Below are 72089 nucleotides of genomic sequence, written 5' to 3'. Positions count from 1 at the left end.
ATTGTGCATGCTCTGTTGCCTGTGTCTATGTGCCTGTGGTTCTGTCAGTGTGATCATGTGATGTATCTGACCCCAGGAATGTGTCAATAAAGTTTCCCCTTCCTGGGACAATGAACTCACGGTGTTCTTATTTCAATTTCCAGGAGTGTATCTGTTATGGCTAATCGCTCCACTGCAAAACCAGCTTCAAGTTCTGCAAACGGCTTTTTCTGTTGTGTTTCAAATAATTCACCTGTTAACTTGTGGTAGATTGAGCAGAACTGTAGCTGAGGCCATTGATAATGGCAAGTCGTTGGTTTATTTCCATAGAAACTTGGGAGAGAATGAATTATCAAGTAGAATTAGTAATGGAATGACTAGTCAAAGTGCCTACCACGTTGAGAGTCATGGTGAGCCACTTGGCCACTATGCTGAGGATGTCGGTATAGCTATGTCAGCTCTTTGTCACAGGGTTAAAGTGCTCGAATCTGTAAATAATATTCTAGAGCGTATGCGTCCATAACGCCAGCCACTTGTTGTCTTCACTAGTAAACCCAATCATTGTTGATATAGACAAATTACTAGAGAGTGTAGAAAATTTTCGGTTTAGTGATGAAAGACATGGCTTCCGGAAATTTAGAGCGAGCGAAACCTTCTGCAGTAAAAGGTTCGCGTGGCGATAGTAGATCTAAACGGCACTCGGGGTCGTTAAGTGCGAGACTGTCCTGTACCAAGAGACAAGGAAAAACGGAGCTGCTGCTCACACTAGGAAGTGTGAAGAGTCGGACAAGGGCTCCAATAAGCGCCGCTTCCAGTGCAGGTTCGCCCTTTGCTTGCACCACTGTCAATCATGTGCCAGTTTGTGGTCCACTTGAGTCGGGTACAAAATCCCATTGCTCGACTATCAGTTGGTATAGCAAGTATCTTTAGATTCGTAGGCTGTCACGTTCACCAAAGATACTGAGGCAATGTCGCACGGTCAATAACTAGTTCTTGTCGGTGTTGGGTGAAATTTGTGAAAATTTGGTATTCACGGGCTATCACGACTGATAAATATGGCTATTGTGAATGATCTGGCGTCAATCCTACTGCTTGGTTATGATTTTTTAAAGAAAATGTTGCGTGTTTTAGATTATACAACTAGACAGGTCTTTTTCAAGTTTCATCCTAACAAAAGATATTTACTGTGTAACAATAATTACATTCAAGGGGTGAGTTACGTCAAGCGGATCATTTGGGAGAGACTACAGCTCCGCAAATGCTGCAGGTATTTGGGGAATTTTCCGACGTACTAACTGATAAATTAGAAATCACTGGTAAGATTGAGTACAGTATTCAAGTGAGGGACCAAATCCACGTCCACCAAGCACCTTATCGGGTTTTATCCTGCAAAAATCAAAGTTGTGCACAATCATCGCTCAGTTTTTCTGGTTCCCGACACCAGTACTGAGCGTTATCGTCCAGTAGTTGATTACCACTCCCTTGATCAAAAGATCCTATTAGAATAATTGCCATCACCTAGTAGTGGGTCACTGCAGTTTCTGTCACAAAAAGTACTGACGTCAGCACCAACGCTTTCTTACCTGTAGTGTCATATTACAGCTGACACAATTACACTTGTCACATTTCCCTGATATCAGCATCACCACGTCCTTATCAGCAAGGGCATACTGGGAACCACATCTGGCCACCTGCCTGGGCCATACTGGGAGAGGGGGAGGGGCGGGAGTGTATGAGTGGGAGGGCCCATTCCCCAACCCCCATGCCAGACAATTAAATGCGATGTAGTAGAGAAACAATGATAGGGTGGCGTCAAGAGAATTGTGTAATATGGGACGATAAACACCATGAAATAAGTGAAATGCCTAAAACATAGAAGGTTTTGACAACCACATTTGCACTGCTGACATCAAAACATCCTTTTGAGGACTGGTTCACCAGTCACACTGATGAAATTAATTTCAGGTTATATATCATTTGCTATGGAATATTTGAATTTGTAGATACCATGCTTCATGCTTATTTATAAATAATAAAAAACCGACATTTGATTATAAAATATTAATAATGAATGAGGAATTCATATTTGTCGAACATGAGCTGTACCTTAAATACAATATCACAAAACCTTAAAACACGATATAAAATCAAGTCCTGTTCCACATCCCAGTTACTTATGATCATGTGCAGAAGGCTACACAGTAGCAAAAGAGCCTACTTCGAACTTTACACCACAATTTATTATTGTCTCCGCCGGCCGGAGTGGCCGTGCGGTTCTAGGCGCTACAGTCTGGAACCGAGCGACCGCTACGGTCACAGGTTCGAACCCTGCCTCGGGCATGGATGTGTGAGATGTCCTTAGGTTAGTTAGGTTAATTAGTTCTAAGTTCTAGGCGACTGATGACCGCAGAAGTTAAGTCGCATAGTGCTCAGAGCCATTTGAACCATATTATTGTCTCCACTGTAGAAAACGTGGATTATTTTTGTTTGCTGTACCATGAATTCACTCTGTCGCCAACAAATGACTGTTTGTGAGAAACAATGTCTCCACTGATAACATCGATAATTGCTTTTTTCTACGAACAATACCTTGTTTCTGACTAAACAGATTTGTAAATTAATAATTTAACAAATCCCTGACGGTTCTCAAATACCACAATAGTCTTGCCAACCATTTTACGTGTGAATGACGCTTTTCAAGTGTCACAATACTCTATGGCTGTAAAAATAAGTATATAATGTAAATAACGTACAAGTGTCATACTGTTAATTTCCAACATACACACTGTCACCAGATTAGTACCCACAATTTTAAAGTATGTACTCCAAATCTGGTTTTCCATGCCTGGTAACAGTTGGAATTTTAGATGTCAGGTCTGAGGAACCAATTTCATAAAAATAATTTGAGGTTTATAGCTGCAGGAAAACACATGTTAGTTTAAATACTCTGCTACGAAATCGCACAAACAAACAAATTGACATTCTGAAAGTAAGTAATTGGATCTGCCCTTCATGTAAGTCACGAAATACATCCAAATTTAATTTGACACATTTAAATTGTTGTCAAGCACCATCTTAAGAGAAAAAAGAGAATGCATCATATTATACCCTAGAAAAATATGATCGATGATACTGTTTCTCAATTACTGATATTAATACAAATGATAGATTACTACTTATCACAACGTTTGCATTCAGATTATGGTGACGAAACGCTCAAACATCTATGTTTCCTGTATTATTTTCCACATCTGTAATGTCACAATCTTGTAAAATGCGTCAAAAATGTAATGTTTACTTACCAGCAATATTCAAATATGCAAAGTGTGCATTAAATCTGTGGAGCTGCAATTTGGGAAAATATAGTACACGAATATAATAAAGCCTATGATTAGCTACATCGACAACTAATGAAAGTACCATTATACTCACACACATGCATAGTGCAGTTATTACGAAGGAAAGGGATAAGTTGCGTTCACTACGATTCATCACTTAAACTGCTATGAAAATTCGAGCAAATTAAAATTGCGTTATATGTAAAATTTCTGATACCTGGCATACACAATTAAACATCTAATACCCTAACGCCTAATGCGTTACACAAGACGTAGTCTGTAAGCACATCATTGTATGAACACACTCCATTGCTATAAATGCTAAATACAAGCAACATATTAAAGTGATGATATTCCACGTAATGTACAGATATGTAGATGTGAAAGTAGCTGACCTGCCAAATTTAGTGGGTTACAATCGGAAATAACGTCAGAGATCTTAACATACCTTAATACAGCTGCAGCTGAAATATACACTTCATATCAAGGCTTCAGCCACCTCGTTCATTTTAGGACCACCAATAAGCAAAGCTCAAACGAAAGGCTGGAAATATGACGAGGTATGGCTCTTCAACATTGCACTCTGACAGCATGACAGCAAGACGATTGCATTGACTTCGTCATACACAGAAGGCAGAGACAAAACAGAGGGTTTTGATGTAACATAATCATATCCATAACATAGTTGAAAAGAAGGTTGTAAGTCATCATGTATATACATAAGCAGTCGTGTACAAGGATCAAACACACAGTCAAATCTGTAGTGGTTTCCAGCCAGGTAACTGGATGTTTTTTACCCAAGCTTGACGTAGAAGCTCCCTATAGTAGCATTTTGGGACACCTTATAAAATCGGTTAAGCGTTTACCAAAAATGTTCCACATTCTTAAGCTTTTCATCTGATGTGTATACATCATATAATTTTTAGTTTACCATTGGAGGTCATCCACATTAAACAGCCAACTCCAACGGTCTTATTGTAGATTATAAGCCTAGGTATCGTTTCTTATATGCGAGATGTCACTTCTAAGTGAAAATTACGCTCCACCTAGGAAACTTCAGAGAAATACCAAAGCAGGCTGACTGCTGCACGGGGGTGAAGAACAATACAGAGCCTCTCAAATGTGTTAACGTAAATTTAAAGTAAAGTTTCGTCAGTCCCACAAATGGTGTGTATAAATTAGGGACGCCATAGCACATTCCTCAAAATGGCGGGGAATAATAATGTGACGGATTTGAGTGTGACAGAGCGTCAAATCTCGACGTACAGGCTCTGCTGTTGGCGGTTTGTGAAGAATAATACTTTTTCTCTGTATCGTATCGTCTTTGTCGAAGTCAGAGTGGCCTATTAAAACCACTGACACCAGAGCAAGCTTGGTGGAAGCAGCTGTAGTAGCGGCAGCGTTGCACCTAATGTAGGAGGATGCAAATTTTAGATGCTATTTAGGATCATATGTCAGTAGATCCATACCGTACATCTTTTGGGAATTGTTGCACATACAGGTCCAACACAACCCAGATTTTTCGCAGGTTTATTCACTCCAAATACAGTCCTTGGATATACCGGATGCTGCATCTAGTTTGAACAATATTCCCTGATGTACCACATGCTGATTCCATCTCGATATATATTTACAGACTTAGCGGCAACGGATCCAGCTATCAAATGATAACTCAGATCATACGTAGGTGGATCTGTACAGAACATTATCCAAGAACTATTGCCCATGAAGATCCACTCCGAGCATTACCCAGACTTTGCACAGGTGGGTCCGTCTCAGACAGTACCCCATATGTAACGAATGTTGGATCCAGCCTGTACAATATTTCCTGATGTACCACATGCTTCATCTACCATTAGCAATATCCAGCATCTAATTTGCACACATACATTTTCTGGATGCAACACCAAAACAATCATGCGGTACTGCTGCCACCACAGCTGCATCCAATGACGCCATCATCGTCGATTGAGAGACAGAGTGGGGGCCTCTGCTGGAATCCACCTTGTGTGTTTACAGCAGACTAACGGCAAAACCCTACCTAAAAATTTGGAAATTTGTGGTAAGTTTCAATGGGATCAATTACTGAGGTCATCGGTCCCTAAACTTGTACACTACTTAATATAACTTGCGCTAAGGACAACACACACACACCCACGCCTGAGGGAGCACTCGAACCTACAACGGGGAGAGCCGCGCAAACTATGACAAGACGCCTGAGACCACTTGGCTATCTTGTGCAGCACACTACCTACATAAGCAAGCGGCCTGCCAGGGGCGGTGTTGCCCAACGAGTGCTTTGTCTCGTTAGCTGATACTGGAATTTATGCACGCGACGATCTGATTGACTAACTTCAATGCTAAATAACTCGGAAACGGCGCAACGTATCGAATTTTTTTCGTAACATTCATATCTCGGTACAACCCGCCCTCCAACATCCCTACAAGCGTTTCAGACATTTTCTGACCACACTATATATATATATATATATATATATATATATATATATATATATATATGTGTGTGTGTGTGTGTGTGTGTGTGTGTGTGTGTGTGCACGCACGTCCTAGCATTGGTTTTGACACTTAATATTACCACTTGTTTAAATAGTGGATAACATATCTGGGTTGGGACTCTGCATCAAAGTTGGATGGCATAAAGAAAATAGAAAACGACATCTGATTTCATGAGAAATAAGACCATATTCATACTTGTACATTTACATATAGATTATGAGAAAATGGATAAGTATTGAAACACGTGGGAAATGTCACCGGTAACATACACTAAAGCAAGTAGCATAGCATGATAATTTCGTTAAACATTAAAACTGTGAGATGCACATATATGCTTTCTGACTGCTAGATAATACACATATAATAATATGACACTTACGTACGAGGTGCATTCAAGTTCTAACGCCTCCATTTTTTTTTCTCCGGAATGGAAAGAGATAGGAACATGCGCATTGTTTTAAAATGAGGCCACATTCATTGTCAATACGTCCCAGAGATGGAAGCACCGTACGGCAGATGGAATTTTACTGCCAGCGACGAGAATGAGAACTGTTTTAAATACTTAAAATGGCGACATTTTCCTTACTTGAACAGCGTGCAATCATTCGTTTGCTGAATTTGCGTGGTGAGAAACCAATTGAAATTCATCGACAGTTGAAGGAGACATGTGGTGATGGAGTTATGGATGTGTCGAAAGTGCGTTCGTGGGTGCGACAGTTTAATGAAGGCAGAACATCGTGTGACAACAAACCGAAACAACCTCGGGATCACACAAGCCGGTCTGACGACATGATCGAGAAAGTGGAGAGAATTGTTTTGGGAGATCGCCGAATAACTGTTGAACAGATCGCCTCCAGAGTTGGCATTTCTGTGGGTTCTGTGCACACAATCCTACATGACGACCTGAAAATGCGAAAAATGTCATCCAGGTGGGTGCCACGAATGCTGATGGACGACCACATGGCTGCCTGTATGGCATGATGCCAAGCAATGTTGACGCACAACGACAGCATGAACGGGACTTTCTTTTCGTCGGTTGAGACAATGGATGAGACGTGGATGCCATTTTTCAATCAAAAAACAAAGCGCCAGTCAGCTCAATGGAAGTACACAGATTCACCCCCACCAAAAAAGTTTCGGGTAACCGCCAGTGCTGAAAAAATGATGGTGTCCATGTTCTGGGACAGCGAGGGCGTAATCCTTACCCATTGCGTTCCAAAGGGCACTACAGTAACAGGTGCACCCTACGAAAATGTTTTGAAGAACAAATTCCTTCCTGCACTGCAACAAAAACGTCCGGGAAGGGCTGCGCGTGTGCTGTTTCACCAAAACAACGCACCCGCACATCGAGCTAACGTTACGCAACAGTTTCTTCGTGATAACAACTCTGAAGTGATTCCTCATGCTCCCTACTCACCTGACCTGGCTCCTAGTGAATTTTGGCTTTTTCCAACAATGAAAGACACTCTCCGTGGCAGCACATTCACCAGCCGAGCTGCTATTGCCTCAGCGATTTTCCAGTGGTCAAAACAGACTCCTAAAGAAGCCTTCGCCGCTGCCATGGAATCATGGCGTCAGCGTTGTGAAAAATGTGTACGTCTGCAGGGCGATTACGTCGAGAAGTAACGCCAGTTTCATCGATTTCGGGTAAGTAGGTAATTAGAAAAAAAATCGGAGGCCTCAGAACTTGAATGCACCTCGCAGAATATATGCCTTATCTAAAGCAACTGCACCTCCACACTTGTCGAGAAAACGACATACTGAATGGGTACTGTGGTATAAAAATATATTACAGATAGATGCATGCATCTATGTCTCCAGCCTTACAACTGCAGATTACGTGATTATTAGCTGGGAAAGTCCCAAATGGTTCTGCATCCCTGGAGTGACATCAGATACCTTGCCTCTGCCTGCTTTATGCCTAAGTTGCTGCATCATAGTTTAGAAAGTGCTATACCTGCAAGCCAGGGTGAGGTGTTGCCTTACTACATACCATTAACAGAATGCCACTATTGTCTTCCAGCTATCTGGATTGGGCTCTGCATACACGATACTTCTGAGATGGCCCCCTGACCAGAAATTGCATGGGCTGAGATCTGCCGAACGAGCAGGCCATGCAAATGGACCTCTTGATCCGATCTACTGACCAGGGAAGACATGACAGAGATGGATCCAGACATTAATGGGGAAGTGGGCTGGAGCACCGTCGTGTAGCAGCTACATAATCCTTCGAAACATCAATGGCACTTCTTTCAGCAGAGGAGGCAATGTCAACCATAGGAAACGCTGACCTGTTAGGTGATGTGGAAGGAAGACTGGTCCCAAAACACGGTCGCTAATTATCTCGGGCACACATTCTGGCTGCACTGATCCTGATGATTTGCTGTCACCACACCAAGGGGGTTCTACATACTATCCCACATGTGCTTGTTATGGAAGTTGTAGATATCACTCTATGTAAAGGTGACCTCGTCTGTGAATAGGCTGGATGACACAAATCCCTGAATCGTGTTTGCCTGATGAAGAAAGCAGTGACAAAACTGCTCCTGACGTGGAAAGTCTGTCGGTAGTAAGCCCAGAGTACACTGTAAGTGATAAGGGTAATAACACTTGTCACGGAGAATGTTCCACAGGTCTTGTGCCTTATTCTGTACTGGTAGGCCAACTTTGTGGTACTGACACGGCGGTAGCCTTCCACAGTGTTAATCACATTTTCCTCCAACTCCAAGGCCCGAACGTTTCAGGTATGTCCTTCATGATTTCCTGCTTCCTTAAAAGACGGTATCGCAGATGGCGAAACAGTGTTGCAGACATTAAATGCTGTGCTTGTTGTCGGCAGGGATAGGTCTCCTAATACAACCTTTCTGCCCGACACCCATTGTCATTTGCCTTTCCGTAAGTAAACACAATATCGACAAGCTCTCGATTCGAATATGGAACCATTGTGTACAACGCTGTATCACATCCACTACAAGGTGAGTTAGCTAGAGAAGTGAATTGGGCACAACTTTACGGATTACTACACCAGGAAAGAGCGCTAGGGCATGACGTAAGAGGGACAGGACTACCCTCTGGGGGAAACCAAGCATACTGTAACTACGGCTGCATGGTACAGCACATATTGGACCGTAGTCTCTGTAGGAAAGTATAATTGAATAAATTGTCTCTTGCGTGGAAACCATGCATTTCCGGCATAAGTTCATTGGACCTCTTTTGTTCCGTATGCTCACATTGATCAATTCCTAGAGTTTGTTCACGGTGGGAAAAAATCTATGCAAGGGCTGTTCAGAAAGTAAGTGCTGACTGGTTGCGAAATGGGACCTACCATGAAAATTAGATGAAACTTCCGCGCATATGTGTTGCGCAGTGTCCCTAGTAAGCCCATTGATCACGTCTCTTCGCTCTTCTTTGCTTTTTTCACTTCTGGATGCACAGTGAGCACATAAAAATGATCAGGGAATAGCATCTCCCGCCAAGGATGACGGCCTAATGAGGGACTTCGCCCGGTGTCATGCAGCCCACATAACACATTCGGTTCCTTCTTCATGATAATTCTCAGCCACATTCTGCAGAGGCAATAAAGATGCTCCTGCAGAGTTTTTAATGGGAAGTGTTTGATCACGCAGAATACAGCCCATAACTGGATGCCCCTGCATTTCATCTCTGCTGACACGAACCACTGGCTTTGAAGACAACATTTTGTATCAGCCAACAAGCTGTAGACCAACTTAGAGTAATAGTGAAATGCACAGGAAGCTGCCTTCTATGATGAAAGTATTGGAAAGTTGGCGCAACTCTACGACAAATTTTTACATCGGCGCGGCGACTATGTGGAAGACTAGCTGGAAGGTTTAGCTAACTGTTGAAAATAAAACATTTCTGATTTTCACGGTGGTTTCCATTTCACGACCGATTGGAAATTACTTCCCGAAGGAGAAATAAATTAGGAGACACCGTCAAACCGACGATCTGAACGCAGGTGGCCGATTATTACTTACATCCGGGATCCCCTGCAAACATCACTGTATATGGTAAATCCCAATCGTCGAATACGTAAATTTATGTGTACACATGCTGCGGAAAGTTGACCACCTCCTGTAAACACGGCACAGCTGTTGCTACTAACTGGGAGACATGACTGTTCTCTAGGTGCATCAAAAAATCCCAACAGATCTATGCCAAGTCTCGGTTCTCAGGTTCTCAATCTTGACTGATACCAAGAAGAGCCTTGCATATATGACCTGTCTCTCAGGTTGCATCAGCAGGTCGCTGCACCGATGGTATTGTAGTGCTGACTCGTCAGTTCTCAGATTCCATGGCAGCAGAATATGGTGTGGCGGCAGTGCATGGTATGATTCCAGTTCGTATATATATATGTGTGTGTGTGTGTGTGTGTGTGTGTGTGTGTGTGTGTGTGTGCTATGAAAATACGTAGAAATTCCTTTCCAGAATCAACGCCTCAGTACAGTTCAGCTGAAATCATGCTGGGACTAGTGTGGCCTATATGTAGGTCGCAAGAGCCTAGATTAGTATCATTCAGTGAGTGACTTCCTGATACCAAGCAGCGACTGCATGAGCTAAATGAAGGGGGATACTTTGACATCAGTAATGGTGATCAAGTAGTTTGTTTTCATTATGGTGGTAGTTAGAAGCATTACCATGAAAAGGATGATCCATGGGCAGCATAGACTCTGTTGACCAAATGTACGTTTCTGATTCACCATAAGGACACCGACGTTATGGGTACTATGTGTCGATCGAAAGATTCAATGATTACAGCAAATGATATGTTAAATATTAAAACCTGAGGCAGATATTCTCATCAAAGTAGTGCCATCTGAATAGCATGTGGTTGAGGCAAGTCGTCTGCGTAAAATTTACTTCCGGAACGAGAGTGTTGCGTTATTACATACAGATGGACACATTACTTTCATTGTTAACTATACACTCTCCATTTCCTCATGTGTTATGTGTTGGGAGCCTGCAGCTTCTCCATTCAGTATAGTCTTTCAATATAATCAAGACAGTATCAGCTAATAGAGTATTTTTTGTATTTGCAACATGCTAAACTCCACAGTTCACATATTAATATGGATCTATCAAAGGCACAATACATGTATTTCTTTGTAAGCAAGTTCACATATTTAGCTATTTGCAGTTCCTACATATGAACTTTACCATGTGTTACATTTGTCTATTAAGCATTGCTATTAAGGTGGGTCTGAATCACATACAGCAACACTCAGACTGCAAGGTACAGACCTTATTTGGAAATTCGTATTAGCAAACAGTATTTTCATCGGTATATGCTACTGTTGTGATGTAAGCTGGTAGACTTGCTATAATGATATATGTATGTGACTACAAGGAAATTCCTTTTATTACTTGGGTAATGAACATGGTAGTAACCGGCTGGAGACCGCTACATTACGAACTGTGTGTTTTGTGATGGAGTTTGGTTTGTGGGGCTCTCAACCGGGCGATCATCAGCCCCTGTACGAAGTTCCAATTTTTAGACTAGTTTGCTTACACAATCCAGTTGAGCCACTCTTACGAATGGTGATTATGGTGATGATGATGATGATGAAATGATGAGGAGAACACATACACCCATTATCCGGGCAGAGGAAGTCCCAAACAGCCAGGAATCGAATCCAGGACCCCGTAATCCAGATGCAGCATCGCTAGTCACTAGACGACGGGCTGAGGACAGGATCGTGTGTTTGATCTCACTCCAAGACTGTTTAGGTATATATGAACAATGACTTGTATCTCGCTTTTCAAGTACTATGTTATGTAACATAGTTATTTCGCTTTGGCGGTTATAGGTAATTCCTCACGGCTGTTGATGCCGTAACCACTTTAATCATATTTTTTTCGTCTCTTTTTTCCGTGAATTATGACGTCGATATCTTCGTCTCTGCAAACTGGCACTGTCATGTTGTCAGACTGCAATGGTGTGGTACCACACATGTCGTAATATTTACACCAACTGTTTTAAGCTTTGCTTATTGGAATTTCTAACATGAATGATGTGGTTGAGAGCTAGATATTTAGCTTATATTTGAGCTGTGGCTCCTTCATGCATTGACAGTATCTCAAACGTCATTTCCAAGTGTGGTTCACTAAATGTTAAAACATGACAATTTCCCCAACTACATCCACGTATCTATAAGTTATAGAGAGTGGCACTACTTTAATCGTGTTGTGCAATTTGTTTAGCATTTATAACAGTGGATGGTTGTCCTACAAGTCTTACATTAGGCGTTAGGAGCATTTTTGGTGGTTCATTCTGTTTGCAAGACGTACGGAATCGAATTTTCATTGAGATTTCACTCATATTACGACAAAGATGCGTGTTAATGAGTTATACACACAATTTAGATGTGTCATATATGATTTGTGCTTGCAGAGTGTGAGAAACCTCATAATACAGTATATGGGAAGTTGTTTTTCCGAGATTTAGAGTCTAACACTGCCTTTGCAAAAGTTATATCTCTCACTGTTACTCTCTTTGGTCATATGATTACGTTACGAGGTGTCCGGAATAAATTCTAGTGTCCGATTCCACTCGTCGGCTTTGAGGAATGACTTCATAGGTAAGGCAAAGACGCTATGTATAGGCGATCTATGGAAGCAACGGATCACACTCGTAAACAAACGAAAGCAGCATATGATAAAATTACCATCACATTCACACAGTTATCTACTTAGTCATGGATGATATCGAAACGAACTGAAGATAATGAAAATAATTAAGAACAAGAATTAAAAACAAACTTTCATGTCTGGTAAGAAGTATTATCGTAATATACGCGAGTAGAAAATCAAAGAGTACCTTTAAACTGCATTACTCTAAAGCGCATGGTGAATTCTCACTGTTGTAAAATAGCATTAATTTTACCATTAATTACTGAATGTAAGGAGAGAAGCGCAGGAAAGTTGGGATTTTGGGAAGGGGAAACTAAAATATAACATAAAAACGGGAAAAGGAAATGAATGACAAATACGAAACAGTAGTATGAAATGTGGAGAGACCGACACACTAAAATCTAAAAGAAAATCCAGTAGATGACTAACGAATATCTTCAAAAAATTAAGTATATTGGAATAGATAAGTAGAACTAATCTATGTAGGTAAATTCCAGTTACAGATTCCAATCGCTCCATGATTCATATGTAAATTATTTTTGCAGTTGTATGCACTGGAACTGAATAGCATTTCAACATTTGTAATATCTCTCTAAAGCTACTGCGATGTATAACATAAATTGGAATCGATAACTAGAAGTGACTTATATATACACACCTCCACATTTTGGTACAGGGGAAACACAGGCATTGATACATTGATCCACTTGTTCCACATTTACTCTGATGTTGCCCAAATACTTCACAAACTGAAAGTACGCCCCTTTGTGAGGAGTACTGCTGTCTTTTATGTCATAACATACTCTTTAGTTAAAGCAAGATTCTGGAATTTTCGGAGCCGATTGCTGCTTTTCTCTGAGACAGCATTGTCTCGACGTACACTATGAGATCGAAAGTATCGTGACACACCCAAAAACATACGTATTTCATATTATGTGCATTATGCTGCCACCTACTGTCAGGTACTCCATATCAGCGACCTCAGTAGTCATTAGATATCGTGAGAGAGCAGAATGGGGCGCTCCGTGGAACTCGCGGACTTCGGACGTGGTCAGGTGATTGGGTGTCACTTGTGTCATACGTCTGTCCGCGAGATTTCCACACGCCTAAACATCCCTATCTCCACTGTTTCCGATGTGATAGTCAAGTGGAAACGTGAAGGGACACGTACAGAACAAATGCGTATAGGCCGACCTCGTCTGTTGACTGACAGAGACCGCCGACAGTTGAAGAGGGTCGTAATGTTTCATAGGCAACTACTACCCAGTCCATCACAAAGCAATCCCAAACTACATCAGGACCCATTGAAAGTACTATGACAGTTAGGTGGAAGGTGAGAAAACTTGAATTTCATTGGCCGAGCGGCTGCTAATAAGCCACACAACTCGCCGGTAAATGCGAAACGACGCCTCGCTTGGTGTAATAAGCGTAAACATTGGACGATTGAACAGTGGAAAACGTTTTGTGGAGTGGCGAATCACGGTACACAATCTGGCGATCCGATGACAGGGTGTGGGTATGGCGAATGCCCGGCGAACATCATCTGCCAGAGTGTGTGGTGTCAACAGTAAAATTCGGAGGCGGTGGTGTTATGGTGTGGTCGTATTTTTCATGGTGGGTGCTTGCACCCCTTGTTGTTTTGCGTGGCACTCCCGCAGCACAGGCCTACATTGATGTAGCGCCTTCCGGAGTGGCCGAGTGGTTCTAGGCGCTTCAGTCTGGAACCGCGTGACCGCTACGGTAGCAGGTTCGAATCCTCCCTCGGGCATGGACGTGTGCGATGTCCTTAGGTTAGTTAGGTTTAGGTAGTTCTAAGTTCGAGGGGACTGACGACCTCCGATGTTAAGTCCCATAGTGCTCCGAACCATGTGAATCATTTTGAATGCATTAAGCACCTTCTTGCTTCCCGCTTTTGAAGATCAATTCGGGGATGGCGGTTGCATCTTCCAACACGATCGAGCACCTGTTGATAATGCACGGCCTGTAGGTGAACTGGTTACACAATAATAACATCCCTGTAATGCACTGGTCTGCGCCGAGTCCTGACCTGCATCCTATAAAACACCTTTCGAATGTACTGGAACGCCGACTTCTTGCCAGGCCTCACGACCTACATTGATACCTCTCCTCAGTGCAGCACTCCACGAAGAATGGGCTGCCATTCCCCAAGAAACCTTACAGCAACTGATTGAACGTATGCCAGCGAGAGTGGAAGCTGTCATCAAGTCTAAGGGTGAGCCAACACCATATTTAATTACAGCTTCTTTACTGATGGGGGGTGCTTCGAACTTGTAAGTCATTTTCAGCCAGGTGTCCGGATACTTTTGATCACATGGTGTATATAGGAGGTCAATTCTAATTGATGATACCAACTATCGATGATTCATAATTTTGTACAAATTTGCAGTAATTCTGTGAACGATGTTTTTGTAGGATTTCTAGATACTTTTATGGTCTCAGAACTACTAAGAAAAACAAATAAATATTGAAGGTACAGCTTCCAATTTTTTCTCTTTTTCATACTGGTGAAGAGAGTAATTCTATATACACAAATCCTGTAACACATTAGTGAACACACTTGTTATTAAAACGGTCCAAATAACAAATCGTAGCTTTCGGAGGGGGCCGAGCGGTTCTAGGCGCTTTAGTTTGGAGCCGCGCGACCGCGACAGTCGTAGGTTCGAATCCTGCCTCGGGCATGGATGTGTGTGATGTCCTTAGGTTAGTTAGGTTTAAGTAGTTCTAAGTTCTAGGGGACTGAGGACCTCAGAATGACCTCAGACGTTAAGTCCCACAGTACTCAGAGCCATTTCAACCATTTTTGAACAGACCGTGGAATGGTTGGATTCGGTAACTAGAATTAACTTGTACACATCAATTGCAGTTACCGATTCCAGTATTTGTTAGACCCTACTTTTTGTCAATGTTCGTTACTTGTGTATTAGTCCCCTTAGATTTAAACGCTATTTCACAATACTGAGACTTCATCATGCGCTATAGTGTAGTGGATTTTAAGGTTCTTTGTGGTTTTCTTACTCTCACAAATTGCGATAATAATTTATTTCAGGCATATATACTGCTCTTTTTCTGTTCTTATGTATTTTCGTTACCTTTAATTGTTCTCGGTGTAATTTGTGGCTAAGAAATTACTCACGTGAACTGTGTTTGTAATTTTATCGTATGCTACATTCGTTTGTTTCCGATTATGATCAGTTGCTTTCAAAGATTGCCTCTAAGTGGCGTCTCTGCCGTTAGGTATGACAACACTGCTCAAAGCCCACGAGTGGAATCGGACACGTATTGATCCGATGTCCGTGTTCCTCTGCAGTTTAAGTAATATGTCATGGTGGTAAAACATCTTACACCTTACTCAATATCTCACTCATTAGGGAGAGATGCTGACTCAGTTTCTCAGGATAGCAGATGGGAAGTTGCGGTACAGGAAATGGCCCAGAGATCACCAGTGTGTGTGTGTGTGTGTGTGTGTGTGTGTGTGTGTGTGTATGTGTGTGTGTAGTGAGTGAAGTGTTATGAAACAATGTGTGTATAGTGTGTGCAGTGACTGATAGTGAGATATGAGTGAACAGTGTGGCATTATATTATTTAATAAGTTATTTGTAAAAAATGTATTGTATACCGGGTGTAAATCTAATGATTGTCTCTAACTAGAAGTCTGTAAATGTATGTGTATACTAATTAGCTTACTTTAAATTGATATAAACTTGTAAATATTTTGAAATGTCCTATATCCTTGAAAAAAGTAAAAAGAGATCTACGTCTAGAACCGCGTGACCGATACGGTCTCAGGTTCGAATCCTGCCCCGAGCGTGGATTTGTGTAACGTCCTTAGGTGGTTAGGTTTAAGTAGATCTATGTTCTAGGGTACTGATGACCACAGATGTTAAGTCCCATAGTGCTCAGAGCCATTCTGAATTACTACTTCCCTAATGAGACATTAATGGTGTGTGTGTTACGTGTGTTGTGTGTGTCTGTCTGTCTGTCTGTCTGTGTTTCTGGTGGTGTAGTTGGTTACAGGTTTTTATTTTCTTGAGCCATGGTTTCTAGATTGCAACTGCTTAAATTGAGTACAGACTTTAAGTATTTCCATACCACTACAATGTGAACATCGCACTTTTCACCTTTCTGACATATTTTTCGAACACTGTGAGCAATAATATAGGACAAATACAGTCTATAAAGCCTTTAAGGAGCTTTTTGAGTACAAACTGCTGTTGTTTACATAGCCTCCATTATGCCTGTGTCATCTGCAATAATACCAGTAACTGGCAATGACTTGCGCTATTTAAATTTTTTCTAGTGAATGGCACAATGCATTATCTCTGGCCCTCGTAAAATACCGCTTCAGAACACTTTAAATACTGGAATATATACTTTGAGGATTTGTTGAGACCTACATCAAGCTTAGGCCTAATTAGTTACAGTCAGTCTGTCTATTTGGCTGCTTAGCAAAGAATTTTTCTGCATTTGTAAGGATGATCAGGTTTATTTCACGACCTCACGTTTTTGATCTTTTTTCTGAAATATCTACCGTTATTAGATATGGAAATCAAACGTTGAAGTATTTACTTCTGAGTTCTGGGCTCTAATATGGTGAATATGTTTGTGTGTGGAAAATAATTCGCTCCTTCTGTTACTGGCAGACGAGTATTTGCAATATTATGGTGTCTTATTGACTGACTTTACTGTTATAGCGTTTTTTTCTGTATTAATCTAACCTAAGTGCTGGATATTGGGCGTAAACATAGCACTTTCTGCCAATCCGAAACATTTTGCAGGCATTTTAAAATGTTGCTACATTTTAGCTGCGTAAAATAAATAATTTACGACTGTGTTGTGTTTTTTACTGTACAGCTATCTGTCGGTAAAAGTGGGAACTTCTTACTCACGGCAGAAAGAACGACCTGAGAGGACGGTTATAACAGTTGAGCCATCTATGGGTACGGTACAAAGATCGAAATACAGTCGATTTTTCATTGCAGCCATCTGCTGGTGACAGGTTATTTATTTTCTGGATATGTGGGATAGTATGTTCAACACAAACGAATTCTTATTTTTGTGTTTATGTTTTGTAAGTAAATATTGGTTTTTAATTATCTATAGATAAATATGATATCCACTCGTTCCATCATCCCATGGGACTATTATATAGCTTCAATTCAAAGTTACCATGTGACTGGTGAGCCTGCCTCTAAAGGAATTTATGGAAATCAGTAATGCAAACACCGTTGACAAATATTTCCACAACGCAGATAATTTAAAATACTTCGCTGCCGAGTGGAGCCACTTCATCAAAATTTGCAGGGGAAGCAATAGGGCCTTCCCCCCCCCCCCCCCCCCCTCCCCCAATCCACGACTTTGGTATATGGCGGAATGTCACGATTCTTGGAATGGCCTTGGAGATGGGGAAGTGCTGATGCTGCTATCAGCGAAACTATAGTTTAACATAACAGTCACGACACTCCATCTCGTTTTTGTTACATGCAGCGACAGCAGCACCCGAAGTGGCCAGCAAGTGACCCTGCTGAATACGATATCTGATGAGTTCGGATACCATCCTTTATATTGATCTGTAAGACAGCTTTTACGGTATAGCATGTATGTAGTGCCTTAGAAATTGACAGTAAATATAAAATGATACCGTATTTGTCATTTTTTAGTTCCCTAAGGACCCTGGAATATATTAAATGGTATATTACAGCACGGTTTATTTATGACTCTCTTGTCACATACGCAGTTATTTACCGAATAATGTAATTTTCCTTTAATAACACAAAATTGCTGCTGAAGACTAGAAGACTTGACCTCTTGTAAAAAGACATTGTGTATCAACCCAACCAAGTGGAGTTTTGTTAGCTACACTTTCTGCCAAATTAGTGAATTTGTAACGTGGGAATGTTATATGGATGTAATACCTACATTATTTAATGTAGTTAATAATCTATCACAACTGTAGCTTAAGGGAAAACGACACAGACGTGATAACAAATCTTCAAAAGCAATGAAACTGTTTCCCAACACAGAAGAAGCCAATTTTACAACTGATGCCAAAATTGACGCACATACACCGATACTTTTCAATACAATTCTTTTTGAAGCCAAAGTAATTATATTTACTGAACTACTCGTGTATTAGATATCCGAGTAAAGTGTAAGAATGGTCGATTCAGTAGACTGCACAAAACATTTTTAATTTTCAAGGAGAGAGCCTGCAGTAGCAATAACACACAAAAACAGAAATATAGTTCTCGCATGCATGAATTTATATTCTCTCGCTTTCAGTAGAGCAAAACTGCAAATATACACTTACTCCACAGTATTTTTTCATGACTAAGTTGTAGTTTATGTCACTGATTCAGTGTGATTCGGCTGGTTTTACACGTATTTCATGATAATCCATGTCTCTTGGTAATATGTTAGCGCATGGAACGCACAATTATGATAAATATTTTGTTAATTACGTAAAAAATAATTATAAACGAACATTATCCTTACGACTCATGTGACTGCTATCTCACCGCTTGGAGCACTAGTGTCGCGCCAGCTGTCAAACGGTAACGACTTTGGTATCAGAGTGTCACGACGGTATTTTTTAGACTGTGGCGAAATATAATGTGCGCAGTTGTCTCAGGTTTAATATGACATCACAGGTAAGAAAGCTCCGATGCCGATGGCAGCAAATTCTCTGCCTGAATATACACTGCCTTTCTGCTGTTGACAGATTCGTGTATAAAACGGTTTAGAAGGCACTCTGATCTGTATTGTTATGTTAACATACAAAATTCACTCTCTTTTATCGTGGTAAACACACTTCTCGAGGGTAGTGTGGTCTCATTTTCCGATGGTACGTCATTTTGGCAGGAGTGGTTCACAGATGAAACAATCATACCTAAAGGAACTTAATTTATACGGCAAAAGACGTTCGTTAAGCATTCATATTAAAGACATATGTTTTCTCTTGTATGAGTGGGGTAACAAGAATAATGACTTCGCTTACGTTACACTACTGAATATCGGAAATGCGTTTACTGAGAAAAATTCACCTGGCTTTCTCCGCCAACGCACTGACAACGATGATGATGTACATTAGAACTAGTTACACCGCTTCTTTGCAAGCAGCAGCACTTAGGGGTAAAAAGAGTCGTAGTGGCCTGTTTTTCTTCCTGACCCCTGTAGGCCTCAATCCCCTCCATGTAAAAGAAACGGGCAAGTTAGTCATGAAGTCATATAATCATTGGCAGGTTTCGTATCCAAGTCAAGGGAATACAATGACTAGATACGGACAAGAAAGAGATACACATAAGAACAAAAATGGCTGGAAAGTAATTGGTAAACCAAACAGTGTTTTCAAAACAATGTGTATGAATAAAGAAATTTACAATGAGAATTACCATAGGATTTACTTTTGAAAATGAAACACTAGTTTCTTGTACAAACTACTCACTGACAGAAGGTCGCTCAATGATATATTCATGTTAGAAATAATATGGGGAAATGTTCCGAAAAGAGACACACGGGAACCAACTGGAATTGAAAGGAAAATGAAATGTCAAAGTTTGTGGAACATTTAGCAAGGAAAACTGACGGGAGAAGGACCAAGAGCAAAAAAACGGTCGAAACGAATTTGTAACAGAAAGAGCATTAAATGTCAGAAAGCGTCTAGAGCCAACATACGTAAATGAAAACTGTAGTGCATAGGAGAGCCTAGGAAAGGACTTATCCAGCGGTGGATATCAAATGGCTCATAATAGTAATGATGAAACAGGGAAGGTGCCCGTCTTAAGATATCCAACAGGAAAAGAGCCAAATTAGGATCTGTAATGATAGTTGGTTCTTATTGATAAGGAATTTGGTAATAAGTAGTCGAATGAAGCAGCAATTAAAATTGGAATAGCCCTTTATCCTAAATAATGATAAAAAAACAAGCCATTTGTGACACTATAATATCCACGTCCTGCGTAAAATTTTGCCCATTATATTTATTGTAAATATGATGTACTTTTTTATTCTGTATAAATTTAGCTGGTATGTGTTAATCAGAGCCGGCCGGTGTGGCCGAGCGTTTCTAGGCGCTTCAGTCTGGAACCGCGCGACCGTTACGGTCGCAGGTTCGAATCCTGCCTCGGGCATGGATGTGTGTGATGTGCTTAGGTTAGTTAGGTTTAAGTAGTTCTAAGTTCTAGGGGACAGATGACTTCATATGTTAAGTCCCATAGTGCTCAGAGCCATTTGAACCATTTTTTTATTAATTAGAAGTGTGACATGTGATGTAACCTGTAAAGATTATTTTGCATTATGATGTATTTATTTTGGATTAAAACCGTTCGAGAATGTCAAGAAAATATCGTTGGTGGAGAGTAAAGAATTGTCTAGGAGTTCCGTCTCTGGATGCAAGTGTGACGCCAGAGCGTAACGCGCAGGAGACTTGGTTGTGAGACGTAAGAGTGAACAGACGCAAGTGGCGCGCACCGTATGGTCTGTGTGAGGCGCAGTTCTCACTAGCTAGGCATCAACAACATGGCGAGTTTCTGCAGGTGTAGGAGGCTCCAAGAACCTCAGAAGCCTGCCACATAATCGGTCGCTGCGAATCAAGGTACGGAACGCAATACTGCATAGAGGAATGGTAGCGCTGTAGACGACAAGGAGGACGAAGGCTTAACATCTGCAACGACCTGTAAGGTTGTATTATTTTCGTTCGCATTAGGAGCTTTGTGAGGCCCTACTCAGTGATATTGTCAATGAATTTTGTTTCAGTAGTAAATGTTGCACTTAACATCTGTAGGTACCTGATCGTGTCACTATCCTCAATCATTGTTACATACTTAGTGTACCATTCCATTCCAGCTGTTGAACACCTGAGTGTCGTTGTTCAAGTAGCTAAAAACGTAAGAAATAAATGGCTATTATTGCCAATTTTCTTCGTTTGCTAAAACGGTAATTGAAGGTAAGTAATTACGAAGCTTCAATAACTTACCAGTATTATTTAATAATATTTAGTATAATTGAGTGAAGACGGAGTAAAGTAGAATAACTTAAAATTAGAGTAATTCTAGCAATTTCAGTTCAAAGAAAAGAAGAAGTTAACTTCTTATATTTCATACCTATCTCCATGCTAATAATGCTTTTGTGTGCTGGGATGGTTCTTATTTCGGTGTTGTCAATATGTTGAAAGCAAGCAGTTGTTTATTTGATCCACAAAATTTTCACAATAACTTCGTTTTACTCGAATTACGTAGCATATCATATCCAAGAATCAAATGCACGATAGTAAACGTTAACCTGATACCAAGTAAATTATAGTCGTAAAACTACTGTTATCTGCAGTAAACTACTCACTTTTCGCCAAGAGTTTAAAATATTTTATCCAAGGTAAAATATCTATGTAATAACCATTGTTTTCCTTATTCATTATTATTTCGTAACGTAGTGAGTTGTCGGTACGTGTGTCGATCTTCTGCTGTCACATGTACAGGCAAACAGTTACGTATTCATTGCTGTCTGCATTATTGATCAGGTATTGGACAGACAGTTCCCAATTGGGTTGGCGACCGTATTGACAAATTCCTCTATTACTTCAGTTAGATTTGTTATGGACTGGCATGTGGTGCAGCGTTTCGATTAGTATTTTAAGTCAGTGATGGCTGTGTTCAAGTATCGGGTGATCAAAAAGTCAGTATAAATTTGAAAACTGAATAAATCACGGAATAATGCAGATAGAGAGGTACAAATTGACACACATGCTTGGAATGACATGGGGTTTTATTAGGACCAAAAAAATACAAACTTTCAAAAAATGTCCGACAGATGGCGCTTCATCTGAACAGAATAGCAATAATTAGCATAACAAAGTAATACAAAGCAAAGATGATGTTCTTTACAGGAAATGCTCAAAATGTCCACCATCATTCCTCAACAATAGCTGTAGTCGAGAAATAATGTTGTGAACAGCACTGTAAAGCATGTCCGGAGTTATGGTGAGGCATTGGCGTCGGATGTTGTCTTCCCCCTAGAGATATCGGTCGATCACGATACACTTGCGACTTCAGGTAACCCCAAAGCCAATAATCGCACAATAATCGCGCAAGAGATCTTTCACGCGTCTAGCAATACTTTTTTTTCTAATAAAACCCCATGTCATTCCAAGCATGTGTGTCAATTTTTACCTCTCTATCTACATTATTCCGTGGTTTATTAAGTTTTCAAATTTATAATGACTTTTTGATCACCCGGTATTAAACCGAATCTCTCTAAGTAGAAAGTGCAGGTGTAGAATAGGTTGCTCATTAGAACATCTTGTTGTACACGTCCCTCCACTAACCGCTCAAAATTTCTTCGGAAATGATAGCCTTATCCAAAATCAGGTTCATTAGGCAATTGTGATCACGGTCATATTATCACATTAACCGATTTGTAAGGGGCGCAGTTACACGTTGTCAAAGTATGACAGTCAAGTATCTAGTCATGAAAAGTACGAACATCGTCTGCACTGTCTCCCTGTGTTCATGTCCCTGCCGTCCTCTTACCGTATTACTTAAATTCTGTCCGTCTTCCTCGTGGCACATGTCCGCATCCTGCCATGGTGAAAAGAAAACACCTCCAGTAACATTGAAAGCGAGGCTGCAAATGTGCCTCTAGATCGAAATCGGAGCCGTGATTAATGAGTTTCTCTAGGACAGCAATATGTAGCACTCTGTCATGCGGATACGTTTCTCTTCAAGGCGTCTCGTCTTCACAGCGAAAATTTGTTATCAATGTTTCATCCGTGGAGCACCTCGCAATAACTCAGCTAAGGAGACAGGGGATATAATTTTTGTCCATTGTCATCCGAACGGACTTACATGTCCTACACCACTCCACTCGGGTAAAGAATCTGTCTAAATGAAACAAGTTTCATTATTATAAAGAATCCGCCTCGATTGCAAATAGCAACCGGATGTTGACCTACGTTTCCTAAAACTCTCCAGTGAGCTGCAAGAAATCCGGTAATTATACATAGAGCAAGATGGCACGGTGATTAGCGCACTGAAACCGCATACCCGGTCATCCAGATTCAGGGTTTCCGTGATTTCCTTTAATTGTGCAACGCAAGTAGCCGAATGGTTCCCTTAGAAAGCATATAGCCGATATCCTCCCTCTTCGTTTCGTAATCCGAACTTGTGCTAGTCGTAATGCTATGGAAAAATGATCTACTTTGTTTACGTTGCTGATACCGGTGAACTTCGTTTACAACACCTGACTGAGGTCAGTGACGTAGTAACCTCATCAGCTACCTCATGAGCAATGTCAACATCATCCGTTGGAAGCCAAGCCCCCATCCCTTGTAACAAGAACGACTCTGTACTATTGTACATAGAAGTACTTCCTTTCTTCTGATTTACGATAAACTTGTGTAATTGATGTTCTGATTTCTTTTCTTTTTGTTTCATGCCATTATGTTAAAAAAACTGTAAATAAGTTTCAATGTGAATATTAATGTTTATGTCAAATGTCAAGCAATATTGTAATAGAATTGAAATGTAACAAATGTTGAAACTGTTGTAAGATGTTGAAAATTGTAACTGTGCGTCTGGTCCATATGTAGGCAATGTGTTAGGATATGTAGAATGCAAAACCTCGGGTGAATACCCGGTCTGTCAGGGAGCGGTAAAAGGTGGATGGCAGGCGAGCGCGGGAAAATGCGCGCGGTCACTGCACGGCACAACGGGCACAGTAGTAGTTGGACCTTGGCACTGGTTTGAGCAACACCTTCTGGAGCGAGGAGGCTGTCCTAGAAGACATAGCTTCACTGAGCCTCGGGTATGCCGTTCCAACGCTCACACGACATGGCAAAATTCCATAGGCACTAATTCGAAATATATTGCGACGCTAAGAAGAATTAAAGTGCCTATACGCCAAGAGCCATAGCTGTGGTTGTGTGTATGCTCTGTGCATCGCCGTCTTGCCGCTTGCCAACCGCCGCATCGATACTAGCAGGTTGAAACTTTTAGTACTGTATTAGTATGGGTCAGAGAGTGAACTGTCTTTGTTTGGTGCAATAATAACCTAAATTTTACCAGAACTTTTCCATCATTTAATTATCCTCACAACTAACCTAGACAGGGTCCTTTCCAAACGTTGTGCAATCCGAGTGTCCCGAAATGAAAATGAAGATTTGTGTTAATAATAATTATTTGCAGAACTAGCTATATTAGAATGATATTTAAAGAAAAGTCTTGTTAATGAACCAGTAAATGAATAGCGAAGGCCGAACGAAGTCGAAAGATAACTTTAGTATTGACATAGTAATGAATTTTATTATTTCGAGACAGATTTAAATGTGCAGTAAATAAGAAGAAAAGAGTAGTAACTTACATACTGGAAATCTTGAATGAATAATAAATAAGTAATCAATTTTTTTTTAAATTCAGAGGTCATAACAGTTTCAGGGTCCCCCCCCCCCCCCCCCCCTCATTCATTTCAATTCTGAAGTGTTCTAAATTGGTTTGACTAGCAAAAGTTAAAGTCCATATAAAATTCAAAATTTATCAGTGTTTTATCTTTATTAAAATTGAGTATTTGTGTGTGGCACGGAAGTACAATTTCTAGGGTAACCTATGCCCGATTTTAAATAATAGACAGTATAAAGTTTTGTAGTAAACATTATAGTGTAGTGTTATGCATTCATGATTTTCCATATCAGTACAGAATGTGAAACTATCAGTTCAATAGATTTTGTGGTTCTAAAATTCCACTATATTATGCAGTGTTACAACTTGTTGTTTGGCATGAATATACACCAACTTGTACAGGGAAGGAACTCAGTTAATGGCTAATTAGGCTGGTGACCGTATTATTATCACATTAGTAGCATCTTCTGGGTTGCTTTTGGTCCATCCTGACGTGTAATTGCATTTCGAACTTACTTGACGGGTCATTGTTATTACAGAGTAGATGTAAGTCTGATTTGCCACCCTTCAGGTACACACGGTCAATATCTATGCGAAAATCCTTTCTCCCTCCCCAGTTCTCTCCCCTCTCTCCTCCCCATTTCTCCCATGCCCCTATTTTTATCCATCCATAATGCAGTATCAAAAAGGCAAAATCCAAAATGGCACAAAGTACTGTATTAATGGAAAATCATAAACCTTCAAAAAAAACTAACAACATTCTTAAGTCAGTGCAAAACTGAACTTACAGTAGGAATATTTCATCCATAAAGGACAGCATTATGAGGAATGTGACCCCCAGCAGATTGGAGGTAGTGCTGCTAAATGTAGCAATAGCGCCCCTCAGAAGAAAATCACTATACGAAACCCGTTGTGGAAGGAAAATAAGTGATGAAGGGATATACAGCACTGTACAGTGGAAAAATGTTCTCATCTCTAAAGGAGTTATCAGAAGACACACACCACACCACACACGCACACACACACACACACACACACACACACACACACACACACGCACACACACACAAACGAAAACTCAATGGCATATACCTCCCCAAAGCCTAATGTCACTGCAAAATTTATAATTCCCACTCAGAACAAGATGGCGTAACTTCGTGAATATCATACAAACTACGAAACTTTGAGTGTTAGGAGCGAAAACGTGAGATCTACAAAACCTAAGTACGCACATATACATCCATAGTCTGCTTCTTCTGCCCAATCGACAATCCACAGCATAATCATAATATTTATGTATGGTGTCTGTTCTTTCGGATATGTCTGAAAGAACAGACACCACACGGAATCCACAGCTATGATACATACTATGTAAACTGAAGGTGGATGGGGGGAAAAGGAAACGAAAGGAAAGGAAAGGGAAGGAACTAATGACGTCAGCTGCATCGGGACAGTGCTTCACAATGAACATACATTTCAGCATAATTTTCGAAAAATAGTCTGTAACCGAAAAACAATCATCAAAGAATAAGATTGTGAATCTTTTTCACAAATAAACATAATACAGAGACAACAGTGCTACAAAATAAGTCGATATCATATTAGGCCTAGAAGTTTGAGAAACTATGTAACAGGACAATGATATGTGCTTGTTAACTGTAGATGACATAGCTGCTTAGCAAATAACAAGCAGGCTTCTGAACACCAATACATGATAACAAAGTAAAAATTCATTTTATTCTTCATGTTAATATTTCTGTTACCACTAACAGTAAGGTGAATACTACACTCTCAAAAGCTGGTAAGTATAATGGATTTTTCTGTATTAGTTTTCAACAGATAATAAATAAAACCTACTGAAGATGGAGAAAGTTCTCCAAAATATGAATGTGTAGCAAAATAAGAAAAATTGTGTTTGCTTAAGGCAGAACAACATTTCCTTACTATATATTAGAAATCAAACGCAGGCAATAAGAGCTTAGAGCAGTGTTGTAAGTATTCATGTCTTTTGTAGTGTGTTTTATATAAATTAGTGCAGTACACTATTTTATCTGGAACTAGTACATTGTTATCGTTTGGTTTCCATTGTTCGAATTTGGTACATATATTAAAAGTTCCACCTCTAATGTTATTTAAATTTAACTACATTACACTACGGTGTAACACTCCATTATGCGCTTCTACAAACTTCACACGTGTAGTCTGACACAACACAGCTCATTGTCGATGTACCGCATTTCCGCTATAATGCAGTGGTGAAACATATTCCTCGAAACTGAATTTTTCCGTGTTTCTGTTATATTTAAGTTTAGAGACTGGTTATGTCGTGTTTATTTGATTATGATGTAATCACATATTCACATAAGCAGCCTATAAAATATATTTGAGTGTGTAGTTCCTTATTCGGCTTATAATGAATGTTAAAACTAAGTCTCCAGAAATTCATCTGGAAAGTCGTCAATATTACGAAACCCCGTTTCTCCGTGCAAGAAACTCATGAGCACTTAACTGTTTGGTAGGTTATTGATCAGTAAGGTAATTAAAGAATTCTATTTGTATATTAATACTGATAAAGCCGACTAGGCATCTATCCCAGTTGAGAGAGGGCGTTCATTGCGAACGAAATCTACGTTATTCCAGTAGGTTTGAGAAATGTTAGTCACTTGGCATTGTTTCATAAAACCTGTCTTCTGTGAGTCTAAAATGCGGCACAGTAATATCCTTAAACAGCCACATTCATTTTTTGCTGTTAACACAAGGTAGTAAGCTAAATTATATTGATCACTCAAGAACACAATTTCCATGTAACATGTATCTGAAATGTATGGGGTGGGAAACTCCTTTACAGATATTATGTAACAAAATAGTTGTGGTTATTGGCTTTAAATTAGCTCTGTCACAGAGTACATGTCAGGAAATTACGAAACAAGCAGATAAGAGCCAACGTCCAGTCATCTGCGAGACAGAAGCATGTGGGACGAGTTTGTGTTTTATAACTATGATTACTGGAGTTCGATTCAAGTGATATAAAATATCATGGTAACTATACGGAGTCGCTTAGAATCATGCAGGACTGGTTGTTACAGAAGAAAGGGGGAAGTGGCTTAACATGTGGAGTCATGAACTGAGAGAAAATATTAATGGAAATAAGAAAATCCTTTATGGGATGATGAAAAATTGAAGAAGAGGTAAAGAATGTTCCAAGAATCCTATAGACAATAATGGAAATCTCATCACAGTAGATAATATCAATGAAGGAGTTTTGAAATCCTACTCTGATGAACTGTTAAATGTAGATTATACATAGCATACACTAGAAGACAGTAGTTTATCATACGGAATTGACCAAGATAATGGAATATGAAGAATACGCCAGGAAACACATCAAAACTGGAAGATGGGCTGTTGAAATCATCCGAGAAAGGTTTAAAGATTTTGGAGTTTCAGCGAAACAATGGATCTGGTGACTCTTATGTACGACATAGAAACAGGGGAAGGTACCACCTGTTTGAAAAATGGACATCATACTACCAGTCTGTGTGGTGCTACAGAAAAGTGCTGAAGATTAGATTGGCCAATCACGTAACTTATTAGGAAGTACTGAATAGAACTGGGGAGAAGATAAATTTGTGACACAAGCTGACTAGAAGAAGGGATCGGTTGGTAGGACACGTACTGAGTCATCAAGAGACAACCAATTTAGCTTTGGAGGAAACCGTGGACGACAAAAATCGTAGAAGGAGACCAAGAGATGAATACACTAGGCAGATTCAGAAGGATGTAGGCTGCAGTAATTACTCGGAGATGAAGAGGCTTGCACAAGATAGAGTAGGATGGATAGCTGCATCAAACCAGTCTTTGGACTGAAGATCTCAACAACAACAACACCACACCCAACCTTCAAGAAACGTGATAAAAGGAAGATGTGTAATTACAGGGCTATCACTTTCACCCATCAAGAGGGCAAACATTGTGAAAGAATTATACAGTGTAACATCAGTACGTCACAGAATATAATCTCTAGGTAGAACAATGTGGTCACAGGAAAGGTAGACCAACAACTGATTTTATTTTTGCTCTTCGCCAGTTAACGGAAAAATTCTGTGATTACAGGCGAGACCTGGTTAGCATTTTTGGATATAAAGGAAATGTTTGATGCTGTGAACAATTAAAAGATGTAAGAAATGAGGAAGCAAGTTGGTATAAAGTATGACATGGTACACAGGATCAAGGATTTGTTCGATGATTTTCACACTAAGGTCTAAACACCAGTGGGAATGACTGAAACCTTTGGTGGGTAGCTTTGATTAAGCCAAAGTGGAGTTCTGTCATCTTCTTCTAATTACTTTAATGCTCTAGATCCAGGGAAAAGTACGTCAAACAATGGGAGATTTAAAAATGAAATACATGTTGTTTGCTGATAATATATACCTATGGATGGATTCTTTAAGAGGAAGAGCTTCGTCCGCAGCTCGTGGTCGTGCGGTAGCGTTCTCGCTCCCGCGCCCGGGTTCCCGGGTTCGATTCCCGGCGGGGTCAGGGATTTTCTCTGGCTCGTGATGACTGGGTGATGTGTGATGTCCTTAGGTTAGTTAGGTTTAAGTAGTTCTAAGTCTAGGAGACTGATGACCATAGATGTTAAGTCCCACAGTAAAAAAAAAAAAAAAAAAAAAAAAAAAAAAAGAGAGCTTCACAAATTGAGCAAGTCAATAAACGTGTAGGTCTGCCTCTGGCCCGTATGCAAACAATTATTCGGCCTTCCATTGACTGACAGGGTTGTTGGATGGCTTTCGGAGGGTTATCGTGCCAGATTCTGCCCAACTGGCACCTTAGATCGTCAAAATCGCGAGCCCTCAGGAGGGCCTTACCCATGACGTACGTAACGTTCTCAGTTGTGGAAAGGTCTGGAAGTCGGACTTGGAAAGCACGAGGACAAGCAGCAAGAAGTGTAGCCGTGTCGTGGAGGGCAGTATCTTGCTGAAATGTAGACCCAAGGTGGCTTGCCATGAAGGACAACAAAACGGGGCGAGGAATATCGTCGACGTACCACTGTGCTGTAAGGATGCCATAGATTACAACCGAACATGTCCTGCTATATGGTTCTGTGAGTGAGTGTGAGTGAGGTGGTGATCATGAAAATGTATGGACAACCAAGGGGACATGCTGAAATTGAGGGGAAACAGATACAGATGGCCCCTCATTTCGAATACCTTGACACTGTCGTCTCCGTTAATGATTCTACAAAAAAAGAATCCACTCACAGAATTCAAACAGGTTTTATTTCTATTTTACCATACGGTTGTGAGATTTGAACGAAGACCACAGCAAAATTCATACAGCAGAAATGAGGTTTGTCTGTAGCTTTGCCGGAAGGACACGGATGGACTGAATCCGAAATGTGGAAATCTGCAAACAAGCTCAAGTTTTAAGACTTCAAGACAAAGTAATCTCTCTGCGTCCGAGCTGGTATGGATATGTGAGACGCATGGACGTTAACATACTACCAACATAAGGAGGAAGACCAAAACAGAGGCACAACGATATGACGAAATCTGACCCCGAGCAGAAAGGGTGTAGTGTAGCGCTTGACACAGTCACGTCGATTAAATATTTGGGCGTAACATTGCAGGGCGATATGAAGTGGGACAAGCATGTAATGGCAGTTGTGGGGAAGGCGGATAGTCATCTTCGGTTCGTTGGTAGAATTTTGGGAAGATGTGGTTCATCTGCGAAGGAGACCACTTATAAAACACTAATACGACCTATTCTTAAGTGCCCGCATCTCGTGGTCGTGCGGTAGCGTTCTCGCTTCCCACGCCCGGGTTCCCGGGTTCGATTCCCGGCGGGGTCAGGGATTTTCTCTGCCTCGTGATGGCTGGGTGTTGTGTGCTGTCCTTAGGTTAGTTAGGTTTAAGTAGTTCTAAGTTCTACGGGACTGATGACCATAGATGTTAAGTCCCATAGTGCTCAGAGCCATTTGAACCATTTATTCTTAAGTACTGCTCGAGCGCTTGGGATCCCTACCAGGTCTGATTGAGGGAGGACATAGAAGCAATTCAGATGTGGGCTGCTAGATTTGTTACTGGTAGGTTTAATCATCACGCGAGTGCTACGGAAATGCTTCAGGAATTCGGGTGGGAGTCTCTAGAGGAAAGGAGGCGTTCTCTTCGTGAATCACTGCTGAGGAAATTTAGAGAACTAGCATTTGAGGCTGACTGCAGTACAAGTTCACTGCCGCCAACTTACATTTGGCGGAAAGACCACAAAGATAAGATAAGAGAGATTAGGGCTCGTACAGAGGCATATAGGCAGTCATTTTTCCCTCGTTCTGTTTGGGAGTGGAACAGGGAGAGAAGATGCTGGTTGTGGTACGAGGTACCCTCCGCCACGCACCGTATGGTGGATTGCAGAGTATGTATGTAGATTTAGAAGGGCATCCCTGCCATCGAATACGACGGAACGATATGGGATTTTGGAACACGTATTGTGTTCGAGTGTAATGACTTTTCTGGAGACTAGAAATCTACTCTGTAGGAATCAGCATGGGTTTCGAAAAAGACGGTCATGTGAAACCCAGCTCGCGCTATTCGTCCACGAGACTCAGAGGGCCATAGACACGGGTTCCCACGTAGATGCCGTGTTTCTTGACTTCCGCAAGGCGTTCGATACAGTTCCCCACAGTCGTTTAATGAACAAAGTAAGAGCATATGGACTATCAGACCAATTGTGTGATTGGATTGAGGAGTTCCTAGATAACAGGACGCAGCATGTCATTCTCAATGGAGAGAAGTCTTCCGAAGTAAGAGTGATTTCAGGTGTGCCGCAGGGGAGTGTCATAGGACCGTTGCTATTCACAATATACATAAATGACCTTGTGGATGACATCGGAAGTTCACTGAGGCTTTTTGCAGATGATGCTGTGGTGTATCGAGAGGTTGTAACAATGGAAAATTGTACTGAAAAGCAGGAGGATCTGCAGCGAATTGACGCATGGTGCAGGGAATGGCAATTGAATCTCAATGTAGACAAGTGTAATGTGCTGCGAATACACAGAAAGATAGATCCTTTATCATTTAGCTACAAAATAGCATGTCAGCAACTGGAAGCAGTTAATACCATAAATTATCTGGGAGTACGCGTTAGGAGTGATTTAAAATGGAATGATCATATAATGTTGATCGTCGGTAAAGCAGATGCCAGACTGAGATTCATTGGAAGAATCCTAAGGAAATGCAATCCGAAAACAAAGGAAGTAGGTTACAGTACGCTTGTTCGCCCACTGCTTGAATACTGCTCAGCAGTGTGGGATCGGTGCCAGATAGGGTTGATAGAAGATATAGAGAAGATCCAACGAAGAGCAGCGCGCTTCATTACAGGATCATTTAGTAATCGCGAAAGCGTTACGGAGATGGTAGATAAACTCCAGTGGAAGACTCTGCAGGAGAGACGCTCAGTAGCTCGGTACGGGCTTTTGTCTAAGTTTCGAGAACATACCTTCACCGAAGAATCAAGCAGTATATTGCTCCCTCCTACGTATATCTCGCGAAGAGACCATGAGGATAAAATCAGAGAGATTAGAGCCCACACAGAGGCATACCGACAATCCTTCTTTCCACGAACAATACGAGACTGGAATAGAAGGGAGAACCGATAGAGGTACTCAAGGTACCCTCCGCCACACACCGTCAGGTGGCTTGCGGAGTATGGATGTAGATGTAGATGTAGATGATGATGATGGTGACGATGACGATGGTGATGATGTAGGGAAAACAAACGATAACCTGAATCTGATTCTGTTCGTCTGTGAGATTTCAACACGATGCCTTTCGAATACGAGTCCTAACCTTAACCACAGTGCCACTTACCTGTACAGAGAGACCTGAAGTTGTGTGTGCAAAACGGCACACAGCACATTTAACACTTTATCGCTCTTAAAAAACTCTTCAAAACGTGAGAATCCATTAAAATGGCAAAAAACTTTCATAGGGCAGTTGTTGATTTAACCGTATGGGTATGGAGTACGAAGTTAACAGAAGACAGAAAAGTAAAAAGCACGAGCCACGTTGTATAACTTGCGGGTGTACGAATACTGCAGTAGTTTCGCTGCGTCGGATCGGTGTATTAACATCGCATCCAACGCACAGTGGATTAGGGGTTAACATGAAGCACGTTCGGGCATTAATTGGGCCAGCAATTAGGGACGGATAACAGGGCCGCTGCCGAATTACCGGCGACGGCTTGGCTCTCGCTGGGCTGGTCTGCGTCTCCCCCCTAGAAGCCACTGGCTACCAGCTGGCAGGCGCCAAGAAAGATGTTGCTCCCTCTGAGAGAAACCAGTCATCTGTGCTGTCCCGGGGCGCACTCGTGGCAGCTTTTGTGAGAACTGTTCACGCTACGATGATAGTATCAAATTGTCTGACGTTCTAGAAACACTCAACCCCAACCGAGAATCCCGCAAACAGAAAAATAGTACTGCCTCTATGTGGCTGTTGTGAACTCAGACTTCACAAGAAGAAATCTAAGTGTGCGATACGATGTGGGCGACAATTACAAATGAGAAAAGCTGAAATTTGCTAAAACGATAATTCACATAGCCATCAATAGAGTTAAACACAGAGAAGGATATTAAATTAAAAATAGGTCAATATACACTCCTGGAAATGGAAAAAAGAACATATTGACACCGGTGTGTCAGATCCACCAGACTTGCTCCGGACACTGCGAGAGGGCTGTACAAGCAATGATCACACGCACGGCACAGCGGACACACCAGGAACCGCGGTGTTGGCGGTCGAATGGCGCTAGCTGCGCAGCATTTGTGCACCGCCGCCGTCAGTGTCAGCCAGTTTGCCGTGGCATACGGAGCTCCATCGCAGTCTTTAACACTGGTAGCATGCCGCGACAGCGTGGACGTGAACCGTATGTGCAGTTGACGGACTTTGAGCGAGGGCGTATAGTGGGCATGCGGGAGGCCGGGTGGACGTACCGCCGAATTGCTCAACACGTGGGGCGTGAGGTCTCCACAGTACATCGATGTTGTCGCCAGTGGTCGGCGGAAGGTGCACGTGCCCGTCGACCTGGGACCGGACCGCAGCGACGCACGGATGCACGCCAAGACCGTAGGTTCCTACGCAGTGCCGTAGGGGACCGCACCGCCACTTCCCAGCAAATTAGGGACACTGTTGCTCCTGGGGTACCGGCGAGGACCATTCGCAACCGTCTCCATGAAGCTGGGCTACGGTCCCGCACACCGTTAGGCCGTCTTCCGCTCACGCCCCAACATCGTGCAGCCCGCCTCCAGTGGTGTCGCGACAGGCGTGAATGGAGGGACGAATGGAGACGTGTCGTCTTCAGCGATGAGAGTCGCTTCTGCCTTGGTGCCAATGATGGTCGTATGCGTGTTTGGCGCCGTGCAGGTGAGCGGCACAATCAGGACTGCATACGACCGAGGCACACAGGGCCAACACCCGGCATCATGGTGTGGGGAGCGATCTCCTACACTGGCCGTACACCACTGGTGATCGTCGAGGGGACACTGAATAGTGCACGGTACATCCAAACCGTCATCGAACCCATCGTTCTACCATTCCTAGACCGGCAAGGGAACGTGCTGTTCCAACAGGACAATGCACGTCCGCATGTATCCCGTGCCACCCAACGTGCTCTAGAAGGTGTAAGTCAACTACCCTGGCCAGCAAGATCTCCGGATCTGTCCCCCATTGAGCATGTTTGGGACTGGATGAAGCGTCGTCTCACGCGATCTGCACGTCCAGCACGAACGCTGGTCCAGCTGAGGCGCCAGGTGGAAATGGCATGGCAAGCCGTTCCACAGGACTACATCCAGCATCTCTACGATCGTCTCCACGGGAGAATAGCAGCCTGCATTGCTGCGAAAGGTGGATATACACTGTACTAGTGCCGGCATTGTGCATGCTCTCTTGCCTGTGTCTATGTGCCTGTGGTTCTGTCAGTGTGATCATGTGATGTATCTGACACCAGGAATGTGTCAATAAAGTTTCCCTTTCCTGGGACAATTAATTCACGGTGTTCTTATTTCAATTTCCAGGAGTGTATTTCTGTCTATACACTGTTCAAAGACTCTATACAGAAAGAAATAGATGAGTCGTAGTGATATGATTTGTTGCTCAGCTACGTGTACTTGGATAAATTTGTAGCATGACTGCTTCAGTTTTTGCTCCACCACTGTCAAGCTGTGTCGCGATTACAGTTGACCAGAGGATCTGATTCACTGGCTACAGAAGAAAACGTAAAAAGTTGGCCGCGCGGGGTAGTCGGGCGGTCTCTGGCGTCTTATCACGATTCGCGCGGCTGACCTCGTCGGAGGTTCGAAACTTCTCTCGGGCATGCGTGTTGTCCTTAGTGTAAGTTAGTTTAAATTAGATTAATTAGTCTGTAGGCCTAGGGACCGATGACATCAGCAGTTTGGTCCCATAGCACCTTACCACAACAACAACAACAACAACAACAACAACAACAACTTCAAAAGATGTGTACGCCTTTGTGTAATAAGATTTATGTAAGAAGATAGGTGGCTATCAGTATTTTAGACACTTCCAGTCAAACACCCGCCACCGATTCCTTAAAGAATCAATCTCCTGTGCATAAAAACACCTTCAAATGCCTGATTAATTTACTTATGAGTTAAAGCGTTGATTATATGACGTTATGCATGAGGATAATGGAATGTATTCTAATTAAATCAGGTGGTCATGAGGGAATTAGATTAGGAAATAAGACACTTAAAGTAGTAAATGGGTTTTGCTGTTTGGGGAGCAAAATAACAGATGATGGTTGAAGTAGGGAGGATAAAATATGTAGCCTGGAGAGGGCAAGAATAGCGTTTCTGAAGATGAGAAATTTGTTAACATCGAGTATAGATTTGGGTCTCAGAAAGGCTTTTCTCAAAGTATTTGTATGGACTGTAGCCATGTATAGATGTGAATCGTGGACGATAAATAGTTTAGGCAAGAAGAGAATAGAAGCTTTCGAAACTCTGAAGATTAAATTGGTAGTACACATAAACAATGAGGAGGTAATGCATGGAATTGGGGAGAATAGGAATTTGTGGCATAACTTGTCTAGAAGAAGGGGTCGATTAGTAGGACGTGTTCTGAGGCATCAAGGGATCACAAATTTAGCATTGGAGGGCAGCGTGAAGGGTAAAAGTCGTAGAGGGAGACCAAGAGACAAATACACTAAGCAGATTCAGAAGGATTTTGGCTGCAGTAAGAAAATGGCTCTAAGCACTATGGGACTTATCCTCTGAGGTCATCAGTCCCCTAGACTTAGAACTACTGAAACCTAAGGACACACATCCATGTCCGAGGCAGGATTCGAACCTGCCACCGTAGCAGTCATGCGGTTCCGGAGAGGCTGCAGTAGTTACTTGCAAATGAAGAGGCTTGCAGAGGATAGAGTAGCACGGAGAGCTGCATCAAACCAGTGTCTCAAATGAAGACCACAACAACACAAAACATGAAAGCGAGAATAATTTAGGAAAGTTTTGCAATTATATTGAAAGTTTGCTGGAAGTCGCTAAGTGCTCTCATTTTCAAACATTGGATGAGTATAGTGTGCGTAGTTTGCTCTTCGTTTAAACCAAAAGGCAGACGTTTAAAGCGTTTACACGTTTTTGATGTACACCTTCCGAACACTCTGTCGTTAATGCGACCCAATTGCACCCACCGTCCTCAGTTATTTGCTCGATGTATTCCAATGTCAGTCTTCCTCTACAGTTTTTATCCACTTCAGAACGCTCTAGTACCATGGAAGTTATCCCCTGATGCCTTAACAGATGTCGTATCATCCCCCTTCTTCTTCTTGCCAGTGATTTCACATATCCTTTTTCTCTCCGATTCCGCGTAGAACCTCCTATTTTATTTTATCGGTCCACCTAATTTTCTACATGTTCCTGTAGCACCACATCGGAAAGGCTTCGATTCTCCACTGTTCTGGTTTTCCCACAGTCCATGTCCCACTACCGTATAATGCAGTGCTCCAAATGTAAATTCTCAGAAATATTTTCCTCAAGTTAAGACCTATGTTTAATACTAGCAGACTTCTCTGGGCCAGGAATACCTCTTTCGTCAGTGCTAATCTGATTTTTAAGTCCTCCTTGCTCTCTCCGTCATAGATTCTTTTTCTGCCTAGGTAGAAGAATTTCTGAACTTCGTCTACTTCGTGATCCCTAATTGTAAAAAAATGGTTCAAATGGCTCTGAGCACTATGGGACTTAACTTCTGAGATCATTAGTCCCCTCGAACGTAGAACTACTTCAACCTAACTAACCTAAGGACATCACACGCAGCCATGCCCGAGGCAGGACTCGAACTTGGAACCGTAGCGGTCGCGCGGTTGCAGACTGTAGCGCCTAGAGCCGCTCGGCCCCTTGGCCGGCCCTAATTGTAATGTAAAGTTTCTCGCTGTTCTCATTTATGCTACTTCTCATTATTTTCGTCTTTCTTCGGTTCTCTCTTACTCTGTATTCTGTACTTAATAGACTGTTCATTCCATTCAACACACGCTGTGCGGGCCGGAGTGGCTGTGCGGTTCTAGGCGGTACAGTCTGGAACCGAGCGACCGCTACGGTCGCAGGTTCGAATCCTGCCTCGGGCATGGATGTGTGTGATGTCCTTAAGTTAGTTAGGTTTAATTACTTCTAAGTTCTAGGCAACTGATGACCTCAGAAGTTGAGTCGCATAATGCTCAGAGCCATTTGAACCATTTGAACACACGCTGCAGCCCTTCTTCATTTTCACTGAGGATATCGACGTCGTCAGCAACCCTTACCATTGATATCCTTTCCCCCTGAATTTTAATCCCACTCTTAACGCTTCTGTTATTTCATTTATTGCTTCTTCGATGTATAGGCTGAACAGTAGGGCTGAAAAATTCATTCTTGTCTTACACCCTTTTTAATCCGAGCACTTCGTTCTTCGTCTTCTATTCTAACTGTTCACTCTAGGTTCTTGTACATATTGTATATTACCCGGCTTTCCCTATATCTTACAGCTATTTTCGTAGAATTTCGAACATCTTGCACCATTTTACATTGGCGAACTGTGTTTCCAGATCGACAAATCCTATAACCGTGTCTTGATTTTTCTTCAACCTTGTTTCCTTTATCAGCTACAATGTGAGAACTGCCTTCTCGTGCCTTTATCATTCTTGAAACTAAATTGATCGTATCCTAACAGATCCTCAATTTTCTTTTCCATTCTTCTGTATTTTTGCTTGTCAGAAAGTTTGAGACATGAGCTGTTAAGACGAGCGTGCGATAATTCTTGGACTTGAAGGCTGCGAGCTAACATCCCAAAGATGTTCGGGTTCACATGCGGTTCCTCTTCGTTCAAACGTCTTGGTTCGAACTCGTCTAGGCGTTGAACTGCTTGTGCCGCATTTATTTATTTATTTTTTTTTTTTTTTTTTGTCATCAGTCTACTGACTGGTTTGATGCGGCCCGCCACGAATTCGTTTCCTCTGCTAACCTCTTCATCTCAGAGTGGCACTTGCAACCAACGTCCTCAATTATTTGCTTGACGTATTCCAATCTCTGTCATCCTCTACAGTTTTTGCCCTCTACAGCTCCCTCTAGTACCATGGAAGTCATTCCCTCACGTCTTAGCAGATGTCCTATCATCCTGTCTCTTCTCCTTGTCAGTGTTTTCCACATATTCCTTTCCTCTCCGATTCTGCGTAGAACCTCCTTATTCCTTACCTTATCAGTCCACCTTATTTTCAACATTCGTCTATAGCACCACATCTCAAATGCTTCGATTTTCTTCTGTTCCGGTTTTCCCACAGACCATGTTTCACTACCATACAATTCTGCACTCCAGACGTACATCCTCAGAAATTTCTTCCTCAAATTAAGGCCGGTATTTGATATTAGTAGACTTCTCTTGGCCAGAAATGCCTTTTTTGCCATAGCGAGTCTGCTTTTGATGTCCTCCTTGCTCCGTCCGTCATTGGTTATTTTACTGCCTAGGTAGCAGAATTCCTTAACTTCACTGACTTTGTGACCATCAATCCTGATGTTAAGTTTCTCGCTGTTCTCATTTCTACTACCTTTCATTACCTTCGTCTTTCTCCGATTTACTCTCAAACCATACTGTATACTCATTAGACTGTTCATTCCGTTCATCAGATCATTTAATTCTTCTTCATTTTCACTCAGGATAGCAATGTCATCAGCGAATCGTATCATTGATATCCTTTCACCTTGTATTTTATTTCCACTAGCGAACCTTTCTTTTATTTCCATCATTGCTTCCTCGATGTACAGATTGAAGAGTAGGGGTGAAAGGCTACAGCCTTGTCTTACACCCTTCTTAGAGAACTTCAAACGTATCTCGTCATTCCTGAGTACTTCCGCATCCCACTTCTTTGTTTATTGATTCTTCCTGACTAATGTCTTGAACTTCAGCCTACTCTTCATCACTACTATATTGAGATCTGAGTCTATATCTGCTCCTGGGTACGCCTTACAATCCAGTATCTGATTTCGGAATCTCTGTCTGACCATGATGTAAACTAATTGAAATCTTCCCGTATCTCCCGGCCTTTTTCAAGTATACCTCCTCCTCATGTGATTCTTGAACAGGGTATTCGCTATTAGTAGCTGAAACTTGTTACAGAACTCAATTAGTCTTTCTCCTCTTTCATTCCTTGTCCCATAACCATATTCTCCTGTAACCTTTTCTTTTACTCCTTCCCCTACAACTGCATTCCAGTCGCCCATGACTATTAGATTTTCGTCCCCCTTTACATACTGCATTACCCTTTCAATATCCTCATACACTTTCTCTATCTGTTCATCTTCAGTTTGCGACGTCGGCATGTATACCTGAACTATCGTTGTCGGTGTTGGTCTGCTGTCGATTCTGATTAGAACAACCCGGTCACTTAACTGTTCACAGTAACTCACCCTCTGCCCTACCTTCCTATTCATAACGAGTCCTACACCTGTTATACCATTTTCTGCTGCTGTTGATATTACCCGATACTCATCTGACCAGAAATCCTTGTCTTCCTTCCACTTCACTTCACTGACCCCTACTATATCTAGATTGAGCCTTTGCATTTCCATTTTCAGATTTTCTAATTTCCCTACCACGTTCAAGCTTCTGACATTCCACGCCCCGTCTCGTAGAACGTTATCCTTTCGTTGATTATTCAATCTTTTTCTCATGGTAACCTCCCCCTTGGCAGTCCCCTCCCGGAGATCAGAATGGGGGACTATTCCGGAATCTTTTGCCAATGGAGAGATCATCATGACACTTCTTCAATTACAGGCCACATGTCCTGTGGATACACGTTACCTGTCTTTAATGCATTGGTTTCCATTGCCTTCTGCATCCTCATGTCGTTGATCATTGCTGATTCTTCCGCCTTTAGGGGCAATTCCTCACCCCTAGGACAAGAGAGTGCCCTGAACCTCTATCCGCTCCTCCGCCCTCTTTGACAAGGCCGTTGGCAGAATGAGGCTGACTTCTTACGCCGGAAGTCTTCGGCCGCCAATGCTGATTATTTATCAAAATTTAGGCAGTATCGGGGATCGAACCCCGGACCGAAGACGTTTTGATTATGAATCAAAGGCGATACCCCTAGACCACGGGTCGCATTACACACCACAAATTAGACACTTGTGACCCTTTGGTTAAATTGTCTGGCTGATGGCAAGTTTGCGAAATACAAAGTTAATATAACGTATAATAACAGTAATAGTAATATCGGCAACGAAATTAACGACCCATAAATGATGTAGGCCACACAGTTGCGAGTTGGTTAGAATAATGTTTATTCAGAAAGCAAATTATTAGCGAAAGTGGTCGTATTTAGAATTAGTATTACACTCGAGCGCATATCCATATGACACATTTCGATCATTCACAATCTCATCGCAAATTACAAGTTCGATACTCCACCTCGTTAACTACGCGAAAAGTTAGAGTTCACACGAGGAGCGCGGCTGCTCACCGCTCAAATGGTTGAAATGGCTCTGAGCACTGTGGGACTTAGCTTCTGAGGTCATCAGTCTCCTAGAACTCAGATCTACTTAAACCTAACTAACCTAAGGACACCACACACATCCATGCCCGAGGCAGGATTCGAACCTGCGACACTAGCGGTCGAGCAGTTCCAGACTGTAGCGCCTAGAACCGCTCGCCCACTCCGACCGGCGCTCACCACTCTGAAACTTAGTCCCGTCATACGACAGACCGCGACATTTTCTAAGTCGTTTCATGTCCTAGCTGGCTGAAGACCGACTGTCCGCTTTCGCGTCTCAGTCTGAACTGTCCTCTTTGGTGTCTCGACCAGAACTGCCCTCTGCTCGTCTTCGACCACGTTTCCCGCGCGCCGAACATCTTCGCTCAACTGACTAGGGCAGTTCCCTTTACTGAAGCCGTCCATCTGATTGGCTACAGCTTATTCTACGTTACTTTACATTTTAACATATTTAAATAATCAAAGTTTGATCACTTTCACGTTCTAAATAAGGCAACAATAGTATCCATAACATACTAAACGTTAAATTTTACTTGAAACGAATACAATATCCTTCTTAACTTTGAATGTCACAGCGGGTAGCCTTGCACCAATGTGCTTTCTGATAAATAAATAAAGAACGAAATTAATATTGTGCACTAAACCTTACAACAAATATTCTATTATCTAACGATTCAATAAGTTGTCATGCTGTCATCGTTCACTGTGTTTTGTGTGGAGGTAATGATGATCTGATGCTTAACTGAAAATACTGATAATTGAAATTTACTGCATATTTTAAACAAATAAACTTACAGACTTGATATTTACGTTTGTCATTTTATTGATGCGCTTCTGTACGAAATGTCGAAAGTTGCGATTGACCAAAGCATTCAGCTTTTAGCATTGAGATCTTTCAGTATTTTAAACATAGCTGCGCAACAGCAACGGTTCCACGTAATAAGATTAAAAACAGCCGACCAGTTGCAATGGATAAAGTAATCTTTACCTAGGTTTCGACAGATTTAAATCTATCTTCTTCAGAAGGCGGCCTGAGGACAATGAACATCGTAATTTATGTTAAAAGGTATGAAACATAAGTCAAGAATAGAGTTTAACACATATTAGAAAGCTCTTGTATTACAAAATATGAGAAGGATTCCTGGTACTTACAGTATTACAATAATATGGAATGATATGTCATTGTCGTTTTTACAAATATCTGCATAGATCCATTGGTCCAAATAAAATATAGCCCTGAAAATAGAGTTTGTCAAGTAAATAAAAATTAGTGTATGGAAGTTGCAGAGCTCACAAGCGACTGAGTATAATCGGCCAGAGTAGTTACACTGCGGTCAGGGCAGGTGGCGCTCAAGTCGCGAACTATGTGCCGATTGGCGTACTGAAGCAACATGTAAAATATAAATATTAATTGCGTCCTTAGATAAAGTGACAATAAATAGAAGGAAAGCATTTAACACTCCCGTTATAACAGTATGGGAGTCTTAGGAACATTAACGTAGATAAATACATCAAAAAGGCAGGTGGCGCTTACACCGTGAGTTACATGCAGTGGCATATACAGCCAGAATGTAAAAGTTATGTTACAATATTAGTGAAGCACACACACCGTATATAAGTCAAAACTTTAAAAATAATCAGTAATGGCTCTTAAGACAAAAATTACGAACCCTGGTCCACAATCCAGTTAATACACATTCTCAGGGAGCCAAGGTTTTAGAATTAGAGAAAATCACATGAGGGTCGATGTAGTGGCAGCCATACATCGTGAGAAAACCACATTACATAAAAGGTAGTGAGCTTAAAGATTTGAAAGTGCATAATAGCTTCCTGAGAAAATAGACTACTGAGGTTACCAGCATTAATTTTATACAATAAACAGTACGGGTTTAAAGCCTTCGAAAAATTGTCTACAGGCAAGGTTCAACTGGTCGTTCAGTATATTACCGTCTTTGAGCTCTAGATGTTTAAAAATTTGTAACTCTTCCCACAGATCTAGTCTGCGCCCTTTGACTTGTCTGTGTAGAATAAGCGTGTCTTCTAACTGTTTAGGCGTATGGCCCGCTATCAAGAGGTGTTCAGCAAAAGTAGAGTTGTGAATATTCGCTCCTTTTTTACCTAATAGATGTTCTTTATATCGTGTTTTCACAGCTCTGCCTGTTTGACCAATATTATATGAGGGGCAGTTATTACAGGTTAGTTTGTAAACACCTGAATTGGAAAACCAATCGCTGGCAATCTCTACTGAATGTACAAGATTTCTTTTTAAACTGTTATCTGTAGAGAAGGAGACGTTACAGTTATATTTTTTATTTAGAAGACGTTTCATCCTATAACATATATTACCCAAGAAAGGGATGGAAATAAATTTTTTAGTTTCTTTGGTATCAGTGGGGAGGTTGTTGCTCAAAGTCGAACAATTTTGGGAAATTTTCTTATTGAGCAAGTAATCGATCATATTCTGATTGTACCCATTATTAGCAGCAATCGCTTTGATGACATTCAATTCCTTTTGTTGATCCGCAGGTGATAAAGGAGTAGTTACCATTCGGTGAATGGCGGAATGAAAAAACGCCAGTTTATGAGCTTTTGGATGAGTTGAGTCAGCTGGAACGACATTATCTCAATATGTTTCCATGCGGAAGATATTGAAATGGAAGGTATTATGTTGTATAGAAATTGTTAAATCGAGTAAGTTAAGTGCACGTTTTTCATTTTGAAGTTCTTTTGTGAAGGAAATTTTTTCATGTAAACCATTGAAAGTATTGAAGAGATGCTCTAACTCGTGATCAGTGCCATCAAAAGCAATGATAATGTCGTCAACATAACGTGCATAATAGCAGATTTTGTGGCGTAATTCTGAACTTGAATTGAAGAATGTTATTTCCAGGGCGTTGATGAAAACCTCTGCTAAAATACCGGCGAGTTGGCTACCCATTGCTAGACCATCTGGCTGTACATACATTTTCCCATTAAATGTGAAATAATTGTATTTTAAAACGACCTTAAGCAAACTAATGAGTTCCGCAATCTGAGTTTCACTTAGTTTTTTATGCTTAAGAAGATTCTTTTTTACAGGGTCTATGGTTTCATCAACCGGGACATTTGTATAAAGGCTGACGATGTCAAAGGATACCAGTCTAGTGTCAGGTATACACCTTACAGATTGAATATTGTTAATTAATTCCTTACTGTTTTTTACAGAAAAATTATTTTCAAATGTAAAAGCATCTTTAATTTTAAAATGGAGGCGCCTAGCAAGTGTGTGATGTGGACTGCCTATACCATTCACTACAGGGCGAATCGGGTGATTTTGTTTGTGCAGTTCAAACAGACTTCTGAGCACGGGTGGTTTCTGGTTCATATTTATAAGCCCTTCTCATATTTTGTTATACAAGAGCTTTCTAATATGTGTTAAACTCTATTCTTGACTTATGTTTCATACCTTTTAACATAAATTACGATGTTCATTGTCCTCAGGCCGCCTTCTGAAGAAGATAGATTTAAATCTGTCGAAACCTAGGTAAAGATTACTTTATCCATTGCAACTGATCGGCTGTTTTTAATCTTATTGAGATCTTTGTTACAAAACTTGTTAATTTCACGTTAACAGTAAATCCTAAACTATTATAGATATGATCAACATTCAAGTTTTATTGGGATCAACAGAAAATCTATAGAGAGTGGCAGATTAAAATTACTGTGGGTTGATTCCCTGCGCTATGACAGAATTAAATAGTTTTCTTAAATGTTTCCCTTTATGACCGATCTTAGGTCCGCCATATTTAGCACTGCTATGTCTCCTTGGCCACAAAACGCTTCTACCGGGTTTCTCTATGAGGTAGGTTCTCGTCTGTCTCACTCGCACACTACAGCGCTTAGGCCTCAATAGACAATAGATGCCTGTGAGTTTCGCCATCTCGTGGTAAATCTGCGCCCTTTGTGGAATCCGATCCAGGACGAAGTGTTCGTTTCACAATTCCTGAAAGCTGACTCCTTCGGCCATGTACTTAAATGAGTGTGAAATGCTGGTTAACTCACACGGCTCTTGGTATCTTCGGAATTTTGTGGATGATATTTTTCTGAAAGCCAGACTCATACATTCTAAGCACCTGCGCGAATAGTCGTTTTGTTGCGACTACACCGAGATTTTAGAAATCCTGATGGAATACTATCCATCCCTTCTGCGTTATTTGACCCTAAGTCCTCCAAAGCTCTTTTAAATTCTGATTCTAATACTGGATCCCCTACCATTTCCAAATTGACTCCCGTTTCTTCTTCTATCACGTCACCAAACAATTCTTCCACCTCGCTGAGGTCTTCAGTGTACTTTTACCACCAATCCGCTCTGTCCTCTGCGTTTAACGGCGGAGTTCCCATTGAAATGTTAATATTACCGCCCTTACTTTTAATTTTTCCGAAGGCTGTTTTGATTTTTCTGTATTCTTAATCCAACCTTTCGAGAGTCGTTTCTTTTTCAATTTCTTCACATTTTTCATGCAGCCGTATTTCCTTAGTTTCCATGCACAATTTATTTCGTCCCTAAGCAACTTTTATTTCTGTATTCCTGAATACCCCTGAAAATTTTTGGACTTCCTTCTTTCATCCCTCAGCTGAAATATTTCATCTGATATCCATGGTTTCCTCACAGCTGTCTTCTTTGTACCTAATGTTTTCTTTCCAATTTACGGAGCGAAGTGGCGCAGTGGTTAGCACACTGGACTTTCGTTCTGGAGGACTACGGTTCAAACCCGCGTCCGACCATTCTGACTTAGGTTTTCCGTGACTTTCCTACATCGGATCAGGCAAATTGCGGGATGGTTCCTTTGAAAGGGCACAGCTGACTTTCTTCCCCATTCTTCCCTAATGCGATGTAACCGATGAGCTCGGTGTTTGGTCTCCTCTCCTAAATCAACAAAGCAAACATCTTGACCGCCTTAGAAATGTCCATTCCTCTTAAACTGTACTGCCTACTGAGTTACTCATTATCGCAGAGCATATAGCCTCATAGAAATTAAAACGTGCCCCTTCATTTCTCAGTACTTCCGTATCCCACTTCTTTGCACACCGGTTCTTCCTGACTAGTCTCTTATAGTTCAGCCTACTGTACACCATTATTAAATCTTCATCTGAGTCTATATCTGTTCCTGGGTATGCCTTACAATCCAGTATCTGATTTCGGAATACGCCTGATGGTGATGTAATCTAACTGAAATCTTCCCGTACCTCCGTGCCGTTTCCATGTATTCCTCCTCTTATGGTTCTTCGACAGTATTCGTTATTGTTAAGTAATATTCATTGCAGAATTCGATTAGTCTTTCACATCTGTCGTTTATACTACCACGCCCATATTCTCCTGTAACGCTTTCTTCTACTCCTTTACCTACAACTGCGTTCCAGTCCATCATAAGTTTTCGTCTCCCTGTACATACTGAATTACCCGTTCAGTATCCTTATTCTTTCTGTATCTCTTCGTCGTCGTCTTGCGACGTTGGCATCTATATCTCAACTGTCGCTGTCGGTGTTGATCTGCTGTCGATTACGATGAGAACAACCCGATCGCTCCACTGTTCACAGTAACTCACTCTCTGCTCTACCCTCCTATTCAAAACGAATTCTACTTCGGCTATACCATTTTCTACAGATGTTGATATTAACCGGTATTCGTCTCATGGGAAATCCTTGTCAACCTTTCGTTCTACTTCACTGACACCCACGGTATCTAGACTGAGTCTTAGAATTTCCCTTTTCGGATTTTCTATCTATCATACCACGTTCAAACTTCTAACAATCCACACCCCGACTCGTAGATCGTTATCCTTTCTTTTGTTATTTAATCTTTTTCTCGTGGTTACGTCCCCCTTGGCAGCCCCTCCCAGAGATCCGGAATCTTTTACTAATGGAAAGATCATGATGATACTCTTTCAATAACAGGTCACATGTCCTGCAGGTACACATTATTTGTGTTTAGTGCAATGATTTCCATTGCCTTCTGCATCGTCATGCCGTTGATCATTGGTGATTCTTCTGCCTTTAAGGGTCACTTTCCATCCCACGGGTAAGAGAGTGCCCTGAAAAACTACCCACTCCTATACCCTCTTTAACAAGATCGTTGTCAAAATGAGGGTGACTTCCTACGTCAGAAATTATCGGCCGCCATTGTAGTCCTCTGCCGCCACTTTATCGTACAACAATATAATTTTGAAGGTGCATTCAGTGATATAAGTGGATACCGCCTGCAACATGTGTTTGAAACAGATTTAGTAGTACATAAGTAATAAATCAAAATGCCATTCCTAGTGCTTGGATTTTACTGCATGAACAGCGAAAATGTAGTAACACATAAGTTTTTTTCTTTCACAGTTTGTGCATTACATCAGCGAGTAAAAGTTCCGTAAGGCTTTGAAATTATGTGTTTGAAGTCGCTAAATTCTGCCATTCTCAAATACTGGATGAATATAGTTTGGGTAATTTGCGCACCGTGCGTTACCGCGCCTCAAGACGGAAACACTATTATATGATTACGCAATTGCAGAAAAATCTCTAGGAGTAGTATCTTCCACAAAGTACTCGTACCTAGGAGTATGCGTACAGAGCGATTTGAAGCATAACGACCACATGAAATAAAAATCGCGAGTAAACGAGATACCTAAATGAAAGGCACTGGATAAATTCTCGGGGATTGTAGTCCTTAAACAAAGGAAGTAGTCTGCAAAGCCCTCGTAAGACCAATACTTAAATATTGCTCACCATTGTGGGATTCGCATCAGATAGGAGATAGAGGAATTAGGGAACATCCAAAGAAGAACAGCACGTTTTATTACAGGTACATTTAGTAAGTGCGAAAGAGCCACGAAGACATTCAGATAACTCCAGTGGCAGAAGCTGCAAGACTGGCGTTCTACTTCACGGTATGGTCTGCTCTTAATATTTCGAGAGTTTACCTTACTACAAGAGTCAACCAGCATATTGCGTGCTCTTACGTATACCTCCAGAAAATACCATGAAGATAAACTTGGAGGTATGCGAGCTGACACGAAGCTTACCAGCAATTGTTCCTCCAGCGAACCTTACGCAACTGGGACAGGTAAAATGGGAAGTTGCACTGGTGCAAAATGTACCCTCCGCCATGCACTCTAATTAGGCGTACGGTGTATAGATGTAGATGCAGATACATGGCTTTATATAGATTTTCTAATACAATAGTGTCTAAAAGTAAATTAAATAAGAGCCAGACTTCAAACGTGTTATCATTTAAATTAGTGAGATTACTTCGGGAAATGCCTTTTGACCAAACGTGGTCGAGCAGTAGTCGACTAAAGAGAGCTCAGAATTTCCCACATTCCATTGCATAGTAAATATTCACGAACAATGTCAGCAGGCAAACATTCACTGTTATCATATACACTATGTGGTCAAAAGCATCCGGATACTTGGCTGAAAATGACTCACAAATTCGTGGCGATAGGAACGATAGGAACGTTGTGGCATTATTGATCAGAGATCTTAACAGAGCTGTTGATATAGTTGTGATCTTCGTTCCCAAGTCTCGTTTGATGCACTTCAGCTCGCTAGTTTGTCGCGAGTATTCCTCTTCGGCTTTCCATAACTGCTGCACCTGACATCCTTCTAAAGCGGCTTACTGTAACCTAGCTTCTTGCTCCCAGCCTCACCTCCATAACTAAGTTGATAATGCCTTGATGCTTCTGGATGTGTCCTATCAATCAGTCCCTTACTTCATTCCATCTGTACTACGTGCATCTTTTCTCTCTGACACGAATTAATACCCCTTCATTGGTCACACAATAGGCCCGCATAACATTCAGCGTTTTTCTGTAGCACCACATTTCAAAAGCTTTGATTTTCATCTTGTCTGTGCTGCTTATCTTCCACGACTGTATTCCACAGTAAGGCTTCACCCAAGAGAGATACTTTATGAACACTCTTCTTAACACTTGAATTTGTATTTCATGTTAGTTCACTTTTTCGAAAGTCCTTTTCTTGTTCTTGCAACTGTGTACTTTATATCCCCTTCACTTCTGCCATTTTCATTTATTTTGTTTCCAGTATCGCAAAACTTGCCTGCTCCTTTTAGCGTGTATCCCCTAATGTACGTTTCTCAACATCACCTAATTTGATTCCAAAACATTGCGTTATGCGTGTTTTACTTTTGTTGATGTGGCTCTTGTAACCTGTTTCCAATGCACTATCAATTCCGTTCAGCTGATCGTCCAAGACTTTGCAATCTGTGGCATAATTAAAATGATATCCGCATACCTCAAATTTCTTATTCTTCAGTGTGAACTTTAAATCTCATTCCAATATTTTATTTGGTTTCCTTTCCTGCTTGCTTATCGTACAGATCAAATAACATGGGTGACAGCATGCAGTCGTGTCTCACTCCCTTCTCACCTGCTTATTTCATATCTCTCGATCCTTGTAAAAGCTATCTGTTCAAGTTCAATATGATCTTCTGTCCACTGTATTTCAGTATAGATGCCTTCAGAACGTCACAGAGAATATTTCGGGCAATATTATCAAAAACTTTCTCCGAAACTGCAAATTCCATTAAAGTATGTTTACCTTTCTACACTCTGTCTTCAAAGATAAATCGTAGTGTCACTATTGCCTGACGTGTTACTATACTCCTCTGGAACCTTAGCTGACTTACCCAGAAGTCGGTTCCTACAGTCTTGTCATTCGTCTGAAGTAATTCAACCTATTTACGTCAGTTTATTTTAGAAACTAGTATGGAACACCCAGATATTGGTACGTGTTCCCTTTCCTTCAGTACGCTTCCAGTACGCGCGCATACATCAAAGTAATAAAGTCAACTTTGATCGATGTTATTAATTTTAACAACTGGTTTTCGTTGTCTGTTAGGATTTAATTAAAGCATACTACATACATAAGTACAAAAGTATGCCAAATTAATCTGAAATTTTTAATTAGTTTCTGAGAAGGAGTAAGGCTGCAGCACACGTCGCTTTCGTTCTGCGTATTCTGGGCCGCGCCCGGATCCCTCTGTTCCCTCTGGGGGTCATCGATTATAAGAGGAAGAGACGGGTTCCACAGATTCATGGCCCAAGTTTCACTGACACGCTACCCGTTGAAATTCCACAACAGCTGCAGGTGTTCCAAAACAGCTTGCAGCCGCTCACACAAGGCGCACCTGTCTACCGTCAGTAACACCTCACATTCGTTGTTTGAGTTTGTTTGAGTTCTCGGAGTACTGTTTATAGTGAACAGCCTGTACCACTAGTGATTGTCGAAAGTCCTGGATCACGTCTCGAGAAAACGTAATGGATATCGAAATGCGCTTTACAGATACAATGGTGAAAAAAATAGCAACAGCAAAAATTGATTACGTAGCGCAATGAAATTTCGGGAATGCACATATCTGGGCAACATACTTCAGCGATTAACACAGGCTGATTAATCGCGAGATAAGTAGTTGCAAATGTGAAATGCAGGTGCATTAATAACCGGTGTTACCGCCAGAATGCTGAATGCAAGTATGAAAACGTGCATGCATTGTGTTGTACAGGTACCAGATGTCAGTTTGTGGGATGGAGTCCCATGCCTGTTGCACTTGTTCGGTCAAAACAGTGACGCATAATGCTGTTTCTGGATAGTTGTCGTCTAATGACGTTTCGTATGTGGTCGGTTGGAGAGACAGCCCTGGTGATCTGCCAGGCCATGAAACATGTCGAGACTCTACAGAGCATGTCGGGTTAAAATAGTGAGATGTTGCCGAGCGTTATCCTGCTGGAAAACATCGCCTGGATTACTGTTCATGATTGGCAGCACACCAGGTCAGATCATGAGACTGACGTACAGAATCGCAATCAGGGTGCGTGGGATAACCACAAGAGTGCTCCTGCTGTCGTACGATGTCGTACCTCAACCATAACCCCAGAAGTAGGTCCAGCGTGTCCAGCAAGTAGACAGCAGGCCCTCAGCTGGGCACCTTCTATCCCACACACGACCATTACTGGCACAGTGGTAGAATTAGCTTTCATCAGAAAACACAACGGATCTCTACTCCACCCTCCAATGAGCTCTCGGTTGACACCACTGAAGTATCAAATGGCGGTGGTTTGGTGTCAGTGAAATACATTCTCCAGAGCGCCTTCTTCGGAAATTTGTTTGAAGTAACCGATTAGGAAGAGTTTGTTGTGTCACTGTGGTGCTAACGGCTGCTCAGATTGCTACTGCAGATGCAGTACTATGCGCCAAAGCCATCGCCGAACACGTCCGGTAGAACGACGTGGCCGTCCAGAACTGGGTCCTCTTGTGACCGTACGTTGTTGTGATCACCGCTGCCAGCTGTCAAGAGCAGTGGCTACATTCCTGACAAGTCTTTCTGTACTATCACAGAAGGAACACACAGCTTCTCGTAGCCCTGTTACACGATCTTGTTCAAACTCAGTGAGGTGTTGATAATGAAATCTCCGTCGCCTTACCATCAACTCAGTACGTCCAATGTCAAAGGCAACTGACGCTCACGGCCGTTAGAGCAAGAATTTAAAGCAAACCTGATTCGTATTCTCATAGTGGAGCTACTAGCGCCGCTCTCACGCGACTGACACGAAAACTGAATAAACATTATCTTTCAGATGTAGAAACACGCCGCCGGCTGGAGTGGTCGAGCGGTTGTAGGTGCTACAGTTTGGAACCGCGCGACCGCTACGGTTGCAGGTTCGAATCCTGCCTCGAGTATGGATGTAAGTGATATCCTTAGGTTAGTTAGGTTTAAGTAATAATGCGTTCTAGCGGACTGATGATCTCAGAAGGTAAGTCCCATAGTGCTCAGAGCCATTTGAACGATTTTTAGAAACACGCTGACCAACTTTCATTTGCCTTTTTGGTGTTGCGATTTCTTTCCGTCAGTGTATGTATTTCATTGATTCACTGAAGGAAACTTTTCTTGATCTTGAACAATGTTGTAGAGGCCTGAGGTGTGGTGATTCCCAATGGTGTGTGGTGGAGGATCCGTTCTTTATATCTGTCAGGATGGCATTCGGTTCTACTACCTGGGCGATGTTGGTTCGATGGGTTGATGCAGACTGCAGAAATGCGTCCGATGAGGACGTGGCAGCAGCAGGGCAGAGAGCGTTCAGGCAACCTCACAATTCTTCCAACGAGCTAGAGCAGTATAACTTCCTACGTTTCCGCGGCCACAATCAGTTGACAGAAAAGTTTTCTGCGTACGGTACGCCTTCGATACGTAAAAAACTGTATCGGAGAATCCAACGTATCGGCAACCGTTACAGTGGACTTCTCATACGCCTACTGGTCTGTGTTAGCTGTGGAGAGTGACTTACGTTTTGTCATTATTGCTCACTGAGCAAGTCGTGCTAGAGCTGATGCAGGTGGGCTCCCTCGTCCGGTAGAACAGCCTGGTGACGATCCACGTGTGTCGTGCTGGTACAGTGGACCGCTGAGGATTGAATCCGCTACAAGGAGCAAGCGCCGAAGGCCTACCCGATTCCTAGACGATAACGCTTTAGCACCCATCGCCCACCTCGAGGTCACTTCCGTCCGCGAGGCAGAAATCATGGAGACATGAATCAAATTCAGCATGATTGGGACGAGTTGAAAATTGCAGTGACATCGTCCACCAGACACAGCAGTTGACCTCAGGACGCGCAGAGTCGGGCAGCGGGAAAAACTTGGACAGCAGCGCTGTGAGCGATGTTCGTTCTGTATCTGTTTCTGCATTTTATGCCCAAACATGTCAGCTATCGTTTTGTTGCGGTGCTAGATCGCAAATATTCCGAGCTCGTTGTTGTGGTCTCCAGTCCAGAGACTGGTTAGATGCAGCTCTCCATGTCACTCTATCCTGTACAAATCTCTTCATCTCCGAATAAATACTGCAACCTATATCCTTCTGAATCTGCTTAGTGTATTCATCTCTTGGTCTCCCTCTGCGACTTTTACCCTCCACGCTGCCCTCCAATACTAAATTGGTGACATCTAGGTGCCTCAGAACGTGCCCTACCGACCGATCCCTTCCTCTAGTAAAGTTGTGCCATAAATTCTTCTTCTCCCCTATTCTGTTCAGTATCTCCTCATTAGCTAAGTGATCCACCCACCTAATCTGCAGCATTCTTCTGTAGCACCACATTTCGAAAGCTTCTGTTCTCTTCTTGTCTACACTATTTATCGTCCATGTTTCACTTCCATACTTGGCTACACTCCAAACAAATACTTTCAGAAAAGACTACGTAACAAATCTATACTCGATGTTAACAAGCTTCTCTTCTTCAGAAACGCTTTCCTTGCCATAGCCAGTCTACATTTTATGTCGTCCCTACTTCGACCATCATCTGTTATTTTGCTACCCAAATAGCAAAACTCATTTACTACGTTAAGTGTCTTCTTTCCTAATCTAACTCCCTCAGCATCACTTGATTTAATTCGACTACATTCCATGTCCCTCGTTTTGCTTTTGTTGATGTTCATCTTCTATCCTCCCTTCAAGACACTGTCATTCAGTTAAGCTGTTCTTCCAGGTCCTTTGCTGTCTCTGACAGAATTACAATGTCCGAGCTCATTTGTCCATTAAAGCACGATCATGAATTACTTCCGGCCACAAACGTACACTACTGGCCATAAAAATTAATACACCAAGAAGAAATGCAGATGATAAACGGGTATTCATTGGACAAATATATTATACTAGAACTGACATGTGATTACATTTTCATGCAGTTTGGGTATATAGATCCTGAGAAATAAGTACCCAGAACAACCACCTCTGGCCGTACTAACGGCCTTAATATGCCTGGGCATTGAGTCAAACAGAGCTTGGATGGCTTGTACCGGTATAGCTGCCCATGCAGCTTCAACACGATACCACAGTTCATCAAGAGTAGTGACTGGCGTCTTGTGACGATCCAGTTGCTCGGCCACCATTGGCCAGACGTTTTCAGTTGGTGAGAGATCTGGAGAATGTGCTTGCCAGGGCAGCAGTTGAACATTTTCTGTATCCAGAAAGGCCCGTAGAGGACCTGCAACTTCCGGTCGTGCATTATCCTGCTGAAATGTAGGCTTTCGCAGGGATCGAATGAAGGGTGGGGCCAGGGGTCGTAACTCATCTGAAATGTAACGTCCACTGTTCAAAGTGTCGTCAATGCGAACAAGAGGTTGTAACGGAACTGAAATGATGGTGGGCTGCCAGTAATTTGCAGCCCGCGCGTCGGAAACGGCCGCGCTGGTGTGAGACTGCCAGGGAGTGCGCCCTGATGCCATATATTGGCGAAACTAGGAATTAGCGCCAACTGTCAGACAATGCACTAAGCTCTCGGAGTAAAATGTATTCTTTTTCTTGGTAATTATAAGTTATTACTGTATGATTTAATGTTATAAAGCGCTAGTAGTAAATTATTATGACTGGTATGAACTCCAGGGTAATACATATAAATTTTCTTAAATACTAAATGATTTCGGTGAAAAGGTGGTAGGGGAACGCCCCCACTCTTGGTGAGACGAGCGTAGCTAGAGGTAGCTGGAGACACAGGGACTGAACAATAGAATGGCCTGGGGAGTGTTGACGTGATGGGACGTGCGTAACTGTGCTCACGCAAAAGTGATTGTGCAACAGCGAAGAGGTGAATATCGTCGCCGTTTGTGGAGTAGAACGCGACGAATGGTTGTCGAAGCCGTCTCTATGCCACTGGGGCTGATTGTAAGAGTTCCTGCGCCCAGATTTTATGGCGGACGTGCAGTAGCTTATACGAGTGCTACAGCTCGTAGTTCCAGCCGCCATTGAGGGCATGAGGCGTGAAGAGCTACGTTAGCCACATGCATCTCACCACCAGCACCGACACGTCTACCCAAGGCAAGACTGCTTGCAATTGTTAAGTCGAACTTTGTATACATGTAAAAGGAGAATACCAGTTTTCTTTTGTGCAAGTGCAGAAGACAGAATATAGTAATGAGTAAAATTACGACGCATGTTGTTCATTATAAAGTGTAGTAACCTGAAACATAGTGTAGTGAAATCAGACTGAGGCCACCATCGCCTCTTTCATTTACAATTCTTTTGGGTGTAGAATACTTTAGCGTATAAGAATGTTGAAAAGAGCAATGGTCACACCAGAATGAGTCGCCTATTTATAGTTAGTTAAATTTTTCTGAGTAACCTTTCAAGTAAAGTCACTTAACTAATTCTATATCAATTGTCCAAAGAGTGATATCCAAAATCATTAAATAAGTTGAAGGATAGAATTTTGTTAACCTAAGTTGCATAAGTTGTCTTGGTGGTAATTACCAAGCCAACTCACAGAAATTGAGAGAGTATTTGCTTTGTAGAATCACCTAGAATGATCAGAAATAGTAATATTCCGAATTAAGTTTAAATTCAACTCAAGCCATTTCACTTTGAAACGAGCCAAAAAACTGATTTATTCTTTTGCTCCTTCAGAGCTGGCGACCGTAGTTATAAGTATTTTCAGGAGGATTCGACGGTAAGTCTGCTGCTCTCGTCGTGCTGATAGGATTATCCACTGCTGCTAGCAGTGGTGATTGGATACATAAGCTCACTACCAAGTTAAGTGGGTCAGGTAGGCAGTGTTACCGTGTGAACTGTAGGGCACTGTAGGCCGTGGATCGAACCCGTTCAATCATCACAGCTCTTTGAGAAATAGTCCGGTTAGGAGTGTACTAATCCAATAGGTAAATACTGGCGAGTAACGGTCAAAAATGTATACACAAGTGAATTTAGCAAGGTCCATGTAGCACCTAGTTAATGTGGTGTAATGGCGAGGGTAGGAGTGGAGTAAAAGTGAGCTGAGCTTGTGGCAGCTGTGCTGTCTTCAAAGATTAATAACGTGAATTCACTACTAACTCTTACCATTAGGGCTGAGCTATTTATGGTTAAAATACGTAGCAGTAAGCGCAAAGGCGTGACAGCTACAAGTCCGTATTGGCTTTATACATACGGAAGTAGGAAGCGGGTCATTCCGTCAGTGGAGGGGTTAAAACAACCGAGTCAGTTGAGAACATACCCCATTTACTGATGGAAAGATTCGGCAATATCGGTCGCATGTGGCGACCGTGACAGGACTTACCACGTTTGTAGAATAATGGCTGCAATAAAAGTGTTTTATATAAACTTGTAGTTTCAAGAAAATTTTAAATTTAAAATTCTGTTGTAGACAAATATACCACAATTGGTAAGTTCAAGACGACAACCTGCAAAGCAGCAAAAGAAAGTCCAATAGTAGGAGTTAAACAAGTAATACTTGGTTTAATAAAGATTTCTATTAGGCACGAAATACAGCAGCATAAGATGGAGTCGAATAGTAACAAGCAAGACGAAAACATTACAAGGTCAGACCCAGAATTAGGGACCACAGATACTGTTGTAGGGTTGGAAAATCTTATGGATGAATCCACACCCACAAGACGGGAGGAACGGGAAGTGAAACCAAAGGTAGTGAAAAGTGAACCCAATGTATCTGTGGATGCAAGTCACAAGGGAGAGGATATGGAATTAACAAGTTTGTTAAATAGGATGATGGCGCAAATTCGAGAAGGGAATGCTAGTTTGAAAGCAGAAATGTCTAGTCATATATCCCAATTGGATGAAAACCTATCTGGTAAAATAAAAGCCAATTTAGATATTTTGAATACGCAAAGCCAGCGTATCACAGAGGTAAACAAACCAGTAAATAGCATTAGGGCTGAAATAACAAATGTTCAGAGAAAAGTCACAGAAATAGAGAAAAGATTTGATACCGAAATTCAGAGAGTAGAGAAATCAGTGGAACCTTTGGTTAGTGAAAAATTAGAACCGATAATTGAAAGTAAATTACAGGTGATAGTACCAGTTGTAAAGGAAGAGATTGTTAAAGAAACGGCAGCTGATATTGAAACACTGTGCAATACCATGTTGAGTTTTGATGCATGTGTGCAGGAGCAGGAAAATACACCACGTAATGAGATAAAATTGTTAAGTCAGCAAGTTCAGAATCAGACGTTTCTTAACTGTAGTGGTATCCCATTGGTAATGCAAAAATCGGAAATACTGAGTAGGGAGGAAAAATACGATCCTCAAAAGAAACAAGGTGGATGGCATCCAATGGATTTTATAAAAAATTGTGAACGTGTCTTACCAACAGACATGTCGGATAAAGAAAAAATTAATTTAGTAATAGACGCTTTAGCAGGTCATGCTAAACGTTGGGGATTGAATTTGGATATCGACAATTTGAAGTTTACAGACTTCAAAGAAAAGTTCCTTGAGGAATTCTGGAGCACACAACAGAGAGATAGGTTGTGGAGAGAATTCGTTGTCGCCAGAATGCCAGAACATGGGCGTGGGCTCATGAAAGAATACTGTGAAGGATGGTTCAAGCGTTTGGAGTATCTTAAAGATCGTAGATCAGAATCGGAGATAGTGTGGGAGTTGTGGAAAAAGCTACCTGACGATTCAAAGCGTTATGTAGGAGGCACTCATCGAACATTCGATGAATTTTTAGAAAAAATCGAGAATGAAGATAGGTGGCGTGAAACTAGAGAGTTTCGAGGTTTCAGAAATCAGAATGGAATAGTAAAAGGTGGTAGGAATGAACCGCAAATTAACATGATGAGAGGAAGAGGTCGAGGAGGTAACTCTCAGCGAGGGAGAGGACACTATCAGGGAAACGGGATGCATTATCAAAATCAGGAAAACTAAATACCGCGCAGGTCAAGGGCCTAACGCGCGCGGAAAGAAAGAAATGGCCCAAATATAGGGAAGATCGGAGTAGTCAGTACTATAGTAGGATAGTGTGTCGTTCGCCTGAAGAGCAGTTACATAAACGAAACTTTGCGAAGTATAATGCAGGGATACAAACAGAGGAGAGAGAGCAGGGAGGAATTATTAAGGGAAATGAAGTAGGAAAAGAATATAGGTCGGATGTGAAGGCTCACGTGAATGAAATAAGTACAATTCGAGGTCAGAGTGACGAATTAATGAAGGAAGAGTCAGAGAAGGCGTTGTTTGTCGGTAGGGATGGCAACTGTGCAGAGAGGCAGGGGCAAGGTAGGAGTGATGTGACTTATGGTAAAAGGTTCGTACGAATAGTCGACGAATCGCATCGAGAAGTAATTAAAGAGGAAAGGGTGGATAAGAAAAAGGGGCATAGTGCAGAGACGCATGCCGATTCAGAAATTACCTCGTATGCAGAATATGTACATCAGCTCAAAAGCCAGCCAGCACAATTAGAAAGATCTTCCACTCAAGTGATTAATTTGGACCCGAATATGACAGTGTTAGAGAGCCATACCGATTATGATGTGTACCTAGTGACAGCAAGAGTACATGACTGTGATGAAGATTCTTTTAAAGAAATTAGAGAAAGTGTATCTAACCAAGAGAAAGAGTGTTGTGATCCCTGTAGTACTGAAGCAAATGAGTTGAGTGAGACTGGAATTCCATTAGTAGGGGAAAATAGTGAAAGTAAGAGTGGCGAATGTACTATCCAACAAAGGGAAAGTAGAGAAATGGATTATAATTTGCAAGAATTATTTGAATCCGAAGAAGGTCATATTTCTAAGGGGGAGGAATTATCGTCAGAATCATCAGAAAGCATCCAGGGAGGAAAAGAAGTAGAGGAAGTTTCCGATCCCGCAACCGAGAGTTCAGGCATGACAGATTCGAATGAGAACGAGATGGCATTAAAGAGCCTAGACGAAGGACTATTGGAAAAAGTGGTGAAAGAATTTAGGATGAAAAGGAGAAAGAAACCTCCAGATGGAATGGTCAGTATAAAAACCGGAAAAATAATATGGCAAGACTTGGCGGTGGAAAAGGATTTATTATGGGAAGATAAAGAAAGTATGAAAGAGGACAATAGGATGCAAACAATCCTGCCCATTTTTGTATGTGGGTACGATTTATATGCATTGTTGGATACGGGTGCTCAAATAAGTGCTATTTCGCACGTATTTTTTGAGATGATCAAAGAGCAACGAGGAGTAGTCGTGATGCCAGTAACAGATGTTAAAGTGATAGGGGCGACAGGAAAATGTAGTAAACCTGTTAAACATCAAGTGATGATGGAATTTAAGATAAAAAACAAGCTATTTTCGAATGCATTTTTAGTAGTTCCAGAGCTCAGTGCCGAGATCATTTTAGGCATTGACTGGTTAATAAAACAGAAAGTAATTATAGATTGTGACAAAGGGATAATAGTTTGTAAAGTTGATACTGCGGTATTAGAAATACCATTTGAATCATCTAGAGTAATGGAAGAGAACCAGCTGAGATGGGTAGAATTTAGAGATGATCATGATTCAGGAATAGGTCAAAAATTCGATTGGTTTCTGGTGAGGCAGATAGTTGAAGATGGAAATAAGGAGACACTCCTTCGAAATGTAGTGGAAAAAACGGAAGGACTATCTGATGCCCAAAGGGAGGATCTATGGCAAATTCTGAAAGAAAATCAGGAGGTATTTTCGGACAAACCGGGACGAGTGATAAATTATGAGTACTGCATGGAGGTAGAGGAGCATGAACCTTTCTTTAAACCACCATATAATGTACCCTTGTCTAAGAAAGAAGCAGTTCAAAAAGAAATAGATAAAATGGTTTCATGTGGGGTCATTGAACGGAGTTCTAGCCCGTATAATAACCCACTGGTGATAGTAGGTAAGAAGGATGGAAGTGTACGAATAGTGATAGATGCTCGTACTCTGAATAAAGTAGTGAAGAGGGAGTTGGATCGTCCAGAGAACATAGATAATTTATTGCAGAAGTTTAGTGGTGTAAAGTACATGACTAGTTTAGACCTAACTGCAGGATACTGGCAAATCCCATTAAGTGAGGAGTCTAGGAAGTACACGGCATTTTTATTCAATGGCAAATGCTACCATTTCACAGTGGTACCATTTGGCCTAAATACTTCCGTTTCAGTGTTCATTCGGGCTTTAGACAAAATTTTAGGGAGTGAACTTAGTTCGCTAATCACGGTCTATGTAGATGATCTGTTAATTGCTACAAGGACATGGGAAGAGCACATAGAGTTATGCGACAGGGTGTTCAAAGCTTTAATTAAAGGGGGAATGACCCTGAACCTGAAAAAATGCGAGTTTGTGAAGAAAGAAATAAAGTTTTTAGGTCACATAGTAACACCAGAGCCCGCATCTCGTGGTCGTGCGGTAGCGTTCTCGCTTCCCACGCCCGGGTTCCCGGGTTCGATTCCCGGCGGGGCCTGAGATTTTCTCTGCCTCGTGATGGCTGGGTGTTGTGTGCTGTCCTTCGGTTAGTTAGGTTTAAGTAGATCTAAGTTCTAGGGGACTGATGACCATAGATGTTAAGTCCCATAGTGCTCAGAGCCATTTGAACCATTTTTTTTTTTTTTTGAGTAACACCAGAGGGAATTGAAAAGGATCCCGATAAAGTCAAAGCAATAAGAAATTGTCCGGCTCCCAAGAATAAAAAACACCTAAAGTCGTTTATAGGACTTTGTTCCTTTTATCGTAAGTATGTGGATGATCAGGTGTTCAATAGCCCACATGTGAACAACCTACTTAAGAAGAACAGTGTGTATATATGGACTGAGGAATGTGAAACAGCATTCAACCGGCTAAAAGACAATTTGGCTAAAAACATAAAGTTATGGCACCCTGACCTGTGTGAACCATTCCACATGGCAACAGATAGTTCAGATTATGGATTGGGAGTATCCATATTTCAGGAGGTAATGATAGATGGGGAAAAAACTCATAGACAAATAGCATTTGCGAGTAGAACCATGTCTAAGTACGAAAGAAACTATACGGTTTCAGAGAAGGAGGCTTTAGCTATAGTATGGGGTTTTAGGAAATTTCAACTTTTCTTATGGGGACATAAGACTGTGGTCCATACATACCACAAAGCTTTAATATTTTTTAAGGACTGCAGATTGTTACATAACAGGTTGACCAGATGGGCGCTGTTTTTACAACAATTTGATATAGAGATCAAGTATGTTAAAGGGAAAGAACATGCAGTACCGGATGCTTTGTCGAGATTACAGGGAGGATGTGAGACACTAGAAAGTGTAAAGAATAGGGAAGATGTTTTTGAGGTGAATTACTTCAAAAAAGCGGAAGGAAGAGAAAAAATTAGGGAAATATGTCGGAATATGCGAAGATATCAAAGTGATGATGATGCACTCAAGTCGGTAAAGGTCAAGTTTGACAATCCGGACGCAACTAACATAAGGGCTTCATATAAAATACATAAAGGTGTACTGTATCTTCAAAGATTAAATAATCCAGGGAAGTGGAGAGTATGTTGGCCGGAACAACACACTGAAGTGCTGATAGATTATGTTCACTTGGCATATGGCCATTGTGGTGCACGGAAGTGTACCGATAAGTTAGATGAATGCATTACCTTTAACAACATGGCACGAAGGGTAGCACAGAGGATAAGATCTTGTGATCTATGCCAAAAGGCGAAAGTAACAAATGCAACTAATCAAGGGCCCAAGCAATCAATAAAACCTGATGAAGTATTAGAAATAGTAGCAGTAGATATCTTTGGACCATTACCGAAAACCAGGGGGGGTTTTGTGTACATATTTGTAGCAGTTGAACTTTTCTCAAAGTATATAAAGCTATATCTCTTGAGAAAAGCTACTGCCAGAGCTGTGTATGATAAAATGGTGTGTGATTATTTGTGAAAGTAGGGAAGCCAAAGAGAATACTATCAGATAATGGTGTTCAGCTTTGCTCAAAAATGTGGAAGGATGGGATAATTGAGAAACAGGTAGAAGTGGTACATATCTCAGCTTATCACCCATCAAGCAATCCGGCAGAAAGATATATGCGTGAGATAGGTCGGTCATTTAGGACGTACTGCCATAGTAACCACAAGAAGTGGGGCATGTATGTGAGTGAATTCGAAGAAATCATGAATTCATTAACAAACGAGAGCACTGGATTTACTCCAGAAGAAATCCTGAAAAAGACGAGAAGTAAAAGTCTAGTAGAAGACCTACTAGAATTTCCAGATAGAGTTGAATTAGATTATGATAGTAAAAAGAACTTAGTAAAAGACAAGATGAGAAAACAAGCAGATGCGAGAATTCGTCGTCATGACGAAAAAGTAAGGAATCCTAAATTCAAAATAGGTGATCTCGTTCTTGTAAAAACACATGAAAAGTCAAGTGAAATTAATAACGAGATCAGCAAATTTAAATATATATATAATGGACCATTTGAAATAGTGTCCATACTCAATGTGAATGCTTATTATTTAGAGTACCCATTAACAGGCAAACGCCTGGGAGTAAGAAACATAGTGTATCTCAAAAGGTATGCACCACGAATTCTACCAGATTGAAAATAAATATATAAATAAATATTAAAGTAAACCAATATGTAAATAGTTTTGTTTCTTTTGTTCTATGTGAAAGGTAAATGTTCACTAAAATATGTTGCAGTATTCTAATGAAACTTCTAGTTTAAGTAGAGACTAAACAGACTGGGAAAGACTGAGCTTCTAAGAAAGCCTTAATAGATGTGTAAATAAGTGTTGTGGAAGAGGTAGAAAAGTGAGGAGGTAAAGTGAAAAGGACGGGCAATAAAGTAATAGGCGCATAATGTGTTTTACTTGCCTGAGATAAAAGAAGTGTATTTAAAATTTTTGTAAAAAAAAAAAAAAAAGAGAAAAGATGTTTAAAGTGTACTGTGTTAGAAGTAAGAAAATCGGAAAGAATATATGTAAATCATTTATGTAATGTTTAGCAGGAAAGAGAGCAAGAATTGGTGTTTAATTTTAAATATGTAATATAAGTATCGAGGTGTATCAGTAAGAAAGGGAAAACCCTTGGTAAAAAGCTTAACGAAAATTTCAGATTCATTATAGGAGAGACTTCTTATTGAATTATCACTGTTAGATACTTCAATAAGAAGTGGGGCATGTGTAACGGAACTGAAATGATGGTGGGCTGCCAGTAATTTGCAGCCCGCGCGTCGGAAACGGCCGCGCTGGTGAAAGACTGCCAGAGAGTGCACCCTGATGCCATCTATTGGCGAAACTAGGAATTAGCGCTAACTGTCAGACAATGCACTAAGCTCTCGGAGTAAAATGTATTCTTTTTCTTGGTAATTATAAGTTATTACTGTATGATTTAATGTTATAAAGCGCTAGTAGTAAATTATTATGACTGGTATGAACTCCAGGGTAATACATATAAATATTCTTAAATACTAAATGATTTCGGTGAAAAGGTGGTAGGGGAACGCCCCCACTCTTGGTGAGACGAGCGTAGCTAGAGGTAGCTGGAGACACAGGGACTGAACAATAGAATGGCCTGGGGAGTGTTGACGTGATGGGACGTGCGTAACTGTGCTCACGCAAAAGTGATTGTGCAACAGCGAAGAGGTGAATATCGTCGCCGTTTGTGGAGTGGAACGCGACGAATGGTTGTCGAAGCCGTCTCTATGCCACTGGGGCTGATTGTAAGAGTTCCTGCGCCCAGATTTTATGGCGGACGTGCAGTAGCTTATACGAGTGCTACAGCTCGTAGTTCCAGCCGCCATTAAGGGCATGAGGCGTGAAGAGCTGCGTTAGCCACAGGCATCTCACCACCAGCACCGACACGTCTACCCAAGGCAAGACTGCTTGCAATTGTTAAGTCGAACTTTGTATACATGTAAAAGGAGAATACCAGTTTTCTTTTGTGCAAGTGCAGAAGACAGAATATAGTAATGAGTAAAATTACGACGCATGTTGTTCATTATAAAGTGTAGTAACCTGAAACATAGGGTAGTGAAATCAGACTGAGGCCACCATCGCCTCTTTCATTTACAATTCTTTTGGGTGTAGAATACTTTAGCGTATAAGAATGTTGAAAAGAGCAATGGTCACACCAGAATGAGTCGCCTATTTATAGTTAGTTAAATTTTTCTGAGTAACCTTTCAAGTAAAGTCACTTAACTAATTCTATATCAATTGTCCAAAGAGTGATATCCAAAATCATTAAATAAGTTGAAGGATAGAATTTTGTTAACCTAAGTTGCATAAGTTGTCTTGGTGGTAATTACCAAGCCAACTCACAGAAATTGAGAGAGTATTTGCTTTGTAGAATCACCTAGAATGATCAGAAATAGTAATATTCCGAATTAAGTTTAAATTCAACTCAAGCCATTTCACTTTGAAACGAGCCAAAAAACTGATTTATTCTTTTGCTCCTTCAGAGCTGGCGACCGTAGTTATAAGTATTTTCAGGAGGATTCGACGGTAAGTCTGCTGCTCTCGTCGTGCTGATAGGATTATCCACTGCTGCTAGCAGTGGTGATTGGATACATAAGCTCACTACCAAGTTAAGTGGGTCAGGTAGGCAGTGTTACCGTGTGAACTGTAGGGCACTGTAGGCCGTGGATCGAACCCGTTCAATCATCACAGCTCTTTGAGAAATAGTCCGGTTAGGAGTGTACTAATCCAATAGGTAAATACTGGCGAGTAACGGTCAAAAATGTATACGCAAGTGAATTTAGCAAGGTCCATGTAGCACCTAGTTAATGTGGTGTAATGGCGAGGGTAGGAGTGGAGTAAAAGTGAGCTGAGCTTGTGGCAGCTGTGCTGTCTTCAAAGATTAATAACGTGAATTCACTACTAACTCTTACCATTAGGGCTGAGCTATTTATGGTTAAAATACGTAGCAGTAAGCGCGAAGGCGTGACAGCTACAAGTCCGTATTGGCTTTATACATACGGAAGTAGGAAGCGGGTCATTCCGTCCGTGGAGGGGTTAAAACAACCGAGTCAGTTGAGAACATACCCCATTTACTGATGGAAAGATTCGGCGGTTCGGTCTCAAGGTGACTGTAACTAATGGCATCCCATACCATCACGCCGGGTGATACGAATACACGCTTCCAATGTGCGATGCCGCCAAACACGCATGCGACCATCATGATGCTGTAAACAGAATCTGGATTCATCCGAAAAAATGACGTTTTGCCATTTGTGCACCCAGGTTCGTCGTTGAGTACACTATCGCAGGCGCTCCTGTCTGTGATGCTTGCGTCAAGGATAACTGCAGGCATGGCCTCTGAGTTGATAGTCCATGCTGCTGCAAACGTCGTCGAACTGTTCGTGCAGATGTTTGTTGTCTTGCAAACGTCCTCATCTGTTGACACAGGGATCGAGACGTGGCTGCACGATCCGTTACAGCCATGCGGATAAGATGCCTGTCATCTCGACTGCTAGTGATACGAGGCCGTTGGGATCCAGCACGGCGTTCCGTATTACCCTCCTGAACCCATCGATTCCATATTCTGCTAACAGTCATTGGATCTCGACCAACGCGTGCAGCAATGTCGCGATACAATAAACCGCAATCGCGATAGGCTACAATCCGATCTTTATCAAAGTCGAAAACGTGATGGTACGCATTTCTCCTCCTTATACGAGGCATCACAACAACGTTTCACCAGGCAACGCCGGTCAACTGCTGTTTGTGTTTGAGAAATCGGTTGAAAACTTCCCTCATGTCAGCACGTTGTAGGTGTCGCCACCGGCGCCAACCTTGTGTGAACTCTGAAAAGCCAATCATTTGCATATCACAGCATGTTCTTCCTGTCGTTTAAACTTCGCGTCTGTAGCACGTCATCTTCGTGGTGTAGCAATTGTAATGGCCAGTAGTGTATAAATAATCGTTGTCAAATGTAAAGTGAAAATCGTTATTTCGTTTAAAGAATTTCAGACTACATACGAGTGCATTTCTCATTTAATGTTTGACATAGTGCCCTGTAATTAATTCTTGCTGAAGCCTCGCTGTGACGCAGCCGCATGTATCTCGATAGTAATTCGTGATCGCATGTTCATATACGCTGCTGGCCACAGCAATTTTGTCTTGTTAGTGGATACAGCACACTTCTATAAAAACACTGCCGTCCGTATCTTCACAACACTCTAATCACGTTGCGACAAAACATGGAACCATAGCAGAAGCAATACGCCATGCCGCGCAAAGTGATTTTGGTTCCAATGTCGCATTGTTTGCTACGGACGGTATCTCCGATTCACTGTTCCCGCCATAGCTGGTGACGAAACTTGGCCTCGGTGGCGATGCCTCAACGCAGACCGATACCGTTGGCCGCTGCTTAAATTTCCAAACACTGAGTAAAGTGGGATGACGGTACGATCACAGCATCTTGACCACCACGTAGACAGTCTGCCTATGAGGGTCCAAGTACGTTACAGTGCACGGTATGAGCTAACGCGGTACTGAATGTTTCTCTTCAGCAGATTTTGTTTTCAGGTTTGTCTAGAGATGTGCTTTTTCAGCATAGGGACCTTTATAATTAATGGTGTGTTTTTATATCTGCCATTCACTGCTCCACTTGTGCTGTATTCATGAAATAGTCTTGGCGTCCGGGACTGATGACCTTCGCTGTTTAGTCCCCATTCAACATCCCAATAACCACCACCATAATCTTGGCGTCCGAAGTGAATGTTCCAGGAATACCCACCACCAACATAAGCTGTTGTTATTGAGGCGCTTTGCTCGTACGCAGCGACTATGGGCCTCGTGATAGAGCCAAGTAAGTCCAGGAAAACTATGGTAGAGATTATGGCAATACCGATTAGCAACAATTAATAATATTTTTTAAAAAGTTTCTTAGTACTCAACTAAAGTATGAATATGATGTGTGCCACTGTTGTTAAATGCTCACATGCACAGCTCAGTCTTTGAACACTGGTCTGGTCCCGAATCCAGTGTACAATGCCTAACATAATTAGTAGAATGCCTAACTGGGCACTCGTGGGCTGTTACTACAGACACAGTTCTAATGTGATTTTGCGGTAGTGTTGATACTCGGAATATTGACTCTGATACTGTGCGATGATAGTGACACAGCGGAACCGTGCGTCTGCTTAGTATGTCCAACTCTGGCTGCTAGATGTCCGCCTACGATCTACTATGGAGACGTAATGCGGAAGCATAACGTACTCCGTGTTTTGCGCATACATAATGGCAACTGGTATTAGGTGTGCTACCCCCTTTCACTATGTGGCTGCGTACAGAACTTCTTGGAGCTAAGCCGGCACACTTCTGAATACAAGTAGGTGGTTTAAAACGTTTTTGCCAGTTATTTGAAATATTCGTAATTAACATGTAAAATGGTTCAAATGGCTCTGAGCACTATGGGACTTAACTACTGTGGTCATCAGTCCCCTAGAACTTAGAACTACTTAAACCTAACTAACCTAAGGACATCACACACATCCATGCCCGAGGCAGGATTCGAACCTGCGACCGTAGCAGTCGCGCGGTTCCGGACTGCGCGCCTAGAACCGCTAGACCACCGCGGCCGGCAATTAACATGTAATATTAGTTAATTAATAACGTATTCATATTTTTAAGGTAAGGATGGAGCTTTATATTAGAGGGGTGATGTGGTTTAGATCCGGACGATTTTTGAGAAACGTGTTTCTAATCACAGCCCGACCATCCTTACTAATTTTTCAGAATCTCCCTAAGGGATAACGGATATAAGATGTCAGACTTCTGATAGCAAGGCTGCATCTGACTTTTTTTGCATTCTTGTCCAAGTGAGGTCGTAATACGTACCCAAACAGCGTGATGTCTATCACCCTTGAAAAAATGTAATCAACCTTCCTTTTCTTTTTTTCCTGTGCAGCTGTCTTCTTTCAGCACCGTATGAACGTCGTTGATAACTTCAAGCTTCAAGCCCCGTGTGACATCAGTTTGTGCTTATTTACTCATCCATTGCAAAAAAAGAAATATCTATGCTACGCTGTTATGAGTCCCACCACAAAAATAAAAATCTGTGGAGGATAACAAATACTTTGCAACATATACCAATATCACTTACATGTCATTTACACGACTTAGATTCATTTAATGTTTCCTTTCTTGGGGAATATGATAACCTCCACTAATTCTACAGGGACTTGCAAGTAAAAATAGTTGTGGATGAAAAGATAAACGTGTCCTCTGCAGATTTTCCACTCACGAAACCAAACAATCTGGAGCAGTGATCAGAACTCGGAAGGTGGCTGGTTCGTCATAAAAGGAAACGACATAAACACTTTCCCTTGATTCCCTGTGTTCAGCATCTATCGATCTCGTCGACGACGGGAGGTCAAAACCCAATCGTCGTACTTGCTATCCTCATATTTACTGAATTTTATAAAGTAAATTTCAGCGAACGGTAAGAGGGAAATGTTACAAAACACCGAATAAGAAATAAAGAAGAAGCAAAAATCACAGAAAAGTCCTTGACAGTCTGTGAGAAATACACGAATGTAACTGACTAACAGAAACAGTTAACTAAATGAATAAGCAGAAATAAAAACGGCAACTTGTGTTGAATACACAACACATTTCACAATTTAGGCTGACACATGCCACAGCAGCTTACAAAAGGTAGAAAATCATGGCACGATTTAAATGTTCCCATAGCTCTTGAATCAAACTCTGAGCTTTAACGATAAAAATTCTGGTAGTAGTAGTAGTAGTAGTAGTAGTAGATGACTTACATAAATCCATATCTGTCACGAAAAGAGGAAAGGGGATGCGATTTTTCAGTGCAAGAGAACTTATAATTCTCAGCAGGTCACTAAACTGATAGAGGGTCACTCATTGGCTAATATTTATTGCAAACATATAATACGGGCACATTTTCTTTGGTCCGACTTTTATTATTCTATTTGCGTCTTTGATTAACTCTGCTTATCACGTCTTCGCTTTGCGACTGGTATTCCAGTTGTCTGTAAAAAAAATTGTGAAGTAATTTCTACAGTTTAGGTCAGATTCGGCAATACATATTTGTGTAGTTAAGCGTCAATATGAAGCAACGGACTGCAGTGTCGGTGTAAAGTACTTGCTTTCAGTTACTACAGTATTTTATTACGGAAGTATCGTATCCAACGTGTTAGGCAGACAATGTTCCCTCGAAATGAGTAACGGATCATGTAACACAAAGGAAATTTTAATTCGTTAGGTACATATTGCAGTTAGGCCACATAATTCACAGGTACTTCACAATTACGAGAATCACCAGTTACTCGTAATTTACTAATGAAGTGGTCCGCTGAGGACTGGCGACGTTTCTGTTATGTTTACATTTCTGATTTGCCGTTACAATCGCTTTGTGAATCTACAGTACTATTGTCCCCATGAGTATCTTCATAGTTGTTGCAACGAGAGGGTGGAAAACATTGTGATATGAAAAAAGGAACATAATATTGTTATTCGTGTGGAATGACAATCAGACGCTATATGAACTTTATGTTACTTGGTTTCCACATACCGTCCTGCAGTGGCGAGTTATCGACTGTTCCATCATGCGTTTGTCGCTGGAGAGGAATAAAGTGACACACGATTTTTGAATTCTTGGAAACAGGCAGCTGGATGGCGTAATGGCCCTTACGTGGCTTCAGAAATACTTAAGGACAGTTATACTGCACTACGGAGCCAAAATTAATATCTAGTAGTTGCTATCTTGATGGTATTCATAGACATGCTTCTAAATTCGATTTAGTACCTGAGATAATAATATTGCGCCTCGCTTGCTGGTACTTACAATGAACGAAACTTCACTTGTCGTCACATGACCACTATATTTATATATTTGTACTTCTGTACATCAGAAGACGTAGCTCTAACATCAGGCAGCCAGTCTTTCCATTAGAAAGTAATGAAACAAAACGCCTTACTGATCGGTTGGAACTATGGTTTCATGTGGTTCCTGAAGGATGTTGAGTGTAATGACTCTTTCTAAACATCGAAACGCGATGTAAACGATAAGTCACGTATAATATTCCATTTCTTTGCATTTTTTGCGATTGAAGTGACGCAGTGGATTCGTATGAGAGAGGTTCAAATCGTGTTCCCGGTCACGGACTAGCACTTTAGATTTGGCTTGTCCTGAAACATTTGAAGTGAAAAGGCCACATCCAGACTCATTCCGCATCCTTTCTCCATTACACATTGTTCTGGCTCCACAGAATCTTTCAAAGAGGAAGTACTGTTGCAGAATTCCAGCTTTATATGAGAACATGGAAGATGTACGAGAGGTATTTTCAGTGAGGCCTCAAGATTAATAATGCCTGCCCTGAGATAGGCATGCTGCGGGCAGTAATGCATAAAGAACTTCACAGTTGTTTCCGTCAAGAGTGATGCAATCATCATTTAATGAACTAGTTGGCATGAAAAAATTTACCTTTCTTTTCTTGGCTGCGAACACCTTGTCACAGGACATAAATCACTTGTAGCAATCACAGTGCTAACGAAATGGATTCACATGCGAATGAAAAGAATAACATTGCTTCATGTTAGTTTAATAACGTAATACAGACCCATTTTTATTCTTTAAAGTAAGACCGACGACCTCAGCAATTTGGTCCCATCAGACCTTACCACAAATTTCCAACGAAGGAACGAAACAGTGAAAATGTTAAAATTATAAACAAAAGTTGTTAAACCATAAAACCATGTACAAAATAGTAAGATATAGTTTTAACGAAGGCAGGATGGCAATAGGAATTCTGGACGCAAAGCGACCTTGAACCAAACCAGATAAAACTGCAACAAACCAGTTTCCCATGATATCAGAAGCATTACCCCTCACAACCAGTGACCTCATCACTCATATCAGTGACACCATATAGATTCTTTGGTGAGCTTTCATAGTTTAATTCTTAAATTAGTAGCATTTTTTGTGTTAATGAGATGTAGGCTCAAGTTTTGGTAACTGTAAAGTTCAGATTAGCGCATCTCTGCTGGCCTGGACAGGATGTCTGCACGCTGTGTGCAGATGTAGGAGATGATGATCGTAGTTCACAAACATCTAAAGGCGCTTTTGGCTGGGGCCAGCCATTTTTAGTCTGTAGCTTTGGGATGTAGGGGTGGAAGACAAATTGGCGCATCACGTGGCATACCTCAGGAGGTGCTTGTTTCTCCCAAGGTCCCTGCTGCCAAGTCACCTTGCATTGTACCTGATGTGGTGGATACATCCTCATCAAAGGGTGACTGGCGGATTGTAATGCGTTCGCATCACTCTTCAGAATAAAATGGGAGGTTTGCCATCTAGCCCTATCCATGCACAACGTGAATGGGCACTGCTTCATAAGTGTATGAGCACACACACTAGGCAGTGGTTTGGTAGTCATTGAGAACTGAAATGTAGGTGCGTTATGGAGTCTCTCAGGTGGATAGTGCCCAGCTGAGGCAAGAGGGGGAGGGGGTGAGAGATGGCCGGGGGGGGGGGGGGGGGAGTTGCAACCAATATGTGGAGAAGGCTCTGCCTGCGGCTATCGATGGTGATGGTGCAGGGTGCAGATGACTTTAAGTTTTGGCTTATGTAAACATCAACAATGTCTGTCACTTGGTGGTCTGAGACCATATTCAGTTCGTATGGGCGACTGTAGGAAGTGATGCAGACTTCTGGTGTCGCTCGCGGGGTGCAGGCAGAGCTCACAATTTGCTGCAATGTATCCAGAGGCTATTGGAGAGTCTTAACAAAAGGCTCTGTCGACTCTCTGACGATCATGTCTACAGATTTCTAGACCTGCTTTATGAGATGGAGCACTGTATGGCTCCCCTTGATAAGTCGGGGGTGTACTACACATAGGAACAGCTACGCGAGTAGCGGAGTACTTGTGGAGTGCAGATGGTGGTTTTTTAGGCCAGGAGGTGTGAGGTACTCTGAACTTTCGCCAATCGATATGCAGACAGCGAAATCAGACAGCACACAAAGTAAAACGACTTCGATTGTCAAAATATTAATAGTAAATTGTTCTAACTGCGATCGGAACGGTCGTGGGGTTGCTGAGAACGAAGCGCGGCGGGATGAAACGGGAGCAGCCCGCGAACAACAAGCGAAGGAGAAAGGATGGACACGAACAATAACGGACGACCGGGCAGGACCTTATAACAACAACATGCAAGAAGCAATGGAGTAACAAGAGACGACCAAACGAATCCCCAACGTCCACTAGTAACGAAAACAAAGTACTGTAAACACGCTGTCTGTTACTGAGTTGTCGATGGACTCCACGAAGTTCAGACTGCCTGGCTATGCTTTTTTTTCCTTTATTGTGATTTCATTCCCCTGCCCCATATGGGCAGGGAAGGGCTGTCAGCGGCACAATCCGCTGCTCTTCAGCCGAGTGGCATGACAATTAAGACATGAATAAAATGTTACATATA

Source organism: Schistocerca americana, chromosome 5, assembly GCF_021461395.2.
Source record: "Schistocerca americana isolate TAMUIC-IGC-003095 chromosome 5, iqSchAmer2.1, whole genome shotgun sequence".
Classification (NCBI taxonomy): Eukaryota; Metazoa; Arthropoda; class Insecta; order Orthoptera; family Acrididae; genus Schistocerca; species Schistocerca americana.
The sequence above is the reverse complement of the archived record's forward strand: the minus strand, read 5'-3'. Positions refer to the sequence as shown.